The following is a 72,089-nucleotide window of genomic DNA, read 5'->3' on the forward strand; positions in this document are numbered from 1 at the left end:
AAGAGTGAAAGTGTATTGCAGAGAGTGCAGGTGATATAAGAGTATAATACTAATGTGAAGTGGTGTCTAAATTGGTAATTAAATCAAAAAATATAGGAAGTGCAATAGTAAGTTCCATAGTCGATTCGTACGATAGTATACTATTAAAAGTATGGAAATCGTTCTTTATTATGAGCAAAGAGAAAAAATATTCTTGTGACAAAGTCGTAGAAAGTAGTGGAAACATTAGATATAGCCAAATAAATAAGCTTGAACATTTTCAACTTTTTTTAAAAATTTTAATATCTCCTTTTTATGTATTTTTCTTATTATGATTAATTTTTGAGATAATAAACGGTTGGTATGTTAAACAAATATATATTATTTTATTATGAATTAAACGACTGTGAATATGAACTACAATTTAAATAATATAATATTATTTACCTAAACATGTTAAATAAAACATATTTATAAATTATAAATAGTTCTGAATTATGGTCGTGTGTTATAACCAGGTACAAATATACCATGAGACAATGTAATTTGTATGACCTAATAACAACTCACAAAAAGTAACTAATTAGTGTAAAATTGTGGAAATAACTCAAACATTAAATAATAAATAGTACCAACCGTTTAATATTCATAAACTAAAAATGTTTGGATACAAAATTAATAATATATAATAAGGTATGCAATTATATTATATAAAACATTTGCATTTTCGAGTTTCACCTCTGGATAATCAAAATATATGAGTGATTTTTTATAAATGTTAAATAGGATTTTTATATTATTATATTGTACTAAGTATAATTGAAGTTGAATATGTAACACATTATTAAAAAACTTATTAACTAAATAAAGGGGTTTAAAAATAAAAAATAAAATTTTTTCAGACTTTATGAAGCATTTTTTGGTCTATTGGAAAATAATAATTCATTACTTTAAGTACAAAGAATAACGGAATATTTGTAATGAAACTGATATTTTGGCCATGTTTCATATTAGTCATCCATGTAATTGTTAATTGTTATAAGCACTTGAACTTTTTACCCTTTGGGCTGGTCAGTGGTCACTGATATTTGTTCACATCATAAATGATCAGATGTTTATACTAAGACACTAAGTGTATTTTAAATGTTTATAATTCAAAAGTTTATTTTTTAAGTATACAAGAATTCAATATCCATACAGAGTTAGGTAGATTAAGTTATGTTCGCTCGCCACGCCACCTCCTCCATCATCATTGAGAACACTTTAATATTAACATTATATTTTTATTTAACATTTTAATATTTACCTGCAAACAACAAGTTTGGTTTTGTTGTTCAGAGTATTGTGTATGCAATAAAATTAAGATATGAGTTGTTGTTGAGAAAAATAATAGTACAAAACCTACTATAACCTACCAACCTAACTGAAACGACAGTGGAAGAGTTGTTTTTCTTCGCCAAGCTTTTTCAATGCCACAAGTAGATGTATAAATGTACCCGTACACGCACACGACTCAAATACGCTTCATCTTGAACTTGTCTTTTCGAAAAACAGCGAAAACTTTGGCTGTAAAAACGGCGGTTTTGAAAACAAAAAAATCGGCACGCATGACAGACACGGAGACAAAGGAATATAATACGTGTATAATAATACGAGAGTCGCTGTACGGTTCGATCAGCTGTTAAGTTGCTCTCATATGTTTTCGGCCAACGACGAGGCAACAGCTGTCCGCCGCCCGGCGAAAGTAGCGGCGGCGGCGCGGCGTCCCGGCAGGTCGTTGTTGTCAGGCCACCGCCGCCGGCGATCAGCAGTGTTTTGCCGACAACGATCCAGCGCGGTCGTCCTCCACCATGTCCAGCAGCAGTCGTCGTCGTGAAGCCGTACGGTTATCGGATGTTTTCAGAAAAATTGCCGGTATGTGGCACAGTCAAGACGCCCTGGTGGCCCCTGCCGACAAGGAAGGGTCGCTGATCACTGCTGCAGGTCAGTTTCTCGTCAAACATTCGGTGCTGCTCGAATCACAAAAAAAAAAAAATCGCATGCAAGATAATAATATTGTAATACCTATATTACGACTCCGGGATTGCGGGATAATCAAACTGTATTTTTTAATACCGGCCAGGGATAACATGAAATATTATAACATTATTATCACGTACCACACACGATACACAAACTTGTGTGTATTAATTTTAAATAGAAAAATTACATACTATTATATTATACTAGAACAAAACAATAATAGGTGCAATTAACAGGGTGAAAATAATTTCGATTCTCGGTGGAACATGAAATAATTCATAATTGTTTTAACAATACTTTCTTTTTGTCGTTGTTCGCGTAAATGAAAATATATATTTTCATTTAAATAGCATAATGAATTTAAATTATTGATTTGTGCCGTATTAATTTATCGCTACCTATAATATTGTTTGTGATACCGAAAAATCTTAAAAAACAAAAACGTCCTAACTATACCTAAATTGGTATAGTGTATACCCTCTGGACCCTCTACTTAAAAGTAAATAATTAAGGTTTTAAATAAACATTTTAATTTTTGGCTTTCTATGTATTTTAAAAAAAAATTGTCATCCATAATCACTGTTTGTTGTAGCCGATGTACTTGCTGCTTCACAATTTCACATTATAAAAAAACTCATTTTGATTCGTACCTAATCGAAATGCTTTGTTCAGATTTTAATGTTTTAGATATTTTATTAGATAAATAGACAACTTACTCTTTCGGAATGTTTATATTTTATTAAGCTTGTTTTAATTTTAACTAATATTTTTAATTGAAAATGTATCATTACACTTTTATAATAACATGCTACAATATGATGACACAAATAAAAAATAAAAATCCGCATTTGCAGTTGTTTGGAGAACAGAATACTACTAAAAATACTATTTCCGTCTATATTCTTATCCAACTCTCAAGGACTATGATATAATTGTTAAATCAAAGTTATCCCAATTTTAATAACTGCATTAACTTTTTATCTGAAACAACAATACAAATTAAAAACATCTAATTTCGACCGAACCTCGAAGAAATAATGTCAAAATTGCCACTGAACTCTCACGGTAACAGTGATATAGTAAACCAAATGTTTGTCTTTGTTAATTGTTATCACTGTTTTATTTTAAATCATAAATGCATTTTCAAGTATATTATCTAAAATTTGAACTTTTCAAATATGTTTTTGACACAATGTTAGATTAATTTTGTTATTTTTAATTGGAAATGCTTAAGGCGTGTATGGTAATTAGTTACCAGCAATCACTAATATCTAATTTGTATTTTGTCAATTAATAATATTAATTTAATATACAAAAACAATAGGTACCTATTCATTGAATAATGATAGGTCATTAACAACACAAAATAAATGAAATGTTTAAAATAAATATTATATTTCAACATCGTCAAGTTAAAATAAAAAATAAACTGCCCGTTTTAAGGCGTTTTAATACTAAGGCATTTTATATTTCATTCAATATTGAAATATATTATGAATAGTGGATTCATAAATGCTAATGCAAGATATGTGTGGGTTTAGGCTGTTAAAAATAATTTAATAACCTGGGTACATTTAGATAGTAACAAATATTGGATAGGTATATACAATTGTTATCTTTCGTATAACGTGAACGCACTTTTGTTTTTTTGTTACAACGTTTGTCTGTAGCGGATGGTCTTCGTTTATTAAACACCGTCAAAATGTAATGCCATCATTATACTCAGTACAATATATAGGTGCAACTAGAAATTACATTTTGTTGAAGAAGATTTTACATTACACTACTATTCTAACACTATAGATAACTAATTATAATTAAATAATACAGCTTACTGACTCATGGTCACTTAAAGTTCAAAGTTATTAAAAAAAATCCAAATCATCGACAGTTTAAAAAATATAAATGTGGATAATATTATTAATATAAATACGTATAATGGTTGTAAGTTCGTATTCTTTTAGATTAAAGCACATTATAACTTTATTATATAAACAAAATTTGAGTCTTTCTCTTTAGTAGTCCATATTTCATATTTATTATTATTTATACCAGTGTGGTGGGAGGGGAGTCAAATTTTAAGCTCTTCCTAATTACCACACTTGTGGTATTACTCGAGATTTACTATTATATTCTTGTTCAAAAACTGAATGTGTATGTAAACAAACAAACACACTCGGTAGGTACACTAGATGAGCATAGCTATATATAGGCAGTGCTTATATAATACCTACCTAGTCTATATATGATAACTGATTAGGATACAATGAGTATAATTATCATATATCCCATTATCCCAAACAATCATATTATATATAGTCGCAGTATTCCATGACGTTAAATTTAGGTTTTTTATATTCCGTACACGTTCCGTATTAGCTTTGAACATTGTGTATAGGGAATAGAATTTAAATTGCGTATCGTACACAATCAACAATTTTTAACCATTCCGATGGCATATTCAAACGTAATATTCAAATTTGGTTTTCCAAAACACTTATAATGTTTACTCAACTGGAAATTAATAACTGAAAAACAGTGTGTTGTTTTTACTAATTTATCATTTGTTTCTTTATACGCGACTAGTAGCCATGGAATGATGGACGGTTGACCCATTATGTCCAGAACCGATCTTTATCGTCTGCACGATTTACCCGTAACGATTCAACCTTGAATGAATGGCTAGTACAGCGGAACCTATATCTACACAACAGTGGGTTGTTGCTAACAATAATTGATGGGTAAAATGTTAATGCTGTAAAACATCAGAAAAACAAACCATTGTATTATCGATGTACGGATGAGATAACATTATACGTTTTGCCCAAATTTCTCAGTCTTTGCTCTTTGGTCATTTTATATTCTCGCCGTATATATGTCTTTAAATATTGATATATAATACAACTACAACTGTATCCGAGTCCCCTTCGTGCGTATACTATCGAATCATATATCTAATTACTCCCTATACATAATACGTCAATGTTAATATTTTTATGTATACAATATAATATACAAAAACATAATCATATTGCTTATTTTTCCAAGGCTATTTTTCATTTGATGATTGGATCTATAATTTTAAATGAAACATTAAAATTTATACTATAAATCCATGTACGATATACCTTAAGTCTTTCAGAAATCAAACAAAATTAATTAAATTCACTAGATTGTAAGAACTCAAGAAAGTGAAAATTCATTATAAAACGTAAAAAATGGTTTAAGTAGGAACAATATTGATTTGACCAATAGTTAGAGTATATTTTTTTATAATATATTTCTATAAAACGGTGTGAACTTATGATAATAATACTTTTCGCACATCATAATGTATTGTTAGTTGAAAACATATAATATTCGTTGACATGTATATATTATTGCCATGTTCCACATCATATGAACGAATACTTACACTCGTATAGTTATACCATATTTCGTGTTCATAAATGTATACAAATTATTATTATTTAATATGTATTTATCAGTTATCACAGTGTAACGTATAAGTTGAAAATGTATATAATAGCCATTCACAATTATACTCGTTTTTACATCCATCCATAGGCTAATAGCCCATAGTGCGCCTTTGCCCTATGGCCTAAGTAGTAATGTTAAAGTGTTTATAGAATTTGGAGGAGAGGTTAAAGCTCAGGTCCATACAGTACTCTCCGAAAATTTTCAGGTTTTTTTTTGAAGGGGCCTATACGTGGTTAGAGGGTTAGCCCTTCCAGCCCCCGCGCGTTATTTGTGCCTATAATCTTATAAAATCTTTTAAATAGTTTAAATAAATATTATAGTAAATAACTGTATAATTATATTAATATTAGAATAAGCATGCATTCATTCTCTATACTGTGAATTAAAAGATAAATTTTTTAAGAATAACGGTTCGACGAAACTTGTATTTTATCGTTGTGCCATCATAGTCGTTGAAATAACGTTTGTTGAACTCTCAAAATTTTTTTTTGTTTTTGTGAAGTTAACAATTAAACTTTAAAAATACAATATTTCCACCTTATTTGAATTGTTGTACAAAGTTGATAAATACACTATAACAGATACAGGTGGTGCGTTATTGTTGTCCACTGAACAGCGACGGCATTTTCACCTTGCAAAAACCAAAGACATTTGAGGTAAAAACTAAAAGCACTCACGTATAATTGTAGACAGTAGACATCGATCATGTTTTCATGTCGGAAGGTAGATATAGGTAGTTGTGGTACCAAATTTCGGGATATAATTATATGAAATCGAGCACGATCATATTAATATAGACAATCCAACTATTTGTGCATTCGAATAAATAATATAACTCTACTAAGACGGAAAAGTGTTAATTATTCGTAGCTCTCAAAATGTGTAGCTGGCATTATAGAGTATCTATAAGTGTTAAAATATTATATGCAAAAATATTAATTGGTATATTCACAAATTTGCATCATCGAGGAATGCAGCACAGACAGTGCCGTATCGGTATACCGGCATACGAACCGATTTTTTTACACTCGAGAGCTAATTGTAACTATAAATCGTAACTATAATATTTTAACATCGCACATTCTGTATGATATAATACTATAGTCCCCCTTTCAGAAGTCATAACATAATTTTCTGTCAAGCCTTTGAAACGTCTTTCTCGTGATTACGCTATTCTGCGTATATATAATCTACTGAATACAATTTTCTGTTATACTTATAATCTTAATAACGGAAAAAATCGCCAATTTTTTATTAATACTATGCATTTATACTAAATTTATCATTTATGTATAAATGAATAATGCGTAATATGTCATAATAAAAGTACAAATACGAGCTAGACTTAGCATTTACCAATAAACCTAGGACACAAAAAGTAGTTTGGTCAAACCCCGATTGATTTTTTTAGTTTGAAATTTTATTAACGAGATTTTGTAAACGTTAGGATGAAAAATTAGTATTGGTAAAAATCTAACATTTTTAGTAATTGTGTGGTATTTTTCCATTGCTTTATAAGCTCGTATATAATATATATATATATAATAACTGTATTATACGTTAATAATAATCATTATTATTATTTAAGTACCTATATTATGTACTACATTATCTACTATTAATTTATTTAGATGCTCACATTTATATTATTATTATATAAAATAATTATTATTTATATTATTATTATATTACACAAAACATTTAAATTATTACTTGTGTTTGTATACAACAATAGTTTAATGCGTAACTTATTGTACAACGATATTCTAGAACGGAAGGATTGTACTTGTTATCATATGCCACCTAGAAGACAAAATAAGTACGGATTAAGTTATTGAAATCCTTGCCCTTAAAAGGAGATTAAAAAAAAAGTTAATTTTTCTATAATTTATTAACGATTGTTATTATTAGTACCGCACAAAAATCTTAATTTTCTATATCCCTCTCCCTTAGATAAAATCCAAATATGCCCCTGTGTTGTTCAAATATAAGAAGAATTCGTAATTAGAGCGTATGCGTGTACAATATTATTACGATGTGGCTCATTTCAGCATTCCCATGGGTATATCATAATATAGTACAAATTATTATTACTATACCTATGTGTTGTTCTATATATACAAAAATATATTATCGTGCAGCGGTCCAACCCAACCTGTCGGTAGGTAAACGTGGTAATTACCAGTTACCTGGGCGTTGTATAGAGAAAACATAGATATAGATCGCCGCCGCAGTTGAGAACGCGGTGGATCTCTCCTTCGCCTCGATCGGTGCGAACAATAACAATTCGTGAAAAACCACTGCAGAGAACTCTCGACCCGTATCGAGAGTAACTCATCTGAAATTAGTATAATGTATATTATTTTATTATTATTATTATTATTATTATTATTATTATTATTATTATTATGTATACCTACGCAGCTTATGTTATTATATTATATATGATTATTATTTTTTAGCATATTCGTAACTTTTTGCCGTTTGTTTTGTATTGTTTTCATCCTACCAGAGTTTGACCCAAATGGTCGATACTACTACAGCTAGTTATTTAATTTTTTTAATTCACGCTTTCGCTAGTGTTGTTGTAGGTACACAATATTATTAACTAAATGTCTAAATGCAAATCCAAATTATTTGAATAACAATAAAATAATAAATATATTCAAGCGAAAACAACGAGTTAGGTACCTAGCTGTTTTCGACAATTATTAATATTATTAACGGGCGCTGCCATCGTCGATCCGTGACGTGCGGTGCGACTTGCGTGCGTCCGCACGTTTTGTTTCCTCCAGTGCGAGCGTTCGAAATAAATAATAATAATATTAAGATTTAAAATGATTTCATTTCATTATACCCGGTGTAGCCAAGAAATCAATAAAGAGCAAAAGATAAATATTTTTAATAAACAAATGATAACGATAATATATCACGCGAGCGGTCGTGACACAATACCTATAATAATATTTTGTCTTATATTTTTGAGTTAAATATTTGCAGTTTTCCCGAAATCTCCTGATAATGTTATGAAACATATGATCAAAATTAAAATTACTTTCAATTTTAATATTTCATGTTCTTTTTGAACATCAATTGTGCATTATTTATGAGCTTAAATTTATTATATGCACTTATTAACTTATAACGTTATAAAACGTTTGAACAGATCAGATGTTGAACCTTAACTTGAAATATTTTAAAAAATTATTAAAATTATATTCACCAACTATTAAATTTTTGTAGTTCAACCCCTCCAGTGACGAATTATTCGGCTGGCTTAATATTATATACGTTTACAAAGTGGTGGTTCTAGCGTACGCCGCGTGGGTAGAGTGGGCAGCTGCCCGTACCAAAATGGCTATAAAAATTTAAATGATGTACATGTACCCACTGATCATATTAATATACTATTAAGCATTTTCGGAGGCAACTAACATAAATATTCTACTAAAAATTATGGGGGGGGAGGAATTTTATTCACTTTTAAGGCTTATTTTAAAATGTGCTGTTGCTGTTACGAAAATGTAGTCCTAGAATCGCGCCCGCGTTTACCATGGGAGATAAAACGCTCACCGGGTATACCTCTACAAGGAAAGTCGTACGGAAAATATTTGTACAAACAGTAAACACATACACAATGTAATAGGCCGTATGCGTATTATGATATATTACTGCAATAATAATAAGTAATAACAATAATAATATACGGTAGAGGACTAATACGCTATTCCTTTTGCGCTCGCGATCGTACGCGTGCCGACTATTATAATATTATTGTACTGCACATAATGTGTGTGTGTGGGTGAGTGTGTGCTTGTGTGTCGTGTGTGTGACTATGATCGTGCAGTGTTATCGGTGCGCACAATCTTCGCGGGCGGCGAATGATTTGTGGTGCACTCGTGTAAGTCGTATATTGCACGCTGTACACGCGGTAGGTATATATTATTATAATATAAAGTAGTAGCAGTATCATAGTACCTATTTATTATGTATATTATATAGGTAATTGGTATAATATCAAGTGACTATAATAGTATAATGCATAATATAATAATATAGTGGCTGAATAGCCTACATTCGGCTTAACGTCCATGAATCGCGCTGCTCCCGCGTTATATACAGTGTGTTCCGCTTAAAATGTGTAACACGAAATTGTTTTTACGGGAAAACTTCAAATTCACATATATTTTTTTTTGTTTGGTCTAGATAAATGAAATATTCAGGAAAAATGTTTAATTGTGGTGTGCATTCAAATGCACACTGTCTCAACCAAATAACCAACGTTGTTGACATCTAGTTCACATAGACCAAATGATTTAATGGTTTTCAACCAATTAACTTTATTCCTAAACTAAATTTTATCAAAGATGAATAACTCGAAATTGGAATCAATAATGTGACTTGCGATAATTTGTTTTTGATACCTATAAAATTCCTAAGGTCTGGATTAGGAATGTGTACTTTGTATACATACTATATATACTATGATTAATCTGTACACTTAAATAGATTTTTTTCATAACTTAAATTAATTTTCTGTTTTTAAAGTCTTAAACTAATTAAAAAAATTACATTTTATTGGATTTTATTATTTATCAATTAAATAACCATTAAAACATTTGAAATTTTAAACGTTCACGAAATGTATATTACCTACCAGCTACGACATTTTCCTTTACCAAAATACTCGATTCAAATTCAAGGTCTACTGTGAGAATAATTTAGTGTTACTTCTAAAGTGGAACACACTGTATTCAGTACAGCGATGATAACATAATGTATGTAAAAAGGTATAGTAGAGGCGTGTGTGCTGCCGAAGGACATTCAGGGCGAAAGGCATATTATACCTAATATTAATATATACATTATTATTGTTACGAGCTACGTGCAGCAACAGTAGCAACATATATTATTATATATATATTATATATAGGTATATGCCAACATCTTCGTCGTTATAATAACAATATATAAACTAAATTTCCCGTCGACGATCCAGTTTCTGTCGACCTCAGTAAGTTTCGATACTTACTTATCGAGTCTCAACTTTCCGTCCCGCAAATCGTTCTATATACAATGAATCTAATCCTACATAATAGATACGTTTTGATACCGATTTCGGGTAAGATAGTATATTTGAGTGGGATGAACTCTTGCAGAACTTTGAACATCTTCATCTAAGCTAGTTGGGCAACTGCAGATGAATTCCGAGAATGGACTCGAGAGCATAACACATATTCGCTAAATCGAAAGTTAAATATTTATACCGATTTCGCGGGGATATCGTATGTGAGGTGCGTGAGGGCCACTCGTGTGTGTACATATCATAGCGAATACATCATAAGTCACTCGAAAGTTATTCGTAAAATATTGGTGCAAGTCTGCAAGTGATCTCTACAACTATAATATATTGCTTTACTGCTGTGCATTAGCGATTATTGCACGCGAAGTGTATCAATATAATACATATACTGCTATCTAATATTACATGCTTATAATATAATTTATTGTGTGCTATAACTGCAATGATCGCTTGTCGGGTAATTTCAATCATCACAAATTTCTCGAGACATTCAGCCATTGTGCATAGTCCGTGGTAATTATAATAGTATAATATGGAATCTATTCCAGTGTTTCTTAAGGTGGGCAGTTCCTCCCCCTAAAAAGATTAAGAACCACTGATTTATACGATTCTGCATGACGACGGCTTTTCGCCGTAATTCGTAAGACGATACATTATTATGTATTATTATAAAGAAAAGGCTGTTAACTTAGGGTTAATATGATGTTGTATATTATGTATTTGTGTACAATTTTTAATGTTTGGGAAGTCTCTTTGGTTTTATTTTAGGTAGTTTTATGTTATGTAAGAATTAGTTTCCCAACCCTCCCCTCCAAAAATTTTCCCATGCGGCAAGACCACGTATTTCATATATTTTTCGGTCAGGTTAAGCACTCTGAACTGAACCACCTTTCATACACATAAGGGTCCTCTAAATCAACCCTAAATCTCCTAAAATATATTAAAGTATAAATTGCTTATCCGTGAAAATATAGAAATATCGCCGACACACTGTAGCGTATTACCATTGATTTTATTATACATTATTAAAGCAATGGTATTACCTAAATACATCATATTTATTATTTATATACACACATTAAAAGTGTTATTTAATTCATTGATACTGTTATAATATAATCAATATAATGATAAATTAATAACGTGTGCGTAATAGATAAGTTTATAATATATTGTGGCCGCCGGAAAGTTTTTATCGCGCCACAATAATTAAAAAAAAAAAAAATACAAAACACTAGGTACCTCCACTCCGCATGCGGGGACTTGCAACGAAAAATCGCTCTTCACGTCGACGTGCACTATAATATTTTTGAAGCTGCGCCAACAATAATATCTATACACAGGCGATATAATTGATGACACGCCACCTACCCCTCCTCCCCTCACCAATGTAACCACTGACAATTGTCGGTGGGTCGACTTTTAAATGGAAAATCCTTGAAACCGAAATGCCGTTCGTTCACACCGCTAATATATTATTTAAAACTAATATTATACATCGCGGGCAGCTGTGCACATAATATAGGTACACTTATATTTAATTAATCACTATATTATATACACGAAAACAATGTTTTCAAAGACTTAATTATTAGACATTTAGATTTATTATTCGAGTTCGAAAATAGCCATGCTTAATACATCGTTAGTATGCGTTAGCTTTAAATGTTGTTTTTTTTTCTAAGAAAATTTATAATAATATACAAACCGTTTTAATAAAAAAAAAAAAATATTGCATTCGAGCGAGGTAAAACGCACAGAACTAAACGACATGGAACCGGAGGATTCGCTTATGGTAATATTGTATTCTCTTTCGCTGAACATGGTATATTTTGTACCGAGCCTAATATATTATATTACTATAGTCTATAGATATAGCCAGTATAGGTGGATAATATTATGGAGAACAACGCCAAACGGTAACGGAGCGTGTTTAATGATAACTGCAAATGTTATTATATACACTTATAAAACATCTGTAATAATTGTGTTGTAAAAATATGAAAATTCAAAACATTTATGAGTATTCAAAATGAATATAAGAAAATTAACATTTGCTCTGAAACAATACATAAAATGCTAAAATTAACATTTGCTCTGAAACAATACATAAAATGCTAACCTCGAAAATTCTTCTCCAAAACTTGCAGTGATCTATCTACATATTATCTATATAGTATGCACCTATAAAATTATTTTATAGTTGATCGTTTCATTATTGTTCGATTAATTTATTGTTCATTTTGTTTCCTTTTCTAAATGATACACTGTCCTCGTTTCATATCACAGATATAGTTACACTATTATCATGTCCTTAAAACACATGATATCATTCTGACGCCATGCCCTTGAATCTCTAGAGTCAAGTATATTTTATATAATATAATATGACCAAGAATTTTGATTTCTTTTTTAATCGCGTACAAATAATATACAACATATTACAGCTGTTGTACAAGTGCTTACGTTTAAGGCAAGATGTATACTATATAGGTACATGTTGTGTACATTATGTACATGTATAATGTATTGGTCTGGTTATAGTATAGTATTACGATCCGTGGCCACTGATTATACCCGTCTTACTGTGTAGAGTGTAGACAATTCTAAACTCGATCGTGTAAAACGGCAACCATGTAGAAGATATTTTTTCGATATTTTTTTTATATTTCTTCTTTATTTCGCCTGCACACACGTTCGTTTTCTCGTCCCAACTGCAGGCGACGTTTAATAATATTCTATAAACACACTTGTAAATGTGTATACAATATACATGTATTATGTATATAATGTATATTGTATATAATATATGTGCTTTATATCAGAATCGTACCGAACAGCTCGGAAAAGTAAATAGTTGTTGGCAAGGTTTTAAAATATTTGACTGAAATCCCTTCTAAGTACGGGCTTGCATGGGTGGGGAGCGAATAGTGTAAATACATTGGCCATAGTTTAACACGTTAGAGCAAATAAAAACCCATCGATAAGTATTGATTCGCCGTTGAACAACTTTTTTTTCTTATGAAAGTGGGTCGTAACATTTTCCGAGATTGTATTATGGGACACGTTTATACACAATATCTATTTTTCTCATACATTGTATAGTGTAAACGTGCCCGCGGTGTACAACAAAATGTAGAGTTACAGATAGTATTACTATACAGATACTAATAGTAGAAATTGTTAGAAATTAGTTGGTTTTTTTTTTGGTTTATATTTTGGTTGTCAAAGATTACTCGAGCAGATGACATACAATTATGCATCAAATTGTCGTATTTACTTGGCTTCGATTAAAGAAACTATACCTTATAACCAAATGTATGTTTATAGCTTATATTCTCAAAAATACTCGACTGATTATGACAAAAATCTCGGAGCTTGTTTTTAAAGACATCAGAAAAATGTATAGAGTAGTTTGGGCCACGTTAAAAATATACCAAGAACTCAATCCAATCCACGACTTGTGGTTGCCCGGCTATGTCAAATTATTTGACATAGCAACGAGATACACCAACGCCCGTGCCGATTTTCTGGTGAACTGAGGTACAATAAAACTATTGAAATATTACATTGTGTGAACATTTAAAATTGTTCTTGGAGATATGAGGAAATCGTCTAAGGAAACCGGTGGGTTGAATATCCAAAACCTTCCCCCGCGTGTACACCACTGGTTATGCGTCTGATTACATATTTAAATTAGGCGCCAAAAAAAAACTAGTCGAAACAGCTTTTAAAAACGCCCATATATACAAACAAGTCGCGGAAGCGGTTTCTTACCACCGCTGATCATAATCCAAAACTGCGCACGGCTCTACATCTTCGTGTATAACCAGCTTTACGGAGAACAAAAACAAATAATGAAAAATATCTTGGATTGTATCTATTATTTCCTTAGGCATTATATTAAATCCTATTATTACAGTTTCTAAGTATAAAGTCTGTACTCTTGTATATATAAATATAATATATAAATATATATTTAAAAAAAAATATTCTCTAGAAGCGTGTGATTTTGTTTTTAAATCATCAAACAAATAGTTTGTAGTATAGGATACGTAATGAGCAAAGTATTGTGGTTTTAGGTATGTTTTTGAAAGATCCTGAAAATAATATCAAAAAAGGTAATATGTTTCCCTTCCCGGAAACAAGAAGAAAATCATAACAAAAAGTCAAGGGTTTATGTACAAACAAAATATATCATACATCAATATTTTGATTTTTATATGAAGTTGTAATACTTGATAAATTATGAATCAATTATGTTTCTTTTAATATCCGACACGCACGGTCAACGCTTATTAGAAAAATCGTCTATTGTTAAGACTACAAAAAGTTTACTTATCATTAGGCACTATTCACTATTATTTTTTTTTATATTTGGAAAATTATATTAATTGATTACCTTTAATCAATATTTAAAATTGTCATCCAATTTAGAAAAACTTCACTTTAGTAACCGTGTACTATTAGTCAGTAGTGTTCGTCTTCGTACTCTGCATTTTTAACTGTCTAAACAATAAGATTGATGCCGATTAAAAAACAAGGCGGAAAACCAAGTCAAATATACATATATTATTATGAATGTGTACAAATAATTTTCAATTAATTAATTTTATATAATTATATGAACTATTTTATCATATCATAAAATATAAATATTTAATATATTTTTAATTGTATGTTAACCTTTTTAGTTATATAGTGTATACATAATACGAATGTTTTAGTGATATTTAATATACTAAAATAACTGATTATTAATAAATTATTTTATTTTAATTTATTTAATTCGTAATTTTATCATATGAAATATGAAATGTCGGCACTCCGCGCTATAAATTGTGTATGTAAGACTGCACAAAGTCAAAATGGTATACATATGAATAAAAAACGGGCAAATAATAGAATATATTTTGTCGATATAGTTTATACCAATATAGGGCACCGTCACGAGACATTCGCACGAAAACCGTTTGTGTAATTTCAATAATTCTATTATAATATTGGTTCTCAAAATTTGATTAAAATAAATGTAAAAATTGTACAAAATGAGATAGTGAATTGTATGCGCGGTGTATTCAATATATTATTCGGTATATGAGATTGCCAACAGTGTATAAATAATAAACTATATGATCACGTCTAAACGATAATATATTGGCACGGTCATAACTTTTAATAATCATGAATTTTAAATGTTGATTTATTAATATAATTTCCGCCAAGGTACAACACGTTCCATTGGTATGTACAACTGGCGATTTATCCGCGGACTTTAGGTCCACACTACTATACGTGTATGTATTTGCTGAATCGATTTTGGGAATTTTTCGCCCCCCCCCCCCCACACACACACACACACTCACACGGAGATTTGCAAGAAGGGTTGCGACGAAAGCCAATATTTTTATTTAACTGGTAGGTATATATTTCATCTAACAATGTTCATACAATTAATCCATATTATAACATCGTACGTGTAAACTTTCTTTTGGACGATTTCCCAGGCGTAAAGCTCGATCATGGCTAACATCCTACAGATAATGATGTTGTGCCTATGTTATGATTGTGTAATGCTTAACCGTGTAGGGACTCGCCATATTTGAGGTCATAAATTATTTGATGTACTTATCTCGTATCATACCACCGTGACCTATAATATTATCATCAATGACCATCACTAGATCTGCAACGCAGTAGGTATATCGTTTTCTGGTTTTCCTCGTTGGAAAATTCGTTTTGAAAAACTCACGTGCGCGTGACGCGGGTTGTTTCTCTCCATATAGGTATGAATACCGGACAAGCGTCGCGATGAGGGAGTTTTCCAGGGGCCTTCGCCACTGCATGGTTATAAGTTGGGAGGCACCGTACTTGGTGTCTTTAAAAATTGGAGTAAAAATATTTAATTAAGTAAGTAATAATTAATTAATAACAGGTAATTAATGCAGTCAAATATTAATTTTGGGTTGCGAGTGGATCGGTATTCTGTATTTGGCCCCAGTTCAAAAAGTATTCACCACGCTACTGATTGTATTGTTTTCAAACATTTTAGATCGACAATTAATCTCTCTTCCGTTGAACGGTATTCTACATCAATTATGAAAATATTATATATAATATTATTTAGGTATATATTATATAGGCTCGCGTGAGTCAAAAGAAGGGTGGGGGGCTTCCCTGCTTGGTTATTTTCTGGCAGCTACACAATCCTCTATTTTTGACTCCAGTGGATTCGGATTTGGCGGCTTTGGCGCGTGAAGCGATTTCACATTCGTTTAAAAATAAGACGATTTCACAGTATAATATAATAATATGTGCGATGGATTAAAATATAGTATACTACTGTATTGAGAAACAGTATAAGTATATAATATACTATGAGGATTCGATATTCGGTGGCATTTTTTACGGAGACTACAAAAAGTCTTATTGTGTTGTATATATACTCGTCTTGTATGTCACAGAAACATATAAATGCATCGTTTCAATGGTCATCTTTTCTTATTCTTCTGTGTAAAGTCCTGTGCTGGTGCAACCAGCCGAACACGATAGAAAGTTGGCTAGGGTCCCGCCTACAATGCCAAACGAAAGAGAAAAAAAAATTACAAAGAATATATATAAGAGCGTGAAAGACCCATACGCGACTGATTCCAATGTCAAATTCAAATCTATATGTATATTATATCATTATATGCTTCAAACACACACACGCACACACACGCACATACACAGGCGTGTGAGTATACTATACACAGCGTAGTGTGGGTCTTCTGTTAGTGAGTGTATAATATACATTATTATAAACCCCAATATGTATGTGAACATATTTTATTTCCACGATTGAAATTTAGTTTTTTTTAAACTTTACTTCGAAAACCAATGAAATTCTATATTACAATAAATTGATATTGTGATAATGTGATATATTATACTAATGCATTATCACTCCCAATGATCATGAATAATATTATTATTATATCATTTATACTCCGAAAATCCACCAATCGCCACTTTATCATCATATCCAATTCAAGATTGTTACATTATTCTGTAAAAAATGAATATTCATCTCATTTTCTCATTGATTATATAATACCCAATTAATATATTCTCGTATAATAATAATATATCAGATAACCGAAGACGATACATATTTAAAAATTGAAACTTTATCCGTCCGTTTCATTTTTTTTATCTAAATTGCATTGGATTTTAAGGTACTCAAACAAACCATGCATATTGTAATATTATATTATATCATATGTCTGTGTATTGATTTGCAGTCGTGGTTAGTCGAGGTGGATAATACCCATTATATCACCTTCAAGTTCTACATTTTTAAATTAAAAAAATATATTAACCCTACAAAGATGATGTAAAATGACAGCTCCAATCGCGATTCAACTGAATCCCCTAGTCGGTATACGAGTATAGGTATTAGATGCTGTTATTAGTAATTTATAATCTATTTAGTTCTTAGCGTACGTCATCAGTACATATTATAATTTATAATCGGGTACACTGAATTATTTTTAATAAATATCAAATACATACTCAATTGGAGATTGTTTTATTTTATTGAAAATACCTACTTATACTAGCTTTATAGCTGGATTACTATTTTAAAGTCTGTATTCTGTAAAGTACTTGGTAGTAGTATTTTAAATACTTTATCGAGGTATTTATACTTAAAATGGAATACTATTTTATTTTACATTGAATGTATTCAATTCAATCACATAAAAAAATTCTTTATGGACATAATATACGTAAAGGTCATAAAATATGATCTATATAAGATTACACACATTTGCACATAGTTTCAAATGTTTACAGCAGCTTCACACTCACACTACCAAAAATGTATATTCAAAAATTTGTAACGATAGATTTTTAAAATTTAAATCATTGAGGGAATTGGATATTTAAAAGAAAAATAACGATTTTAGTTATTTTGTTGCAGTACAAAAAATGTTGTTCGTTATAATTTGAATTTGCTATGATTGTGTAGACTAGTTCCAAACTATTTATAGTGTATTGCAGGCCCGTTAAAAGTAATTATTAAAGTTCAAAAATGTATAGGTATTGTTCTCATAAATTAGTTGGAAAATATTATTAATAATTACAACAAATTTTTTTAGGTCAACTACAAACCAAAAAAAGTGTTTTGCGTTGGCATTATCAACAATTGAATCAGAAATAAAAAGTAGATAAAACAGATTCCTTAAAATGGTGGAATCAGAAATTACCAATCGTAATTACCATATTACAATATCAATTTAATTATTAATTAAGTAATTTAATTTTTAAAAAAACACAAGCTAGTGGACTTCAAAAGGTTATAAGTTAAACACTAAGTCGGTCCGAAAATTCTAATTGCACTCCATTGTTCGTACGCATTGAAATACATAGGTTTCCGAAAAAAAATGTTCAATAACCGCTTTGGAGCTAAACAGTATTTATGCCGCGAAATAGTATTATACCTTACATTTTAAGAAATTACTTTTTTGGTGGGGGTGGGGGGCAAATATGTTGCCCAAGGCGCAAAATGTTCAAATATGGCCCTGACCCTAAGTGTTTACCACGAACCTAATTAAACTATTCTACAACACACTGGTATTGACATTTGACATATCAGCTATTATAGTAATATATTATAATAATCATTAAATAATTAATTTATGCAATTTGTTTTTGGTGAAAATTAGTTTAGCTTACAGTATTACAATAATTACTAATATACGATAGTAATATTAAATATACTTAGAAATATAGGCTAATACAGACCGTCGCCGCTCAGAATTGTTTTTCGCATACAATAATTAACTATAAAATTCAAATTTAACGCATCCTACTCAAATACGAGGTACACTCGATGACACGTCATGCTCTGCAGTAGAGCGACTTCCGCGGTTTTTTTTCAATTCTTGATACATGAAACGGCAATACAACACAGTATTATACTACAAGAAATGGGAATTGTTTATGAAAAGTATTCCGTTAATTAAAAAAAAGTATTAACAAAATTACGTAACGCGTTGTATACTATCGTTATGTAAACGTACGTCACCTGTACTGGCTAATATATCCGACGCGGTTTAAAGACTTCAATAGATACACATAAACGCATAATATGTATTATAGTTTGTTCGTCGCAAACGAAGTCGCATTGTACTGCGGTATGAAACTCGCGAATACCGCACATCGTGGAAAACAATTTCCTAACCGACGCCGGATCGGCGAAAAAAAGAATTTACGAAAAAGTTTTAATTCGAATAATAAATCATAAGATCCACGTCGCTCGCCGGTCAACCGGCGTCCGCGACCTGCGTTTCTCCCTCCGGACCCCGGAGCTGCGGTGCAGCACAACACACACGCACACACACGCACACACACACACGCGCACACACACACACACACACACACACATACACAATACCGATGGATGTCCAAGGACACAAACATCAGACACGCACTTAATCATTGTCCAATAACGCGCGTTTGATGGTTNTTTAATTCGAATAATAAATCATCAGATCCACGTCGCTCGCCGGTTTTGGTTCGTCCACGCGACGCGTTTCTCCCTCCGGACCCCGGAGCTGCGGTGCAGCACAACACACACGCACACACACGCACACACACACACGCACACACACACACACACACACACACACACACACGCGCACGCACTCACACATATACACAATACCGATGGATGTCCAAGGACACAAACATCAGACACGCACTTAATCATTGTCCAATAACGCGCGTTTGATGGTTGGTACTTTGGTAGGTAATAGGTACACAATGTAATATAATACATGTATAATAGGTATATATGTGTATTAATATATTGTGCCTATTGCCTATTACATGGCTACATATTATTATTATTATTATTATTATTATTACAAGTGGTAAAATACGGTAGCCAACGTTTATTAATACCGTTTTAACCGTGCGACGGTGTGAAGATAACGTGGGTTGTAGGCATACGAATAAAATATTATAAAATATAATTAACAACATAAACGTGTAATAATAATGTATAATGGAACCGGTGATGGATATTAAAAATAACAACATAAATATTCCTGCATAGCCGTTTTCTTCTATTCTGCCGTATAGTATCGACCGGGCTTTGTTCTAATACTTTGTTTTCATACAGCTATAAAATGAAAGTAATTTAAGTGTATAGGTCATTTTTGTTTTTAGTGTTCAAAAACACTAAAAAGTTGTTGGTTTTTATTTTGTGTTATTTACAAATAATGTTTAATAAAAAATAATTGTACAGAACCATAAAGCATAATATAATGCATATATGAAATGAAATTGTTGTTCTAAGCCACCTTAAAACGTTAAAAATAAACCCCAAAAGCACAATAAAATGTCGTAAAAAGAAAAAATACCCATTAATACATCTGAGGGAAATAACATACAACCAGTATGTTTATAATAGCTTTTGTGTACAACTGCATATCTGAGTATGATTTTTTGTATGACTGTCAGTGTGAATACTTAATTCTTGATTATTTCAAAAGATAAACCATCGATTCAACATTATAGATGGATACGTTTTTAACTTTTTTTTTCAATTTTCTCAACATGAAAACATTTTTAATTTATATATTACGTTATTTCGATTTCCTCCATCGCTGTTTTTAAAAACCGTTATTTACACTCGAAAAAGAACAGGTGTGTTCGACTGTGTGTCTCTTTGAAAATTGGAAGTTTAAACTCATTACTTCTCAAATAACGCAGTTCTATACTTCTATTTTAAAATAACATATGTTTAAATTTAGATGTAATAATAATACAATTAATACATGAAACCATTATAATAAACTATTTATACTTCACTTCGCGGATATTAGTACAATGGTACTTTATGTTAGCAACTATAATGAACAACTAACAATAGTAGATACCTAAATACGTTTTATTTTAACTTCAGTGGGGCTTTAAGCTCTTATTAACTGTTATAATTTATAAGTAATTACTATATACATGTATAATATATTCTGTGATAATAATAATAATTACATAGTGTTGAATATTATAATTAATAATTATTGATTAAAATATCCGACTCTTAATGTACTGTATGTATTATGGTATCAACATTAAGTTACTCAAACTGTAACTATACCGTAGTTGCCTATAATATGTGTATAATATCCGCATGAATATTGATGAGACTGCCGAATCAAGTGAATAGTGTTACACGGACACACGGTCTGTTTTTGATAAATCAAAGTCGATAAAAATAAACATTCTTCATAAACAATCATCGAAACCCACAATTAACGATACATTTAATTGCCATTAAAACCGACAATTTTATATCACGAACACCGTAGACAAAGTACAAAACTACAAAGACAAACGAATACTGAGTACAACTGACATTACTGAAAGCGAATATTGGGCAACAATTAATGTACCATCATCAATGGTTTTATTATAGTCTATTATAAAGTCAGTGATATTAAATTCTAGTAGTGTACTGTGTACGCAAATTACACGACACTACGACAGAGACATAATAATATTACTATTACCGACTTGGTGCATAATATATGAATACGTATAATAATGCAATATAATGTATCGTATAATTCGATTATCGATTTCATTTGACTGCATCGGGAAATTAAATGATAAAATTATACTAATTGAGAACGGATTACAATTTTGTCTAATATACCGGTAAATAACTAGACGGTAACTATACGGTAAATTACGATACGTCGATAATAATTTATACACTTTAGTTAAATAAAAATATCCACAGTGACGTGATTCGTTGTCTGCTACGTTGTGTAAATGCTGCTCACAGCTCACATGCTTTTCAATCAAATAATGTACGACTGTTGTACGAGTATCAATTCTATATAACTAATTTACTACGTTCAAGGTTAAATCCCGTGAAATAATCAACTCTTCTATAGTTGGTGACTGTTAGTCAAACGATTCACAGGGAAAAATTAAACGACGATATACTGAGCTTTAAAGTATACTTATAAGTTATAAGTTAAAATATTTTGTCAGAGCGCCAAGATTCGAACATAATATCAAAATTAAATTTGTATTATAATAATAATAAAAAAAAGTAAATTAAATTGGCGGAAAGCAAAAGAATAATATTAAAAAACTTAACGGACGAAAAATGTCACCTTACTTAAATCTGTTCAAATGTTATTCTAATTACAAAAGTAAAATCTTAAATCACTAAAACGACCGACGATTCTATGAAAAATTAAATTATAGGTTGCCGCCATAAAAATAAATGTGAAATGTCTAAAACAGTATATTATAATTTAATCGATGATAATATGTTTTACTTGCTCACTAATTTGGAAATTATTTACTTGACGAACATAAATCTCTATACTAACATTGAGGCAAAATAAATTATGTTTAGCCAAGTAAAGGTTAGGTAATTATGTTTGTGTCTAATTAAATGTACCATTATAGTATACGTACACAAGTTGCCAATACTTAAACATTTCTTTAATTCTTTACATGCCACAGAAAAACTAAATTATAACAATAAACGGAAATGTACAGATGTAATTATTGTTTAATTATAAAATAATATAGTCATAATTTAAATGTATAATTCACACTGGAAACATTTCAATTCGTCATAAATTACACCCCAATAGTGTACACAGTGTATTGTATACCCGTTACGTTACATTAATTTAAGGAATATAATATTATGACATCACCTTAAATTGCAAAAATAAATTGATATCATAAATTAATATACTATTTTGTTTGTTGAAAACTTATGTCGCAAAGGAACAGAGTACAATTTATTATTGTTAATTTATTATTATTATTATTGCCCGGAGAGCTCGTCAGTATTGGATATAGATTTCAGCGACAATAGTGTTTTGTAGGTGTGTTTGCGGCAATTCGTGAGATTAATTTTTGTTTTAATTTCCGTACATATTGCCGGGGAATTCAATAACGTGAAATGCATACGATCGTACTGAATGATGAAATCAAAACACCTGGGTTATTTCTTCATGATCTCTTTTTTTTTAAATCTATTATATGATTATAATAATATTATACCGTCTCGTATGATATTATTATAATACTATGTAATATTATGCGTGTTCCGCCTCTCGAAGTAACCCTACCTAGCACCTACGACTTGCGAGCCGAATAATAAAATCCAGTCTCGATTGAAGCCGAAACGCGCATTAATTACGGATATAATGGGATTCGTCGCTATACCGATCGGTATTCAGTCGACTGAACGTTTTAAAAACAAAATCCTATAGAACAATCCCGACGACGACTATGCAATGGAGTAGTGTACGCAGTAAAAGTAAATAGGTACCTCTATTAATTATTATTGTTACCTATCTGTATATTATAAACGTACTGATTCGTCGCATCCTGGATTGTTCGTGGCGTTTTTAGTGAATGCGACGACGCTTATTGTTCGGACGTGGATGGAACGGAAAAAATTATAACGACCTAGTCGGATTTTCCTGAAGACGCTTGTAACGTGTATTGTATACTTAACTATAATGTCTATAATGTATTGCGTGTGTGGATCGCGATTTAAATATTATCATGACATTCATGACGTTATATTATAGGTAGCGGTGTAAAGGTGCGGTCCCGCAGGAAGCGTTTGCCGTTTTTGTGCTAGCAATACGCCGTTTTCAGCGATTCTAACAAAATTATAGAAAATATAGATGATATACATGATATACGTGTCATAAATTTCGTATTCATAAAAACGAGAGTGCTCGTATACGCGAGGTGTTATGTTTAGGACCGATTAGTATATTTTTGACAGATGAGTCGAAGGCTAAAATATAATTGTTATTTATTACTAACTCGTGCGAATAAATTCTTGACGATGTGTATATCAAAATTCAAAAACTATAGAAAAAAAAAATTAAAAAATCGTAAATCAAAAATATAAAATAACGAAATATTATCTCTAAAAATATTATATACCAGATAATACAGAAAATCCTTATATTACTCTAACAATCGGGGCCCAGTTTATTTTTCATATATTTATACTTACAGTTTTCTAAAAAATTGGGACAGATTTGACCTTTTTACTGTCTAACATTACCAGGCGGAGTTAACATCGTTAGAGTAAAACGGTAGGTATACGGAGAAAAAGAAAATACCAATTGTTTTCGCGGCGGTGGCGTTTAGTGTTTTTTATCGAAAAAATCTCGGCAGTGGCGAGCACTCGACGGGAGAGAAAGGATAGAACCCGAACAAAGCTTTTATATATTATTACATACAGGTGAACAAGCCCGTTAGATACATATTATATTATACATGTATATTGGCGTAATGCATGCTCGTACTTACGTGGAAAAATTGCAGACGAATTTTTTCTTTGTTGAGGTTGGCTTTTCTCCCTTCTACGGACACCACCGCCATAAGAGGCCTCGGGCTAAACCATCATATATAGCCCGTAGGTATTATTATATTACAATATTTAACCAAATCCCATGTACATACACATTATATATATGTATAAACGCACTCGTGTGTGACGTATATATGTATAATATAACTATATAATATGTATATGCACGCGTCGGATTTCAACCCCCAAGCGCGAGGGCGCGGGCGCGAGTCTAAAAAATAATAAAAGGGAAAACTACGACTGCTGTGATGGAATGAGGAGGGGAATGAGAGTGAAAGGGGAGGCCTACCCCTACCCCACTTCTGCTCATACTCTCTTCTTCACCACCGCCCGTCACCGATTATATATTATAAATATATATAGAATATATGGGTATATACATATACATTACATAGAGACGTCGAGCGGCAAAAATCAGCGGCGTCATTGTCCCCCACTCCCCCTGTACACACGTACAACAAGGGCAAGCACCCCCTACCCCCTTCGTGTACTCAAAGTCACCCCTCGCCCCGCACAGCTGCGCAGATCAGGGGTGATGGCGGCGGCGGCGGCGGCGGCGGCGGCGGACGGATGAATGAAGTGCACCGGGACAAAGAAACTGGCAGTGCGCATGGCCGCGGCGGCCGGTAACGATTTTCCGGCGTCCGCCACCCCCCGTCCACGTACACCAGCTGGTCGCTGACTGGCTGTGTGGCCTTTGCCTGTGCGTGTGGCGTTCCACCGTCGCCTTTGTCAAGGTTGACTATTGATTTGCCGGGTCGATGAAACGCGTCCCTTTGTTCGCGGCCGAGCGCGCGCGTGTCGCTTTCGCCCTGGGCTCAGCGATCGTGTGACGCTCGCTAATATTTCACTGTGATACGCAGGAAAATCTAAAAAAACGCAACCTTACGACGTTTAAATATTAATGTACGACACACTTTATCAAATATGGCAATAACTAATAATATTGTTATTATCGTCACCGCGTCTCCGCCTTTATTTTGCCTTCGCCTACCACTTCCTTATGATCACGCAACCTGCACGCTAAAGCGTTTTTAATTTTCATTCGTTCGCCACTTTACACTTTTCCTTTTTGTAACTTAAACACGATTGCCTAAACCGTTTCGTATGACGTGGCCTACTACAGTGACGGGTGAAGTATCGTTCAAAACAATATAAATATTGAAATTTGGGAAAATCACTCTGCTGCATACCTGCATAATAGGTTTCAAGTGTACCTATAGTCATTGGTAAGGATTACTGCAGTTTTGAGTAAGGTTGTTAATTTGAATTCAACGATAATTTTAGTGTAGCAAAACGAAAAACCGCGATTCTGAGCGGAGAGCCGGACGCCCGGACACGACGTGTCGCCTCTATACCTGGGAATACTTAATTTTTCATTATGACTTAAAAAAATGTTATCAACAAAAATAAAAATAAAACTATATGAAATCCGAACATTTTAAATGTTTTTACGTAACTAAGAAATAACCAAAATATTTTAAACATTATTTAATTTTTACTCATGAGATTTCGTGAAACGAGTAAGTTCGCAGTTCGGTTCAGCCAAATTGTTCACATGACGACTTTTATACGACGATTATTCTGTGATTTAAGCGCATCCTTGACCTGAACATAAAAAATTGCACATTCAATGATCGAAAGAAAAGAAAAAAAGCCATACCTATTTTTACACTTTGATGTTCGTGACGGTTTAATTCTCGTACATTTTCTGAATTTACCATCTTTCCATTTATGTAGTATAGGTAGTTAACGAAATCGTTATTTGCAATTACCTACGGTGTGATCCTATCGTACGGCCGATATAATATGCTGTTAACAAACCGTAATGATTCAATTTTTTGTTTTAGTTGTAACGTTATTTGTCCACATTGTGCTCTGTCCTTGCAATATTAATGCAGTTGCATCGAGTGCCTAACGACCGCAGCGGTGTATACACTATGTACGCTTGCTTCTTGCTTATTATAATATTTAATGAAAAATATGCAATTCAATTTTATCACACATTGGCATAAAACTTGTATTACAAAAATAAAAACGATTTCTCTAGGCCAAGAACTGAGAAGAGTGACGTAGAGTTTTGTAGGTATATGAAACACAATTATGGCAGAATAACAACAATATAATAAAAAAAAATATGTGGCTAAATATAAAAGTTATTTTAAATAATACCTTATTCGATACAATACATAATTAATATTTTTGTACTGTGTAATCACTAACCGCAAGTGGTACCTACGTGTCAATTGATAATATTATAAATCTGCAGACATTATAATTAACAATCATTTTTCGTTTCAGTAGGTAGTTTAAAACCTTTTATCTGTAAAAATAGAACAACATTTTATAATATGCATACATGGCATACACATATAGGTCTTTAATGTTATGTATATCACAATTCTAGATCTGTTGTACTTTTGTATAAAAGGTTTTCAATGCTAATGGGTGATACGCTGATAATATAATGATTACGTGAAATAATGTAAATACTATACAACAAGTCAATAACGACAATAACATTATGATGAAAAAAAGGCAAAACATCTATTTTTAAATGTGTTGTATAGTTTATTGCACCGAAAGATAACACAAATTGTAATTTTATATTATTATATTATACGATTATTATTTATTAGTTATTACTTATTACGAACTTAATATTATAGTTATTAGAACTTATTACTATTGTACATTAATTTATTATTAAACATTCATTTTATGGCAATAATTTCCTGTAATTCTCTCTTGTCTATGACTCAATAACTAAGACTCCACGATTCAACAATACATACAAATCCTAACGAAATAATTCGTTTTAAACCATCTATGTGTGTGATTACTTAATACATTTTAAAAGTTAAGACCAGTACAAATTTTAAATCAAAACCAAGAATATTAAAAACTGGGAAAGTTGGTCTGTTACAACTTACAGTAGTATAGTTACTATACTGTTATTGAATATACTATAATTTCACATATAGTGAAAACAGTGTGTAACAGGTTCGTGGTTGTGAACGTTAGGCTTAACATTTTCCTAAATATTTTTAAAATTGCACGGTGTATAGAAAATAATACTAAATAGTAATAATATATGAGTTATGACAAAAAGTCTCAAGATTCTAGTACTCTGCTATTAGTATGTAATATTTTTCTTAATTACCTCACAGGTATAACTTAAATTGTGATTTTTTTCTTCGTCTTTGAAAAAAATTGTTACTGTGTATTTTCAATATTTTTGGACAGCTCTAGGGCCAACTTATAAAGAAACTTGTATTACATTTTAAGACTTTATCTATTAACATTGATTATTTTATAAATGTTTAACTATAGATACAAAATAATAAGCATATTTTCGGGATTTTGAACATACATTGTAAAACAAATACATTCAACATTTCAGATCAAAAACTAAAACAGACTATTTTCTATATTATAATTGATAATAATATATAATATATCTAAAAAATTTAATTTATAGTGTTTGAAAATTAAATTTAAAAAAAGACTTAAGATGTATAAAAATAGTATAATATGGTCTAAAGAAAAATGCGACAATCAAGGTGGATACTGGATTGATGTCAATCCACCTTGGCGACAGTTGTAGTTTTTCGGTGTTACGATATGAGTCGAGCCTATGATAAGTTGCTCCTATAATACAGTGCCATCTGGCAATACATATAATTATTTAGTACACGCTTTCATAACTTAGTACACATTATGTAAACCCAGTCAAATGATTTTTTTCTGCAAAAATCGTTCATCTAATCTTTTGACAAAAATAAGAGAATCGTCTGAACGTCGGTATGTACAGAGTGTTGAACATTTTCCAAAGCCCAATGGAGCGGTGCTGTGAAAAACTCCTGTTGTTTTTTATGTCGTAAATAAACCTATATAAGGAATTGCACGCATCGAAAACAATTAATTTGTTTCGCTGTCCGTTCACAAGTACCTACGTAACGTCAGTTGATCGACAAACGGTAGTTGTGTTAAGGTTAAATAATAATAATAAAATAATAATAATAATAATAAACATTGATTTTCTCTTAGAGTTAATTTAGCGTACCCATCTATATACCTATCTGGCTATCTATATCAATCCAATATCCATCTACACCAGAAATAAAATATAATGGTACTAACAAAAGGATCGAAAACCTTTTGTTACCTATAATATACGACGATATTCCCGCATATATGTATATATATATACAGCAAAACCAAAAATAATGGATCTGGTTTCACTAAGGTTTAAATAATATATTACACTATTATGGTACATCGAAGAAAGAAAAAACTCCGAGAAAAAGCCGATGCGAACACTACCCCCATATTGTCGATGATTTTAGTACTGCAGAAAATAAACGTCGTTAGAATTTACTGAGCATGAAAAGGCCGAGAAATGTCTGAGTGAAAGTTGTATTATTTATTAAAAAATCTGAACAAACATAAATGATATGAAACAAATCATATATGATATGAATGATATGATGACTTCGGGGTGAGTCGAAGAAGTACGTTTTATACAGGCTATAGTTTATACACAATAAATTCACAACAGCGAGAACACAGAGATTTCGACACTCGACTTCGCTTAGTTCTTGTACTACTATATTGTTACATGACTATGTGTCTATGTATGAGTATAAATATATTTTATATTTTCATAGTATATTTTGTATACATTGGCAGCCACTCTGACTTAAGATTTAGGAAATACATTTCTTTAACCACCGCCGTCGCAATTTGTTATAGGCCCTCAAACAGTATTAGATTTTATTCGGAGCGAGTTACATATAGCTATGTCCGAGTGGAGTTTGTTGTGAATATTATGGCGAATTGTAAGGCTTACTGGTCCAGTTCATATTAAATTATAAAAAATAAGTCACTTGCAAGGCGCACATCAAAGTATGACCGTCGAAAATAAGATGATGAATATTAAATGCGCGTCGCAGTGGCGTAATTATATAGGTATCGTATCTACCCCTCCCCCCATAACTTTTTTCAAAGACCGACACCCCATATTTATTTACTTATTTAAAGCTCCTATAGTTTATTTTATAAAAACCCGAATCTCCTATAATAGATGTACATAACTCAGATAATATTAATCCGTAATAAACACTATTGCATACTAATTGTATTGTATTGTTTCACTAACACGAACCACTGAATATTGTCAAATAATATTTTATCGCAGAGCGACTATGCACATCAGTAACATTGTATAATGCATAACTTTATCAATTGTATTTGAATATTAGGAAGTGTAAAATTTCCATGCGAGCACATATTTATACATATACTTAAATTATAATATTTACGATTGTATTGAAAGTTACTGATACTTACAAACAATTTTTTGAGGGGAAATAGGTAAAATGTTCAGCGATTTCACCCACCCCCTCCCCTACCAAACATGACCAAATTATGCAGCTGTAGTGCACAGTTAAATTTTAATGATCTCATAATAATAATAGATTATGCTAAGTGTGGTACCGAGTCAAACGTCATTGCATAAATTTCATTAGCAACATGCTGAACTGCTATGAAATTATACTTCACGTAATAATATCATTAGATTGAACATTGAAACCTAACCTAAGTTCCTAACACTAACGCACACGACCACAATTCAGTAGGTTAACCACTTAACATCCACACTCTTAAACATTTGATGATGAATTTAAATTGCAAGTGCATAAGTGCAGTATAAAAGTCGTTGTGCAGTTGCAGGTATATAACAGCATTGATTATAAACACAAATATTTTATAATCAATGGTAATAGGTAAAAGTGTGCAGATCATTTACGAGGTTGCTGCCTCACCATTTAAGACCGCGTGTATATTATACTAAAATGTTTAATATTTATGTCTATTTGAATAGGTACCTGATGAATATTAGTGATTACAATTTTAAATTATTTACATAAAATAGCTCTATATTTTAATCTATGCAAATTGACTATCTCTACAGAGTCTTAATACATACTAAATTTTTTTTTTTGAGTATTATACAAGTATTAAATAATTTACGACATTTTATAATTTTCTCCGTTTGCAATAACTCAACACATAAAATTATGGATTTCTCTGACTTCGAGACCATCGCCAAGATTTTATAATACCAGCTATCATGTTGTGCAGGTATATAAGTAATATAATATATTAATATTATTATTGTTATTACCATGTTCAAAATAATGGAAAACGAAAACCTACCGACGTCGTCTTATAGCTCCTGTGTAGCAAGCGAACGATTATTATACGACCGGTTAACACCCACAACCATTGTCGTGAGGTTTTTTCACCCATGAAACCAGCAGAGAACAATCTTAGCAGAACCCCTCCACTAACCCCCCTGACCACCACAAACCACTACCACCCGAACATCATTGTAGTAATAGTCGGTCATATTATCATTATATAGTAGGTAATAATTCTTTTACGTCGTCGTCGTCGTCGTTGCAGCTCGTATATAATAATATTATTCTCATTGTGTGATCGAAACCAGATTTACGTCTTTTTACTATACACGACCGTGTACCGTACCGTATTAATATACTTATATTATGCTATGATATTAATACATTACATTGTCATTATTATTGTGCGCACACACGGCGTATGATGGGTACATATTTTTATTATACATATCATTATTGTATAATACCTATTATGGGAGGGAGGGCCTCTAATCCGCGCTCAGAAATCCCTGTGAGAAGGCCACACGCCGACGCGAATCGACCGGGGACATCCGCGAGCGCAATGGTCAGGAAAAACGCATCAACCCTTTTGGGTATTTTTTCCTTTATTATTTTACAAATGTCCTCAGCGCGAGGGGGCCGTTGCAACGACTGCACGGTGTAGGGTGGAGAGGGGTCGACAAAGAGGACTATTCAACTCGTACACTTCGTGATGTATATAGGTACACTTAACACAATGTCCCTCTCTGTACGGCTATATATATATATCCCATTATTTTACATGCGTATATAGATATCCTCTGCAAGGCATACGCGCGGGATCTATCGATCATTGGACGATGCCACCCCTCATTGTTGTTATTATTATTATTATTATTATTATTATTATTTTTTACAATCCACACAACTCCGCGAACCGTTGCTGTACATAATAATATGTTTTGGCGTCATTGTGCAGTACTCGCGGTTGCAACGGCGATTTTTCGCGTACCAACAATCCTACATACATGCTATACAAGCACTGAGTATACTGCCGATGACAATAATGTGCACACAAACACGTCGTCGTTGTGCAACATACTTAATAGGTAACCGGAAGTACCATTATTCACCCTAATCCTTTTTTGTATTTTTCGAGTGTACCTACACAACTTATATAATGTGCAAGACTATCGTACTTATACCCGTGTCCCGTATAATAATTAATAATATTAATGCGTGGGTATTAGCAGTCTGCAGTGTGATATAAAATATGAATGATGTCATAATTCGTTGGTGATTCTAATGCCATGTGTCAGTTCAGTACAGATTATAGATTACCTAAGAATTTAATACCTATTTTTACGAATATTGTCTCGAATCGATCGACTTACAAATGCGAGGTACAACGTACCCCGAACTCAAATTCGATTTATGTTATCACATATTATGTTTCTATCAACTATCACAGTGACACACTATAACACAAACTATACTATTCAAAAAAAATATAGCATAACAACACCGATGTTTGCAGCATAATTAATCGTTTTGTTACCAGTGTTCGAATTGGGTAATCTCGACTTCAGACATGTTACAATACTTACAAAATATAATAACAGCGTGTTATAATTTAGTGGCATAAACTAAATAATATTTCAATATTTTTATTTTTAATATACCTAAAAATCTGAAATTATAGACTATAATATTTTAAAGTTTAAGTTAACAATACTTCAAAAACTCATACAGTTACCGTAATAAATAATTTTTTTAATTAAATTAATTAAATAACAACTTATTTCGTGAATTTAATGATAGATTATGCTTACATTATTTATGTCTAATTTGAATTGTTTATCAGGTCTACCTACAAAATGAGAAACACGAAGTGTGGTTTTGCTATATCCTATATCCACAATGTTATGATATGTGATTGTGATGGATTGAAGTCGGAGGCAACAAATATTTTATATAATATATTGACATCTGACAAAATTTCAATAAAAATGTTAATTTTCTCCTATAACAGAGAGTGTGGTTTCGTAGATTTAGAAAATATTAACATCAAAGAAGCCACCAAGTGTGGTTGCCTATACCAAACTCCTTAAATCGTGTGGTCAGGTTCACAATGAGAATATCATCATGAAATATATTTTTCTTTCGTCAACCGGTCGGATAACATTTGTGTTGCCGTAGTGCGTTGCGTTGCCTATCGTGTTCGAAAGACAAGGCGTACAGATTTTTTTTCTTATTATTTCTCGATAACTAATGAGCTTTAAATGTAATTCACCGATGCGCTTTGCACGTGAAATCGCTGCTATTGATTAGATTTATTTTAATTCCAGCCAATAACTGCATTCTTTTAATTATGTGTATAGATCGTCCGTCGTCATAGTAGGTATATACTATATTTGCTATTCGTGTCAAGTTTTCAACAAAATGATATAATTAATGATATTTGTGAATGACGATACTCCGACACCGCTCAATATTGACCATAAATAATTTCCTTATTACAAAATGATTGTAATAGAAGAAATGTATTCATTTACTGAAAAATTTAAAGACAAACCGATAAATTACAATATTTTTCAGATTGATTTCCGTGCAATATACATTTGACATAGACAAATATGTCTGTTAACACGATAGTTTATAATATGAATTTGTTTGTTGAATAAAATGCGTTGTATCCAAATAAGCGCGCGTGTACAACAAAAGTATAACATATAAATATAATAAATACCTATACAATAATATTATAATATTATAATATTATATCAGATAAGACAATATAATAGAATATAAGCTGCTTGAGTGATGCAAAGCACTATTAATGACTTATGAGATAATGATAACATTAAACTAATACATCTGTTAAATATGTATTCTGATAACTTTTTTTATATTCACATATTTTCTACAGAATAAATATTTGCACGGTATAAATATAATATAATATTAATTACTAGCTTAGTATGATAAGAAATAACAAAAACTTCTAGGACAAAATGGTATAAATTTGTTGGGTCAGCATACGACAGATAACAAAAAAAATCAAACTATACACGGTTTTGTATGATTTGTAAACTCAAATAGGACATAAATAGGTACAAAGATTATTATTATTAACACAATGTGGACAATAAATTATGATTCTTTTTATCTCCGAAACTAGTTATTTAATCCTATACATAGAATACGTATCAATGATAATTATAGATTATGATAGACGGTGAACTGGCGGTGCTCATAGATCAGAGTTTTCTATACACAATATTGATCTTTACATTCAGCATTTTAATCTGGTTGAAATTAAATTTTAAATGTTTGCCATTCTGATTTCTGATATTTGTGTGTACGATCAACCCAATAAGGCATGAGTGATGTGTACATCCAATTTTATTGTTAATAAATTATAGTATATATTTTCATAATATACATTATTTATTTACTCTTAATTTTGAATAGAAGTTTCCTTATTATTTTATTGTTCCACCCAACAAACAATTTATTTATCATTTTGTAAGGTCGGTGTCATTTATCTTCTTGCCCGATACTGTAACGCCATTGACTACTGTGTGCACATAATATTTCGTATATACACCTAAACACTTTATTTTCCTTTACATGACATAAACATAATACATAAGTATATTTCTAAATATATATTATATATGGAGACGCACTTGGCCACTGGGGTCAACTACGCGATAAAACTGTTTCTTCGTATCGATCGCAAGGCAATAAAAACCTCTGAACGACAAAATTGGGGTTCGGCGCATTTAAGTAATTTATGCATATATGTATTGTTTATGTAAGTAGTTGTCGAATCGACTGAAATTCATTCACATTGTTTCGATTTTAATTATTAAGGAACTGTATTTGATTATTATGTATATTATTTATATTGTATAGGTACTCTAAATGCTGTATATTATACGATGCTCTCGTAAGTACTACTAGTGAGTAATAGATACGAGTAGAAATCTATACAAAGCGTATATAAAAAAGTTAAATAATCAATTTTGGGTTTCGAAATATTCATATATTCATCTGAGTACTGAGATAATATTATACTATTTTAAACCAGCAATACTGCTGACTGATGATTATTGTTCGTATTTTTCGCCGACGACATGTTCTTGTATACAGCACCATCGCTGCGTATAGTGTGTACGGTGTAATGTGTATTGTGCTGTAGACGTTAGCGTATTGTATATACCTACAGAGTGGTGTTATATTGTATAAGATCGAATAAAAAAAACTCGTTGTAAAACATTAGCGCATAGAACAAAAAAAAACAATTTTCGTAACCAGTGTTTTATTAACGAAAACAATACACGAAAACGTATTCGGATTGTAGATTTGTAGCTACCTCGGACGGACGAGGTTTTCGCAGTGAAAATAAATACAATTATCGGAAGTCTAAAACTGATAACAACCGTTAACGAACAATCGAAATCTTTATGCGGCTATTGTTATAACACCTATATTATGTATTATGTGCCTACTGCCTACTACCAACCTTATAATATTACAGAGTCGGCGACAGATGGATCCTCGATATTATAATACGTGTTCACAATATAAATAAATATTGATTTTATCTATACACCGTTGGAGTATAAGTATATACACGAGGACGAATGCCCGCCATGTATTGCCTCCTCGACTGATTTTAAAACTACGCATGGCATACCAAATTTCACGTTGAAAGAAACCGTTTCCATATGTTATTTTTAAAATGCTTATAATTTGCTTTGAAATTAAAGTATCAAACCAATCCGGGAAGGGCCCTAAATAATATTCGAACATTAATATTTGATAACAGGTCTATTCACTCTAAAATTATAAATAACAGAATAAGACAAATTCCTATAATTTGCTTTGCTATGATGAGTTAGCTGTCATAAGACGGTTTACAATGATCAACGAGTATAGCGTAATATTGAGTATTTTCGCTAGGTGTCGTGTGCGGATAGAAGCGGTTAAACATATAATATAATATGATAATTTTCCACTGCAAATCAAATGGTCGGAAGGGGATCTCGCGTAGGAGCGTCACGATGGTAATAACCTAACACACCGTATATTGCACCGTTAGATTCTCATACCCCCTGGCGTGGCGGCGGGTGTCGTTCCCTTTTTTTCTGGTGGGGCGGGCGTTGGTGATAAAAGGCTTGGCAAAAGGGCAGATAACCGTGTCCCGTCTTCATTAAACTCGGGTGCGGTAATAGGTTGGAGATACGCAGTCGGCCGAGGGGTGGTTTAGTAATTTCCCCTTTAACCGCCCGCGATTCCGCCGGACGTGTAACGATAAGTATACCGCACAAAATGTTATAGGACAGAACGAAATAAATAATACTACAAATTATTATTATTATTATTATTATTATACAACGTGGTGTGCACAGCAGCTGTATACCAGATTTCGAATGATGAAATATTCAAGTAAATTTGTACCTATACAGCGTACAATATTGTGTGTTCGGGTGTACGAAGACACGAAATTATATATATTGTGTATATTATTCGTAACATTTACTAAGCAAATAATTGGTTGAAAAGTAAAAGCTAACAATGTAAGAATATAAGAAATATAAAATGTAAAATTAAACATAAAATATAATAATTAGGTCAGATATAATGCAGTTCCAGTAGGGAACCATGGTTTTATTGTCATCATTATGTAGTGTAAGTCCTTTGAGCCATTGCCCATTTATCTGCATTTTTGTTGAGGTTCAACAGATCGTTTAAAATGCCTTAGAGTGCGTATAGATCGCATTCGTTGAATATAATATTATGCACTATCGTTTTTTTGGCCTCTCGTCCTGCTCCACATTCAAATTTTTTTCCATTTTTTTAATGTCACAGCACATCTCCTTGGTCTACAAGGAATTAATTTAATATTATCAATTTCCCGAAACCTTTGTTCCGTCGATCAGCCGCAACAATAAAAGAATAATATTACAATACCGTGGTCCGCCAACGACTGCCGCGAGTCGGTTCGATTTGAGTTTATTCGATTTTATTTTTCGTTTGAGTCGTTCCGTTTTGTGCTCGTTTATTACAAATGCTTAGGAAGTTTTTGTTTTAACCGTGCGCTGTGTATAGTATTAACCATCCAGTATGCCTGTTACCACACGGTGCAGCCGTTCCGGTTATAAAATCATAACCGTCCGCCCCTACACCCCTCTCCCACCAAAAAAAAATTATTTAATACAACGATCTATTGTCTGAGTACATTACCGTTTTCACAATATTTATTGTACGTTCATCCCGTTAACATAATAATAATATACTCTCTGTTCCGGCGATTCACTCGCGATTCTTAAATACCCGACGACCTTTCGACGTGCAATCAGTCACGTATGCACTCGTACCGACGCTCTGCCCCCGGGTACCGACGTGAGCTTTTTCGCCTTAACATTGTCCGTTATTATAATTATTTCGAATGATTAACACGGCTACCGCGGTTACGTACACATTCTAATGGGCGGCAGCTGCCGTATGCTGCAGGAGTTGGGGCGAATAGGACTTGTGTTATATAATATACCGACGTGTGTATTGTAGTAGCCGATAATATTGTGCACTCGAATTCATTATTGTCCGTACGAGATTTATTTAAAAATTCGTTTTATTTCGATGCAATTACGCGAAGCAACGTTCAAGGCCGGCTGTGAACATTTCCGAAGTCGCTTCATCGTCACCGGAGTCGAAAGCTGCATATTATTTTCTTTTTCGATATCATACAGTTATTATAGGTAACTGTTGTAATGCTTAATGTCGCCCAAAGTCCAAATCGACGATGATTTTAGTAAAATCTCCGATTCCCCCTGCCCGCCCCCACCATCACCCATCCACAAGGTTGGCGTTCCTGCGAAACAAAGGCTAGCTCGTCGACGGTTGTCCTATCGGCGGTCGGGTTTTTGGAACGGAATCGGATAATGACGACGACGACGAGAGAAAGACACACACGCACGCGCACACACACACACACACACACACACACACACACACACACACTTACAGTTGGCGAGAGACACACACAAGCGTACACAAAGAGAGAGTGAGAGAGAGGGAAAGCGCCGCGGACAAAGAACGAAAGACCAAATAGATAGATGCGGTGCGGCGGTGGGCCGAGCGGCGCGGGGGACCGAACAAGCGTAATAGTCGGCGGGCGGGGAGCGCGGTGTACGTGTGTATACGTGTACGTGAGCGCGGCTGTGTGTGCGTGCGCGGCTGCGTGTGTGCGTGTGTATTATTTAGGGCCCTCGGGCCCCAACGCGCACGGAGTAGGATTTTCGGTGGCCGGGCACGCGGCGGCGGGGGGTTAGCCGAGGGGTCCCCCACCACTACTTTGCCGATCGGCTGGTGCGACCGCCGCCGCCGCCGCCGCCGCCGGTTGTGAACGCTACACGTCGGTGGTGGCGGGGCGCGGGGTTTCTTTGTTCCAACAGCTGATCCGCGTGAGCCGGCCGGCGGATGGGACTGGGACGACCGTCGACCACCGCCACTCGTCAGTATAGTACTACAGTACTGCAGGCTACAGTCGTCAGTCCGCACACCACAGCCGCACCTAGCGTTTCGTTGCCGTCGTTGTCGTCGTTACCGTCGTCAGTCAGTCGTTTAGCCGCCGCGGTCAGATTCGGTTTACTCCTTAGCTGCTGTACGAAATCCGATCGAGCTTAACGTTTATACGCATCACGCCAGTGTGTGACAGCCGGCTTTTTCTTATTTCACCGTTGTCGCGTTTTACGAGCGATTCGTGTTCGTCGATCGTACATGTTTGTTATTCGTCAGTCGTAGTATTGTCGGTTTCGAGAAGAACACTTAAAAGATATATTTTCTTTTAAACCTTTAACGAAAATCAGTCAACATTTCTTTCACTACCAAGTTCGTCATTACGATAGCTAGGCGCGAGAAAAATCAGAAAAAAATGGAAGTCGTACCTCCGTATTACATACAACCGTCGTACCCGGTCCATTCCACTCTCGGTACTTAGCTTTTTTTTTCTAACTAAAAATTATTACAATTTTTTTTTTTTTTGCTTCAATACATTTACATTTTTTTATTTTATCCAAATAAGCTTAAATTTTAAATTTCTAAATTTATTTTTTTATTTTTTATTTTTATTTTTTATTTTATTTTTTATTTTTATTTAAATTCGTAATCTATTACCCAAATCAATTTTATATTTATTTTGACATTGTTCTAAAGATCCGTGTTATTTTATGTGTACACAGGAATCTTGAAATTAGAGGACATCGAATCGGAAACGAGCGCATTTATGGCATTACACCAACGGCTTGAAGAAGAACTTCGGGCCGCCAAGCGTGCGCAACTATCGTGCGGCGAAGTCCTGTTGCCGCCCGACTTGCTCCACCGGATAGCTCATGATGTTCTCAAAATGGCCGAAAGCGAACCCTGTGGTCTCAGGTGAGTTTCATTTTTTTTTTTTTTTGAGATTTATATTATTTACACTTCTCCGCTTCTCAACTTTAGACCTTCCCAGTCGCCACTACCCACTAGGCACTAGGACATTTGTTTTTTTCATTCAAGATATTTTTTTTTTTGGAAAAAAAATCGACCAAATTAACTAATGATTTTTTTATCTGTCCTCGCAGAGGATGCACTTTGTACCTGAATTTCGAGGGTGAACAAGAATGCCGGAAAATCGGCACGATCAAATGCGACACCAACACAGTGTCCACTTTTGAGTTGTTCCTCACTCTCAAACAGAACCCTAGAAATACGTGGTCACTCATTCCACTATTCATTAGGTAAGTTAATCGAAACGTGTTTTAACTTAAATTTATTAATTATGCGCTTCGCCACACATCAAAAGTTTGATGCAGCGTAGTATTTTTTCCCTTAAATTTTTCGACTCTAACAAGATTCGTTTTTTTTCTTCTGGTGTAGGAATTTTACAAGCGGTGGTACAATAGTGATCGATCAAGAATTCACAATAGAAAAACGGAAGCTGTATAGGTCTTTTTTAGAATAAAGAGCGCCGGATGTCCGGCGCTGCCGAACGCCAAATCCTCCTCCACCTCCTTCTCATTATCAGTATCTCATCAAAACACCATCACCACCACAACTATAAATCCAACCACAACTAGTACGACCGATAGTACTCGTACCACTAATAGCACCGCCATCGCCGTGATTGAGAGAGAGCCAAGACTGATCCCCTCGGAACAGCCTGTGCGTTACAAGACGAAAAACACCCGTATCAACAAGTAGCGGTCTTGTCGTCGATTATCATCAAGTAACAAAAAAACCCCAATTTATAATATTATACGCGTAATAATATATTGGTCTCGTGAGTGTGTGGAAGTGAATATTTATATATAAAAAATAAGTTTAACTATGAAGATTAAAAAAAAAAACTAGCATACGGTATGATATTATAATATTGTTTCATACGTTATAACCCGTGTGCGTAAGTTTAAAAAAAAATCAATTGTGATCAGTTCTATATGTTACGTTTAGTTTTTTGTTCTCGTTATTATTTTTGTCGATACATTTATACATTGGATTATATTTATATTATATATATTTAATATTATATATGTCGCCAGATTATAATATGATTATTATTAATACTTTTTTCCTTTTTTATTTTTATTTTATTTTTTTACCCATATAAGTCGTTGTTCTTTATAGGATTTTTAATAAAAAATATAATATATATATATATTCATAGAGTGTAAACATTTAAGGTTAAATTATTATAGATTAGAGTTTTATAGAGTATAGTTTAAAAAAAAACAAAAAAAAACGTTGTGTATTAGGTGCAAAATAATTTTTTTTATTAATGTACGTATTTTAAGTGAATGGTAGAGAGAGAGATAAATAAAATATATTTAATATATAAAGCGAATATAATATTATTTCCAATATTATCAGTGAGGAATTATTAATCAAAACGAAAAAAAAAATGTTTATATTATCGAGTGTTTGATGTCGCGTGTGTCCTCCAGACAATGATAAAACTAAAGTAGAGTTTAGAATTTTAACCAATATTAACTTATTTAGGCTATAAATAAATCGCACCAAAAAAAAATATATATAATATAATATAACTAAAAGCAAAAAAAAAACCCCAACTCATCAGGCGTTTTTAATTTGTTTTGCCAGATGTCTTTCATGTTCAAATATCTATATTGAAAAAAAAAGATATGTTAACCTTAGAGTAAGTGTTCCTAACTGACATCACACATACAATTAATACAATACGCTATGCATTTATATATACATTCTATTATATATTATGTAAAGGTATTAGCGATTTTGAATAATTTAAAAAAAAATCCCCAAGAGCTTTTATTATTTTGTGTGATTATCTCACAAATGTGATATAATTTAGTATGTTGTGTGTGTACATATTTCCATAATATATACACGTATCGACGAACGGAATGAGATTATTATTAATAAATTTAAAAAATAACGTTGTAGGTCTTTATATAATTTTGCTTATGCAAATAAGATAAAAAAAACATATTTTAATATATTATACATATACATATAAATATATATATATATATATATATATGTGTATTAAGAATATTTTATTTAAAAATTCAGTCAAAGAAATTATAAGAATTGGCATTAAAACTAATAGTTTGTTTTTTATAATAATTTTTTAATTTAAATAGGCTAGTGAAAAATACCTATGTATTGTGATAACGGATTTTGACTTTTTTCTTTAAACGTTAACTTTCAAATTTCGTAGGCTTTAAGCGCGAGTGCGATGTGAATTTTTTTATATAACAGCCTGTTTTTTCCTCCCAAAATTAATAATTTATAATTCTATAAGAATAACTAAACCATTGTAATAAGATATATTTTTATTTTTTTATTTTTTTTTTTTTTTGGTTATTGTAATGTATTTCTGATCTCAGTGGCACTACATAAAGTGTAATCTTAACAGTATTTTTATTTTTTTTTTTTTTTAAAGTTAAGTTTACCTTTGAATTGTGTTAAAAGCAAAATAATAAAATGCTGCGCTAAGATCGAGTAGTAGTACTGTACTACTCAACAAAGCGTCAAAAAGATTATATATTTTTGTTTGTATTATATATATATACATATATATATGTATATGTAATGTATTTCTGATCTCAGTGGCACTACATAAAGTGTAATCTTAACAGTATTTTTATTTTTTTTTTTTTTTAAAGTTAAGTTTACCTTTGAATTGTGTTAAAAGCAAAATAATAAAATGCTGCGCTAAGATCGAGTAGTAGTACTGTACTACTCAACAAAGCGTCAAAAAGATTATATATTTTTGTTTGTATTATATATATATACATATATATATGTATATGTATATATATTATATTATATTATACTTTTTTTTTTCGTTTAAACGAAGAGTCCCCTTTATATTGTGGCACAACCTCACCACCCCAGGCCAGTCATATCACTTCATAGCAATTGTCATTTTTTTTACTTTTGTTATGTAGTAGATGATGAACAAAAGAAAATAATGCAAAATATAAAATTTGAAAATGAAAAATAAAAAAAAATATTTTGACAAAAAGAAACCATTGTTACATTTTATTTTTTTCCTTTTCCTCATCGGTATCTATAATATGATAATTATAACATTATTACAATAGTAATAATAATCGGTGTTTGGCAAAACCATAATTTTGTTTTGTACCAGCTGTGTAGCTTGTCGCCGGAACACCGAAACGACGAGCCATTGACGCTACAATGGACCTCGCGGGTAAGTCGTAAACCCGTGAGCGTAATAGTATGAAATAACATGAAATTGTGATTAATAATTTTTACTCAAATTTTTTCCCCGGTTCACGGAAATATTAATTGTTGCACACACCACGGCAGCATGTTGTTTTTGTTCGGTTTTCCGGAGTCGAAAAATCTAAAATGTAAAATATAATAAAATTGACCCCATTTCCACGGGGCCAGGGTCGTTGAACCACCACCACCTCCGCGGCACACGCGAATAGGTCGAAAGTATAATATCGCGTCGGATGACGATTATTTTTATTATTATTCAGTGGCGACCGACAATAATGATGGTGATAATAATAATTGTTTCGCTCGTGTGCCGAGTGCGTGCTGTGCACGAGAGAATCGCCCGTGTGTCGTGTGTGTGTGTGTGTGTGTGAAATTACGCACACACAAACTGCTTTGCCTTGCTGAATATCGCGTGTGCGTATGTTATTCGCTTTCTACAAATCGAATTCGCCGACAACAATATTCACGACCTCAAGCCGGTATTACAACCGGCAACCCGGTATTCGGTATTCGGTAACGAACGCCGGTGATGATACTAATCGATAGCGTCCAGACCGCGGCGAAACGGAGACCGTCGACCGTGTACAACTCACTACAGTCGGAAGTGCGAATAATATCGTAACATTCGTCGTCGGGTCTTGCAGTGTACCTAATCTTGTGCTAGGCCTCCGTGTACATATTGTTATAGTTTTACACTAGTGTGCACGGCCGATCAGTAATAATAATAAACATAACGGACCCGCTGGTAGCCTGGTAATAGTTGGTATCCATTTTACGGTTTGGGAAGAAAAAAAAGTGGAATAATGTATACACCAATATACACATACACACTGCCTAACTTCAGCGATAATAGGATTGTCGGACGACACACACACACACACACACACTGCGATCGACCCACAAACACCTTTCTACATAGCTAATTTCCCCACTTTACGACTTGTCGTCACAATGTCCTTCAAACGTCTCTGATGACGACGGTCCGTAACAGCGAGCGAGTGTGCGTGTGTTCGCGCGCCTATGACCAGACTAATATTATAATGTTCGTCCAGAACCGAATACACTGTAAGCAGTGTAAGCGCACGAGAAACGAGCATTGGCAGAGTCTTATGAATTTTGTCGCAAAAACTTCGGCGGAAGCGTGAGTTAAAAAAAAAAATGGGCCTCGAACGAGAACCATTACGGGTAGTGCACGGTCACGAGATTCTGTTCTCGAGCGCCGGTCCTAACAACCTTTCCACCACGTACCGGCCAGATTTCGAGATCGTTACCATCCGCAGACCACAGTATATGATATCGAAAATACTACAAGAACTATTGCTGGAAACCAGTTCTTCGAGACCGCAGCCTCTGGTAGCCGGCCCGCGACGTTGACGTGCACGAACCGACCTGTGGCGAACGTGTTACGACCGGTCGCCGGGCCGTTATTCATCCGACGGTCGCCGGACCGCCACTCGCTCCTCACCAACGATGACGACGACAACACCAATCCTCTCCGCCCGCTACAACAGGTCCATGTCCCCCCCCCACCAACCCGCACCGAGTATCAGTGCCCGTAGGTTTTTTTTCTTCTACCTTCCGATAGTCCGATGCACACGCACACACACACTCAGATTTTATCATCGTAAAAAAATCATCCGAAACAAAAATATTGTTCATTTCGTCTTTTGTTCGGCCGAGGACTATCCCCATAGGCGCAATTTCAATTTTTTCGTCGAGGGCTGAACACAACTATGACAAAACAAACGGGTCTAGTTCGTTTCTGTTTTCACAACTCTGTGAGTCCTTAACGATTTGTATGCGCCATATTTTTTGTTGATACATTTAAGGCATAGAGTGGACAGTGGTTGTTTTGTGCCCAACACTTTTATTTTGTCAGTTCATACTACCGTTGGAATGAAAAAATTAATTTTGGAAATACAATTATATGGATCCATAACATGTCATTATGATATTGTTATATATTATGTTGTACATACACAGTTAAAAATCTTTCAAATCTTTGTAGAGCATATGTATCTAATCTATATATAACTAAATATATAAATGTATAATAAAGTATGTAAATATTATTATATATGAATAATTACGTCCGTGTCTTTCCGTTTGACAGATAAGAATGAAACAATAAAATAGTTCTCACTTTTATACATAAAATTTTGTTCCATCACGCAACTAACACTCATACCACACCGGGCACACTCGCACACGCACATAAATTACATACTATTATCTTGATATAAATGGCCACGGTTGGTTACGTGACAATATATTCCGAATATTAAAAATTAATCGTCAATTATAATAATTTTCCAGTTTACAATATTATGTTAATTATTTCCTTAAAATTTTCAACAAATGACTGGGGATATTGCCTGAATAATTACCCCTATGCCCCCAACAAAAATGACGCTTTTTCCTCCTCCGACTTTGAAATCTATTCTAGTCCACGTTTGAGTGCAGAAAAATGACTGTAAAACTGTAATACGTAACACATTGTGCGCTTTTCTTTGGTCTGCCAGTTATCGGTTACTTTGGTAAGTTTGGCAGTTTAGCAGGTGCTAATGACTAATGTCAAACGCATAACTGCATTTATACATAATGTACAGATAACTTTCTGGGTAGAGAAACGCGATTAAACCTGGATTACAGAAATGATAAACAACAACAAAATAACCAACATTCCTATATTGGTTAGGTCGTATAAATGAATAATTATAGCCAGTAGTAAAATTACATTCCAATATTATTCTGTGATAACAATATTAACAGTTGTTGTTGACTCCGTATCTATTCGACGATTAAAATCTAAAATTGGCGTTGTGTACAGTAATAGTAATAATAATAATAATTTATAAAGTGTGTGTGTGTGTGTGTGTTGATTGTTGTCGATGTGATTTAATGTGCCGAGAGTTCATAGTTTAATGAGCCTCTCCCAATCGTTTAGAGTTTTTAATAGCTCCCCGGGTACCTTGGAGGACGAATAGAACAAAAAGTTGTATGCTGTCGCCGAATAATTTGCTCACATCGCGAGCGGGCGAGGGTGCTGGCGCCGTTTGGTGGGGATCTAAAGTGATTTTGTTTTACCAAATTATTATAATCGGCGAATTGCGAAACTAACTCGATATGTTGGTTCGACAATTCCGCTTTATTTTTTTCGAATGCAGCCGACATTTGAAATTGACTCGATAAACTCATAAACGTAGCAACCCGGACTAGTGGTTCGGGAATCGTTTTTTACGGACGAGGACCGGACAGCCGACACACGACATGCCGTGATGAGTAAACGTTTTTCCTAGGCGAATTTTCTCCTATCCCGGGCGTCGACGTCGAGGGTTCCACACCGGCCGTTTTGGTTTTGCGTCGTTCGCTAAGGTTTTCCTCGTATTTTGCACACAGCTCTATTGCCATAAATAATATTTTGTTTCACACGCGCGTACGATATTATTTTTAAAACGTATTCGGCGCTTTTCTCTTGTTCGACCGCAAACGTCGTCACGTCGTAACAAAATTTAATACAAAATTACAATATAGATAGTCCGGTCCGCGAGAACGAGAGTGCGTTATTAGAATGTCTATAAATAAAAGCTCACCGGGTTTACGACTGTGCGTACACGTAGTCGTCATCAATCTGTCCCGGTATTGTTGTATTATCAGCGGACGACGACAATGATCTTATATGATAATAATAATAATGGACTAAATTCACTACTATTCCTCGTAGGAAAATAATAACACGCCATTATTATATACCTACCAATATTTATAATAATAATATTATTATGATTGTTTTCATTATAATCGCTTTCGGCGCTTCTCGGATAAATAAATAAGAGATTGACGACGCGACGTTCATAATAATATTACCATAATTATTGTCGAGAAATGAGTATAAAGATTTTATAGTCTCGAGAAGTTTTCGCCTTTCACTCGCCGCCACAGGTACATTATTAAACACATAATAATAATAATAATATTTATATAAATTATAATAGTAATATTATTATGTATTTCCGACGGTAGTCGACATGTTCGCGGGCCGCAGCTCGCCGCGAATTGCGATACGTGCAGGTCGTCGTCGGCCTCTGGCAGCGGTGCAACGAGCTCACACACACACTCACCCGTGTGATACAATAAACTGTATAATATTATAATTTTTAAAATATGTATGATGCACAACATTTTACGATGGCTCTCTTCGGGTCAACCCGCCTACCGTGGCGCTGGACTTACGACGTTTTTCATTCTGCCGCCTTTACAGTAATACACTCTACCATTGTCGATTGCCAATTAGGTTTTTTTCCTAGACGGCAATAGCAGTTTTACTCGTTCTTCAATAGTTCGATCGTCAGAAACGACCGTCCGTTGATCTCGTACCTGCATTATAATAATAATAATAATAATAATAAAATTATATTATAATACTGTTTATCGTATTAAATTTCCGTGCACACCGAAGACGTGTATAAAACAGTATGTTTATTCGTGATCATGATCGAATACTTATAATATTGCCTTTTTCGTTCGCATTGTGTTTGAGGTTATTTTCCTAACTCTGACCTGTAGTTGTAGGCAACAGCTCGTAGGTGAACTTGACTTAGTTACAAGTACAACTCAACGTCTTAGGTATTGTTATGTACAGACAATTATTAAGATTCTGGTATTACAATTACGTTTTTCTTTTTTTTTGTTGATCTTTAACACATGTTATTTCTTTGTCATCCCTCTTGGCATCGATAATGGATATCGATCGAGTCTAGTGGTTGGTACATTTGAAGAGATCATTTTTTTGTTTTGTAATAACTTTGCTACATAATACTCCAACACCGTTCTTTCGCTCTGATAGGCACGGTGTTTACGAAATGGGAATTCGGTCGTGGTAAACCGGTCAAATTAAAATTAACATTTTTTTATAAGTCATGTGTTTTTACATAATATGTAAACAGAAGTTTATGTATTCATACTATCCGAGTTTTATTTTGAAAAACCTCATGTGCCCGTCAAATTTTGAAAACGGAGTTCTGTGTAAAATTTATGTCGTGCCTTTGTGTAATGTACCACAGATGTAAGCACTAACGCACTGGTACAGGCACACGTGTACGCATACAATATTAAGCCAGCAAACATGTAATATATTAAAACTACTTAGCTGCAATTGGAGTGCATATGAATATGGATCAGACGGTGCAGCCCGTAAGAGTCTTTTAAAATATTTTTTTTATCTCAATTGTCTTATTACAATATTGTTTGGTGTCCTTTTTTTTCAGTTATTTCCCTTCATCAAAGTGGAAAAATGAAATATTACTGAAACACACATTTGTATTGCCTTGCAAGACGAATTTCGTGTTATCACATTTGATAAATTATGTTTTACTTGCTTCTAGTGTAAATATATTTGAAAATATGACTTTTTTTTTTCACTCCGTGAGTAAAAATAAACTATACCACATCTATAACCGTCTGTAATATTATTGTTTATGTTGTTCCTGAAAAATCTGAACTAATAAAATGTATGGTTATATGAATGCTACGGTATATTTGAATTTGAACATGATAATATTATATCTTATTATCGTTCGATAATTGATGCCATTTAAACCGCGTGCCCTAAGATTATCGCTGATCATAATATTATTGTGTACAAAATACTGATAAAAACCACAGTTAGATAATATTAGTATTTTAATGCTTGGTATAATAAAATATATTTAAACCGTGATAAAAACAAATGTGCATTGTTACACGAATCGTATGAAGACGGATTTCATTTTACACCTCCAAATAACATATAATGTACTTTTTACTAAAGTCGCACATAATTTCGTCTCCAGAATAAATAATATTAAATGCTACACCGCCTACACGATGCGTGTGTGCATGCGTGCGTACATGGTCGCATCGATCGATGACCCGCCACCGCAGTACTATTTGAAATTCGTTTCTAGGGACACGTTTGTCGTGTGTACATTGTACACCTTTAGTCTTTACTTGGCATTACAGTGATGAGGTATACGGCGAATGAATATTATTTTAGTATTTCAAAATATTTTCAGAGATAGTTGGTCACGTTAAAGATATATAACTCACGACAACGCGCCGCCGTGATTTTCCACGAGCGTTAGCAAAATCATTCCCCCCCCCCACCTTAGATTTGAATGTTATTAATTTTAATTTTATATTATAATATTATCCACGACAAGGCAAGTAGAAGATGTCAGATGCGTAACATGCGTTGGTAAAGGTGTCAGTGTCATACTGTCGTCCTCATCACTTCTATACAACATGTCCCCGAATCGTCATCGAAAAACAGAAAAATAACATTGAAATGAATTGCAGCTTCTTCGAGTTACAAAAAACCTAACCTAACCGCCATAGAATTCTGTCAATCATAACAATTCTCTTTCTATTATAGGTTTCACCATTTAATAAATACTTGATCGAAATCTATCGGAACACCGGAAAAGGAAACGGTTGCAAAGGATGCCGTGCGCTTCTCCTGTGTTAATACATTTTTCTCTTTTCATAGAAAATGCTTCCTTATAACTTATAAGTTATAAGTCACAAGTTATAACAAATTAAGTAATACTAATCACGCCGTTACAATTTTTCAAATTAATTCTTTATACAAGTATATAAGAACTTACTACATCTTTTTTAAAAATAAAACTAAATAAATAATGTTTATAATATAATATTTGTCATACGTCGCCATCGTTTGTAATGATCTGTTCAATGTTGTAATGTACGATTTTCACAATTTAAGGACGAAGCTGTGAATTTTTTAGTGCTCAATAACAGTTTGGCTCCTCGACGAAGTCTGTCTGTTGACTGCTGTTGGTGTGTACCACTGGGAACTCATGTCCAGCATTTTAGAGACCACCATCGAGGTTAGGTTAGTGAAGTTAGTGTTGGATACCATCTTATAAAATATCAATGTTAAATTATTGTTTTCTTCGACCATAATAATATCATTATAATTTATAATATTATCTTTGCGTTGCTGGTGGTAGAAGTGCGCGGCCGTTGTGGTTTGGTTCGGGCCGTTCCGTTGCCGGCCTAAAGTCACGGTCAATGGATTCGTGCCAAAAAAAAAAAATTATAAAAAATACCCTACCATCAGTTTACTACACAACAGCTGTTGTGATTTCTTTGTTCGAGATTTTTCTCTTCGCATATGCGTGTATAATAGTATAAATAATATGTGTTCCAAAATACCGTATATACCTTTTATAATTTATAACTTCACGTATTTTAACCTCATATCCGCTGAGCGCCATTTCCGATAATTTGTTCATGTCAATGCCGCGTATACACGGTATTCGCGTGTCAATGTGTTGAACTTAATATTTCAGTATTAAAACTGCTAAGTGTTAAAGCTAGTGGTGTGCCGTATACTACAGAGTTGAATATTTTGGGTATTTACTGATAGATAATTTGCATTTCTTAAAAATCTAAATTGTATAACTTAGTTTTAAATGAAAACGTTAACAACACAAATATACATATACTAATAGCCAAGTTGTCTATGTCTATGTATCTATAGATCAATAAAACTAGTTAGTCAAGTGTTTTTTTTAACCTACTCGAAGTATGGATGTACATTTTTGATGAAATCTTATATTATTTATTTATTTATTTTAAATATTACGGACAGAGCTCAATTACATTTCAAGAGTACCTACCTACATTAATTATACATTTACATTTAAATAGAACAAATATCTAATTTAATAATAAAAAAGAATAACAAATTTAATAACAATATTTAGGTTTAGTAAGAAATAATGGTTGTTCATTAGATAAGCGCATCATGCAATGTATCGGATTATTACAAACGTAGTTTGTGGAACAATTTGGATTGAGAAAGTTGTATAAGATCGAAGAAAACGCTGTGGTTCTTTGAAATTGATACTGGAGACAAGGGTAGATGAGGAGTCTATGAAACCGTTCAACTGTTCAAGAGTTTTTGTAAAAATGATAAATTAGCAGTTGCCTCTTCTATCGGTCAGTGAAGATAAGTTTAGTCACCGAGCTCCAGGAAAAAGTTGTGGGGGCATGGGCGCATGGCCATCTTAAGTGATAATATAGAATATAACAACATAGGCAGCGAAAGATAAAAAACGTCTTTGGACTAACTCTAGTTGGAGGGAGCTAGAAGTTTTATGAGGATCCCATATCACCGAACCATATTCTACAGTATATCGAACAAAGTACCTACATTGAAGATTCTAGCTTATATTCGGAAGCTATTGGCTTCACAAATCCTAGCACTTTTAGTGCCCTGCAACATGATGATTCGATGTGGGAGTGGAAATCGAGAGTTTAATATTATGATAATTACGTACTTATTATTGCGAATTAAAGTGTAGTTGGTTGCTCATATTTATTTAACAACTGTAATATTATTAGTTATTATAGTTATAATAATTTATTATCATTATATATTTTTAAATAATTATGATAAATTGATACCGAACGACAATATTGCTCGACGTCAGATTATTGGAAACTTGAAGTATTTATTTGTGGTGTTCGTATATTTGTGAACAATTAGGAATTATTCATGGGGACGAGGATATTCATTTTAAATGATTTATATTTTTATAAGCTCTATGCGTAAATTTCCTTTAAATAATATAAAAATAAATATAAGTACTACACAGGGTGATTATTTTGTAGATAAACATTCGTTTTCTAGAAAAGTAATGTTTTTGAAAATAGTCATTACAACTATTTTTATTATCCTTTCAAAGTTTTAATTTTTTGAAGTGTGTATTCAAACAATCAACCTTTTGTTGTCAAACATACATAATACAGTCCATATAAAATACATTTAAGTTTATAACATTCTACACACAGAATAAGTCCAGGAATAAGTTAATACAATATGCGGAAATGCCCTATGGATATAATATACAATATGCAACATGCATTATATTATAGCATACATAAATACATTTAATATTTTTAAATCATAATTATAAAATCTATAAATATAAATCTATAAATTCTTCACATCGGGGTTCATTGTTTATATATACGCGTAGGCGTGGTGTCGTGGAGTCTTGACGTCTTGGCCAAATTATATTAAATGGCTTTATTATTATTTATCAGAATATCACGATTTACAATTTGTTATTTGAAGTGGACGTCACAACTCACAATGGCAATGCCGCACAATATGTTGTTTGTGTCTTATTTTAAGCAAGTTTTGAGTACGTAAAATATTGCAACTAAAAAATATTCTCTAACTAGCTTAAAAATATAATATATTAAAACACTAACGTAAAACACAAACTACACGTCCTACCTTTGAGTTAGATAATAGTTGAATTAATTCTAATATTAAATAATTAGATCGGGTCCACACAGAATCTGGTTTTTATGTTTACATTATCCGGCCTGTGTTGGGACATGTTGAGTTTATGTTTTATTTAGTTTTCTTGTCCAGTGTGGGCTTGGCATAAAAAACCTAATATTAGTTTCACAGAACCCAAATTTGCAACGTTGTAAGGAGACAATGCATTCGAGTATTGAGTTCTTACCACGGGTTATTTAATTTTAGAATTGTTTTTAGTGGTTATAATAATATGTTATTGAACGTTATCGATCGACAGACATAATAATAATAATAATAATGGTCGGGCTTATCGTTATTGACTTATGAATAATATTATTATGTGTACGTTACACCCGCATGCGTTGTATCTGTCTTACAAACGCATAACAGCAAATAATACGTTCTGAATAATCCATTTAACTCTTTTATGTTTAATATTATGTAGACTGTAGAGTAAAATAAATACTAAATTTACCTATTATTAAATTTCAAAGTAAAAATATAATGAATCTTTAATCAATCGTGAAGGTAGGATATTTTAATGGTAATTTTAAAGTGTTATGAGCATTTTAAAATAGTAAATATGTAAGTCTGTGTTCTGTGTGATATACTACAATTATTTTTATTAGTTAATATTATGACATGTAACATGTTGGACGTTAAAAAAGTTATTAATCCGAGACCTAGAGTAGGTACTATAGGTATATAAATTACTGGTAGAATAATAACTATACATTATTTATAACTGTGCAGTAAAAAACGACTTAAGCAAAAAAAGTAACTTCTTCGCGTACCTATCTCAGTCAACCGCCCCTCCCTCCGGACTAACATTGCAATAATTTGGTGAACGAAGTCCTTAAAGACAAATAAGCGTCTGCAATAACAACTTTTAGGTTTCTCATCACATTGCGTGCGTATATACTATATTGCACGACGACAATGAATATTGATTGTGAACCCTTCTTTTTAACGAAAATCGAAACAGGACGGTAATGTAAAAACGAGACTGTCGACAAACGTGCGTAGAGTGACGTTTAAAAAAAACGTAACCAATCATCTTCGTAAAAATTGTCATATACTTAACGCACAACGCGTCATGAAAATATTTACAAACTACGACGAGTTATAATAGAGTGTAATAGTTTAAGTAGGTATAAAATATAAAATACAATAAATATATAATAGCGTAATATCTCCCGTATCTTAAACCGTTTAAACCCGTTTACTAAAACAGTAAAACTTAAAGTCATCGGTGATGAATTTTTGTTTTTATTGCTGGCTGTTCTTGTGTGCGCAATCGACATAGGCGTTTGACGCGTACACCTATAATTGTAGCTCAAAATATTATTATTCGAACCTAAAGATTCATTGGTAGGAATTGGTATAAGTCTTTGAAAGTTTGCCTCAAACTATAACAATATAATATTCATTATTTTACCCATAAATATGTATATAGAGTGGTAACTCTATATAGTTAATACAGTTAGTACATAAGTTGTAACTCGTTATCTGTAATTTCTATGGCATGTATATTCGCCGACCATGTCGCGGACCGATGTCAAAATTGCAGGGAAAACGTAACTTTAAATAATTGTTGGGAAAAAACTAAAAGGTACCAAAGGAGTGAGGATATATAAAACCATAATAGTATGAGTCGTGATTTAACATTTTAATTACATACAAATATTATCGAGTAATTATATTAATATAATGTTATTACATTTTTTATTAAAACCGTCAAATCGTAGATAATGTTTATTCGGTATATTAATTCTGTTGTTAGGTACCATTTTAGTTGTTTATAACCTTTATTGCGTTTTTTTTTCATAATTTGATGGTCCTTCACGCAAATACGCAAGTGATTATAATATGGATTATGCTGAATAGTATATTACATTATTACAGGCATTATATTATGAGTCTTTGTATAATTTCATTAAGTGAAACCGTAGTAGTTATGTTGCTTGGGTGTCTAAAAATACCTCGCTCGTCAGTTTTTCGAAAGCTATCAATTTTAGGGTTAAAGGAACGGTGGTGGAAATAATCATAAATACATCTCTCGACATGTGGAGTGGCGTATTCTAAAAAAAAATCTGGCTCTGGCTGTATATACAACACTAGGAGTGTAACACTCTCATACAGAAAATTAAAACTAAAAGTATACGTCCAACTTGTTGTCCAGTATTCTGGGTTTCATGTTTATACAACTGTATGAAAGTATGCGACAAATTCACATGACGGTAGCACCAATAACGTTGTGTGGAGTACTGTGAAGTCCTTTTAGAGTATAAACATTCAGATTTGTAATTTGTAACTATGTATGCTTTTTTATAGGCTGTCAATATTGTATCGACTACTATGGGCGCACTAGAGTGATTGTTTTGAGGTGGACAATTATTTAACTCAACTACTCAAGGTAAATTTACTTTATAATTACCTCATATAACATGCATAATACATTTTAATACCAACAAGCCGTTCATTTTTACTTTGTATAATTGTATTTGTCCAGAAACAGTATGCATATTAAGGAGAAACCTACTGCATATGCGATCACGTGACTTGTATGATGCACTTCACGTTCGCCTTGAATACACGTTTCATATGGGTAAATAGGTTGACATTGGTAATACGATTTCGGGGTTAAATGGTGATAACTGAAAAGGTATATTTTGATAACCGATATATTTCTGTGTACATCTTTTGGTTTCAATATTATACGACCGTGTACACGAAATATTGTTGAACTAGATCACACTAGAACCACACTAACGTGGTTTGTCAAATGGTAAGAACCAATGAACACATTGATATACCAAAAGCTTACTACGGCTGACCACTACCAACCAATCATGGTGTAACAAAGAATATTTTTGCATTCATATATATTATGTGAACGTCTGAAGTGGAAAATTAAATATAACAAATACAACTAGTACAGTTAAAATAAGTTGAAGTCTTAAAAATACACTTCGATAGTTCGATGTTTCGTAAACGCAATTTCGGTTTCCTTACTATGCACCCGTCTCTGCCGCCCTGGCATTATAAATCCGCAAATTCTCAAAATGGGGAAGCAAAATAATAAATATCGATGTATGCTTTGAGGTTGTAGAACCTTTAAGTGCCGATACCAATTTAACGGACTTATAGGACGGTTATCTATTAAATATTAATACATAATATTTTGTTAAGCTATTTATCTAAAGATTTTTTAGTATCAGATCACTTCAAAACAGCTGTCGGACTCTATAGTGTCCGATTTTCGCCAGTTGAATCTCCATTAGCTCGGTGTCTTAAGTATTGTTCTGTTCTTAATTGTAAAAAAAAATTAATATACCTTATACAAAACTGGACACTGGGTCAGGTTGACTTCAAAATAATTAAATATTTTTCCTGACATAATATATTATGATATGGATACTAACTAAATTCTGTTTAGACGACAGTTAAGATGCATGGTCTTTCTGACCAAAAAAAAATTGTCCACGACACTAATCTATACTGTATAAACTATAAATATACAATGTCCTAAAAATACGCGATAAACCGCCAATGTACGCATATTTTAACGTATTCTTATCAAACGAAGTACGAACAATAAACAAACGTTTTATTACCGTCACAGATTATATTCTCCGGTCGTAAAATACTCTTACGGCCCTCTCGCATGTGTATATAATAATATATTCTGTGATTTTATTACGAGCATACTAACAATGCAACCATTTATATTATACATAATACCGTGTGTGTGTGTGTGTGTGTGTGTGTTCACATTTTCACAAGGTACTCCGGGGAGAAAATTTGTCTTAGGGCGAATTTAAACGATTTCTGTAGGAGATACATTATTCTTTTTATAGTGTAACTGCTCATAACCTTACAGTACGTTATAGAAACGATAATAATATATTATATTCATCCAAAGATTGAAAATTTAATGGGATTTCTGACATTGTTAAAGGTTAGATGGGGAAGCATTTTTATTTCTTTATACTACACGGTCACTGTGTTATATCTCTGAACGAACGGAAAACATTTTTCAAAGGTATTTTGGGATTTACTAACCCCCGAGTATGTATAAATGTAATATAAAATTCTATTTTATTTTAAATGAATACCATAGACTATAGAGAACCTTAACGAATAAAATGATCGAAGAAAATTAACATTTTCAGTATAGTATACTTATTAGTTATTACTAATATTAGCTATTTGTACTAACTATTACATTTGTTTCTGTTATACAAATCGGTGGATGGATTTAATTATTATCTTTGAATTCAAAGGTTATACAATAAATTTCTTCGGGGATTGATTTGGAATATATTAAAAAGAACATATTATTTAATTATTTTATACAGATTTGTCATAATTGAGGTAGAAGTCCGCATGTTATATACTTTTATAGTGTAGACGCTTGTGCCATTTATTAAAAAAGCCTAAAAAACTTTAAATTTTGTATATTTGTATCTAATATTTATTTTGTACTGTTTTACTGTAGAAATAATAATATAGGCTAGTAAACAATAATAATTGGTTTAATTGAAAAAAGTACAATGTATTGTAATTTAATTCGTTTATTTTAGTATAATAAGATGTAGTTATTAGGAATTATAACAAAATAGTTAATAAAAAATTTTGTTATTAATTTTTTATCATTTCATGTACCTTGCTATAATAATCAATAATGTACACATATAAATTAGCTATGCAAATTATTTCTGACACAATAATCATTTTTTATAATATTAGATCCTAGGCTGTCAATAAGTAAACGTACCAGGTACAACTTAAGCACAAAATCATTTAATATATTCAAGTAATTAATAAATATTATACGTTTAAACTGTTGGTCCTAATGTATTAGATAAAAAAATTTTCAATACATTGAAATATAAATATAAGATAAAATAAATACTTGGTTTCATTATTATGTCTTGACGTTTGTCAATATTTTCCCGGGTAGACAAATTATTTAAGATTTTAATGTAACTATTATTATATCGAATTCCTTTATGGCTTTAGATTGGACATTTTACAATAAATTATGTTATTTAGAAAGGTTAATTTTGAAATGTTCTAGTGATAGTAGAAGTAATATACCTGTTCTGATTTAAGGAATAATTTTATACTATTTTACAACTTTTGAATGATCTGATAGGATCTTGCAATTTTTACCGATAAGTACCTAATTAAAAAAATAAATTATTATTTTATTTTTAATTTACTTATAACTTATAAGTAATTTAAATGCTTAAAATAATATGTACCATACAATAATTGTAATAAATTCATAATCAGTATCTGTGTAACTGCAATTAATAATCAACATAATATTTGTATGTTTTATCTAAACTGTGTTTAGTGTATACTACAATAGAATAAATGAATTATGATTTATATTATTGTGTATTATATCAAGACAAAATTCTAATTCGCAATAAGTTCCTAGTTTATATAGTGTTTGTGTGCCTAATTTTGGTTTTAGTTTTGTATGGTCCTTGAATACCAATGAACTTTCTAAAAATATATACGGTGCCTTTTTTGATCGTGTTTACTTTGCTTCTATAGTAAAACAAAATATTATTAGGTATTTAGGTATAGATAGATAAAGTGTCTACCCCAAGTCCATAACCTTGATATCGGTGTCGGACGTCGGTACAATATACATATGATAAAGTACTATTACTATTTAGTATTTACTATAATATAATGTTTATTATATATAAATGTATTTTGTGTAAATATCCATCGATGACATGCAAAATACAATGTGTCCCGTGGGTCGACGTGACGGTTTATCTAAAAGTTTAAACGCAATAATTTGTTTTACGTGCAGCTAAATCATTTTTGGAATATTTTCGTTAACTATTTAATGGTCGGAACACAAACTAACCCAAGCAATACCAACATATATGAAGTTCCAAACAAAGATTTATGACACTCATGGTACACCCGTAAAATAGCTATAATTTCTGCAAATCGTAATTATTTTGTTCCACAATAATAAAAAAGTGTGTTTTTTAAGTTTTTTTTAGTAGTCTTAGATAATTTTATTGGCAGTTGTCACTTGTCTTGTTCAGTATATTTCAGTATAATCTTTAAAAACAGTGAAAAACATTTGTGAATATGAAATCTGTTTTAAGACTTTAGTCCTAAATTTTTTATCTGTAGAAAATTTAAAAGCAGTAAACAAAGAACTTAACAAGTTTTTTACGATAGCTCTCTGATATAAAATGTGGAGTGCATTCAGCAGTTTATTGTTTTAGATTCTTCGCGAAGCGATGAATATATCGGTTTTACAATGATGAGTGTGTGTTCTGTTTTTTTCATTTCTGAAGACACTTTTAGTAAAACAAAAGGTTTTTGGTAACAAATTGAATATTTTTTGTACTTTAGAGTAAATTATTCCCAGTAAACATTTTATTATAAAATTGAAATACAGTTTTTTTTTAAATTAGAATATTTACGGAGCACCAGTTTCAACAAAATTAATTTTGATTTTTTATTGTAATAAAAATTATACTAGTTTCCTACTTGACATTGTCACAAAATATTTGTATTAGAGTCTTCTAAACACTTAATATTTTTAAAATAATTTTGCTCCTTTTTATCTAACTATAGACATTTGAAATGTACTCTTTTAGTTTATTTTCTATAAAACATATACAACATTTTTATTTTTCTGTAAAAGACCTTAAAAATTCTTTGATGAGCTCAAACAAGGTACTTACAGCATACAGAGTACAATTGAAACACACTATAGGCAGAAGCGACTTTCCCGGCTTTTGAGTATATAATACAGTATTATAGTGTGGTTATTTATTTAATTTGACTCTTACCTGATTCCGTACACCATAATTTATTCATGGTTCAATTATCTATATAGTCACACACTCACACAAAAACTAACTATGAACTTTACACCTTGTAATCTAGGAACTAAGAACATCAAGATTAATACTATACTGACACCAAACGTATACACTGAGAAATATCAATTATTGGCTGATTGTACATAATGTCTCTATATATTACTACTTATTTCCTGTTCCGTATCGTATCGTGCTGCCACAATACTAAGTGTTTCTTGAATATTTTAGTATTTACTATTTGACATTTTAACAAGTAATGTTCTAAAGATGCAAGTACATTATAATCAACTTAGTTTAATTGATCACTTGTATCAAAAACCTATCATATGAAAATAAAAAAAGTATGAAGTAGCAGGTTGTTTGTTGGAGCTATATTACATAATTTCATAGATAAGTCGAGTGACAATTTAGACTTCACGGTAAGATAGAAAAAAATTTAAATTAAGATTTTTTGAATAAAATATATTTTAGTGCATTCATATCCACAAGAAATAGTAGTCATATAGTCAATCAAATTTAATTTAAAAATTGAAATTACAGTCTGTATAATAAATGGAGAGGTCATGGAAAAGAAAATTTATCCTACATAGATAGGATACCAAGTTTAAAATATGTATAATATATATGTACTTAAACTGAGGATATATAAATTAAATATTAACCGAGCTTTAAGTTAGCCAAGAGTTACAGTTAGTATATATTGAAATGAATTACTGAGAAATCATATGGTTAATGCCTAACAATCTCATGAAATATAATGCTTTATTCTGAAAACTTAAAAGGAGAACATTTTATGGACATTTAGAAGGAATTGCTAAATTTGTGTCATTCAACACTTTTATCAGATTGTTCAATTTTATCTTTTACGTCTATAATATTTAGTTTTTACTTAATAATATATTGTATTATTCATTTCTATTCAAATTGTCACACATTAATTTCAAAATGTATAAAAATATTGCATAATGGTAGGTATTGCTAATACTTGTTGTTATTGAATTTTGAAATGCATATTTAAATTGTATCTTTGTACTATATTATTTTTAATGGAACTAAATATTTTAAACTGATACTTTTCAGTGTCTATCCTTAAATAAAGAAAAATATGGCTATAGATCATATATTTTACTAAAAAAAAAGGTTTATTATGAACATAATAAAATACGGCCTTAATAATAATGTAGTTTTCCTTGAATCAATCGAAAATAAGATTAATTTTTATTGGTAAACAAAATGAACTTTTAAATATTCAATTTCGTCCCTGAGAAGAATACACATCAAATATGTTCACAAGGGCTGCAGTCCTGTATTGAAAAATACTCAATTCATAATTAATTCTAAAATAAGATACATCGCCCTACATGTTGTTTTTTGTACAATATATTTATTTTTATTTCTAGTATATTACACACTGCGTGCAGTGTACGTGGATGATAGGTACATTTGATGTTCAATATACTTTAAAAAAATTATTTTCATAGAATTTTTTTAACTGAAGGTCATGCTTAACCCGCTATATGGACTTCGGCTATTTTAATTCAGAAAATCAATTCTTCAAACCGCCTGGCGATAATAATAGATAGAAAAGAAATCATCATCTCATGATCACGCTTAGAGCCTCACGATTAAACCAACTCGTTCTCATGGCCATCCATAACATAATTTCCCCTTCCGACAACAGATATCGATGGTGCCACACGATATTCATTTAAATAAAAATATTAATTGTTAACCCGTCCAGTAAAGTCATGCCTTAAAAGATATAAACCTTATATTTAGAGTTTTTTGTTGACTCCTAGCTGTATTATTATTGTTAGAAGAAATATAAATACTACCGTCTAGTGTCTACTAAACGTCTTATACGAATAAAAATGATTAAGCCTTTTTTCATGACAGTTGGATATTATAATAGGGATTCTCTGGTAAGTACCTGTTTAATAAAAAGAAAAAAACACATTTTAGGCTACGTGGGTTTTACAACACTTTTTTTTTTGAAAATGTACCTACGTATAGTTATAGTTTTTGTACAGCTAAGCTACGTAAACCAGTTTGTGTTACTTTCCAACTGCGGAGCTACACTTTGTTATGATGACGGTCATCTGGGTGCAGCCAGCCCCGAGAGACCGGTTTTCGGGCGTTATTATTTTTTTCGAAGCCGTTGCCAAATTTCAATACAAAATAATATAAAATGTTGCCATGTTCCATCAATGGACAATATTATATTATTATTGTGAACTCGTTGAAAAAATAAGAAACTTTAGAAAGAGAAATAAAGAAATATGTTTGCGAATTTTATCACACTAATACAGATTTTGACAATGTTCCTACCTATATAATATAAGGTACCCAAATTCATAGATTTCAATATTTAAGCGCTACCGTAGAGGCCCAATCAGTGAGATACTGTAAAATTACATTTTTGAAATTTAATCGAATCATTAGGATTAAATTATAATTCAACTATAGCTGTGTGTTCAATCATCGTAGATTTTCGTGACGAAACCGCTCTCGTAACACAAACGGATATTGTATCATGTCAAACAGCTGTACCCACAATTTAGTATTTCCAACTTATAAGTGCGTCTGACGTGATTTGGAAATACGTATCTTGTTTGTACACAGTTCTCAGTTTCTCACGTGTGTTCATTCTATTGTTCCAATAATAATTGTTACTCGCGTAATACGGATCGTATGGCATAAATACATATTTAGACAAAGAGCAGTATATAATATAATTGGCCAATTGTATTTTCGTACCTCTATTACCTATACATTATATATTCAATTACCTACTTTTTTTTGTTGGATGATTAAATAAAATAAATTAAATACACTGTTTGAGGTAGGCGAATTTAGTGTGGGTACACGAATTTAATAAGTACTTATTATAGCTTATACATAGGTACATTTAAATTAATATAATATTTAATATTATTTACGTATCTCATTATTAACGTTTAAAAAATAAATAAATACAATTTTTAAAGAACAAAACAAACACGTTATGAGTGTTGGCTAGAGAAATCGGGAAATAAACTGGTCGGAGGAATTTGATTATGATATTGTTATAATCGAGTTTTGACTATACTCGCTGGTTTAGATGTCGACAATATTAATTTTTCAAAAAGCCTTGGTTTGGCATTGACTATTTGTCACTCACTAGTCACTATACATTTATTAGTATATTGTTATTTGAGCAGCACAGAATCAGAATTAATAACAACTACCTACCAAGTACCCGGTTGAAGATACGCATATTCCAGCGTATACATACACAATGGGTAGACCTACGTAATTTATTTATTTATTTCAAAGGAGGACATCAATATAATTTATTAATTAAACAACTCATTTTTATAATTTCGTAAAACAATATTCATTGCTTAAATTTAGAATTTAATAATTTAACAATAATGTGGACTGTATAATCAATTTATATGACTTAATTAAATTTTTAATGTTCTTTACTTATTTATTTTTACAAGATAAATTATTTAACCTATATTATATAAGTATTTAATTATAAAAGTGTCGTGGTGCTTGGTTTAATATTAGGATACAATTTCACTTAAATAATAATATATAGGTACTTAATATACGATTAACCTACCTGATAATAATAAAAATAAAATGCAATAAACTAATAAATGTTAAATAAATAAATAATGTTTATATTTAGATTGAAGATGAAGAATTCAACACTGAATCCAGTTAATTATAGATTACTAAAAAAATTTATAAAAAAAAATTACTTCGTTAAAAGTTGTTTTCAAAATATAATATAATATTATATACATTGGTTTTTACTTTTTAATTCTGTGAGTAGTCAACTAAAAAAGTTTTTTAAATTTTAAATTTTAGGTAATATAATAATTATATTACTAATTACTAATTATCTACTTATTTCATAGTGATAAACTGTTAAACATAATATAATGTGTTCATTATACAAAGCTATCGCTTATCAGTTATCACACTTCTAGCCGTACAAAAATTAAAAATTAGCCTGTCACTTCAATTGAAAAAATACATGTAGGTACTTATAGTATACCTAGGGTACTCGTACTAATTTTATCATCACTTAAGAACAGAAATATAAACTTAGGTAACTATTTATACATTTCAAAATTATTATTTTACTGTTTAAATAAGTATATATATAGATACCACAGAAAACTGCAGAACGATAAACTATTGTAGTATTCATAATAATTTACTATCAAAACTAATCTCAAATAATAAGAATAATATAAAATTACTACAAATAATTATTGTGACATACGACATTTTGATAGTTTAAAAAGTACTAAGTAATAAAATATTACCTATATTGGCTATATACCTAAAGTAGAAAATTTGAAACAGTTAGATGTCCACGTGAAAGTTAAAATTAAGATTATCCGTTAACTGCTATCTGCTCTTGATCGATATTTTATTGAAATCGTTCGTGTAGATAGGAAATGGCTTAAAGTAGGTTATTAGTTGGTTCAAATTCAATTATAATCCAATGTATAATAATTAATAACCTTTACATAAATATCGTTTTCAAAACAAACTATTGTAATTTACTTTAAAAATATTGCCTTACATTTTATAGTTGTGTAAATGAAGAAATTGTTATTAATCTATTTTAGTTGAAATATAAAAAAATGTTTTTGTGATATTCATAAAATTTAAATTATTTAATACTTGATTTAAACAATACTGATAATTTGCATTGTGATATCCTTTGGACTTTGATCCGGCTTGAGAAAAACCTCTGAGTTGACAGATCGTCATAAAACCGCAGTAAACTAGATACAATAAAATCAACTAAACCGTAATTTAATTATTATTAATAAATACTAAAAAATATTATCATGTTTATTATAGATTAACTAGAACCGAGAACCATTTGTTAAATATTCCTATACCTTCATGTTTACTTTAATTAGTTGTCATATTTTAATTTATTTTTCATCAAGAAACTTTTTATTATTATAGGAAAGCATATTATAATATAATTTAACAATCATTATAATTGTTATCTTGGTTTAGGCGATAACAAAAAAATTATTGATGAATTAAATATTTGTAATGTATAAAATAACTTTTGTTTCCCAACTGTTATTTCAGTTATTTGTATGACATGACAGACTATGAGGAAATTGGTTTCAAGATTAAAATTGCGTTTTCTTTAAAATGAAATATGTTTGTCTTTGTTGTCTAAGTAGTTATTGTAAAATAATATCGCGATTCTAATATATAACACATATTATGTAGTATGTACGTATCATAAATGGGCACAACACCCAAATTACTGAACAGCTTGGAAAGAAATGACAAAGAGAAACAGTAAAATCCAAATCACATGACTTTGTATTTAGGTATAATATAATATAACTGTTTTCCTAAAAGCTAGGCAGTAGGCTGCTGATTGTATGAAACTATTCTCTATAATATCAAACACACGCTGCTGTAGATGTTTTAGCAATTTAACGGTTAATTAGTATAATCTTGTACATGATGATATAATATAATAGCAAAGGTCGAGACCTCGCTGAAATAAGTGCTTTGATTCGGTGCAGGGTTCCAAAAAAGTTTATGCTCAATTGACTTTGGTTAATATTTAAATCTCGAATTAAGCCAGTCATATAATATATTAATATACGTGCCATACGTGCAAATAAAGTCATAAAATGTTATTTATATAATCACTTCGATTTTCCGGAAACTATTCAATGACCGTTTCGCACAGGTTTCGTAACTGTCGATTGCAATTTCGATTCCCGGAAAAATGTATGCTTTCTATTAGAAGGACGATGATAACAAATTACCAGTTTTTTGCACGTGTTATAATAGGTTAAATAATCATGATAATTGATCAGCATCTTGTCAGAACTTTAACGTACCTTTATAACATATATTAATGTTATAAATGTTATAATATTATAATAATATGATGCATGCGATTACGTGTAAAGCTATATAGGTGGTAGGTCGTAGGTATTATACAGCGTGTATGTACCACGATATTATTATTTTATACGGCCAACCCACTAGCAAATTTTAAAATATTCTACACGCGTTTAGTTTGTTTGTATATTATTATGGTTTTCATTATTATTTTTGTTTTTTTCCAAACCGGTGTCTTCCTCTGTCGCAACGTACACACGGCTGTGCGGCGGCGGCGGCGGGGTCGTCATGGTACACTGACACGCGACGACGACAATTCACTCGAGACTTATCGGCTATCCACATTTTCTTCCTGCAAGATGCGTTAGAACACAACAACGACTCCCGAGATTGCACGAAAGCAGCCAAATATCACGTATGCATTTACACTGGAATAATATGGTGTACCCACCACAGATCCATCAATTATTATAATCAATAATTATCATTATTACATAAATTCAGGTAGCACCGAGGATGATACCTAAAAAGCAGCCGCACGTGAACATTTACACTTGACAAGCCCATATTATTATGTACATTGTATATACATTATACCTATGTATAATTATACTCTATCCAGACACACAAACTGTGTTTGTGTCAGCGATATCGCGTTGCACGGTTGTGCCTATGCGTCATATATTATTAATATTGTACTATAATATTATTCATATTATAATTGTCGACACGGTTTTGCGTTAATAGCGATTGTTTACTCAATACACTCAGGTACTAAATAATAATTGTAATTTTCCGCTGCGTTTCGTATAATTAAACAACGTCGCCCTCTGAAATTCTGTAGTCGGTCGTAACCGACGACAATCGATTGAAAACTAAAATATCACACATCCGTATTGTAGTCTGTAATGTTCAATACTTTTTATTTTATTCCGTAAGTCTCTAAATCGGAGCTTACGGAACTAGCTCCGCCAAAACGTCGCCGCACACCACTCATCACTGCCCAAACAGCGGGGAGTTAAAAACCGTGTTTAACATTATACTATAATGTTATGGGTAGTGTTTACGTAATAGGTCTTCAGTCTGTACCTGAGGGCTATTTTTATATATTATTATAATATAGAGAATTAAATACGCATAATAGGTTTGTACCAAATGAGTATTTTTATCATTATGCTAGTCCGTTATATACTTATATGCACGGACGACGACGACGACGATAATAATAATAATAAAAAAAAAAATAATAATCGTGAAAATGGCACTCGGATAGTCGGACAGAACGACTCGAGCGCGAGATACATCCAGGCAACCGGTTTACGGCGCCAACACATTTTGCAAAATCAAAACATGTTTCGTATTTTTTTTTTTATTTAGCTAACGGTCTGTTTGTGTTGTTTACAACTTTCATTTCTGGAGCCTATAATATATAATATTATATATGTGCGCTTCCAAATCGTATTATAGCCCACGACCACGGCAGTGCTGCAGGTTGCGATTCGTAGGCAAACCAGCCACGTCTATAACACTATATTATATGCGATATTGGTTAAATAACGCACGCGCTCGCACAACACATTTTAACGACTATACGTCTCTCGCCGGGTCAAAGGTGCGAGTTTGCTCGTTTAGTGGTCGTGTGCGTGCAGTGTTCTTCTATATACATTATTATTATTATCATCATCATCATCATCATCATCATTGTAGGAACGTTATCAAACGCATTGCCCTCGAAGTCGGTAACCAAGTCGAAACTGTTCGCCGAAGAATAAAAAGTATATAATTAATTTAACTGGAACGCGAATCCGGAGCGTACATTTTCAGTTTGAAACGTCCAACCGGATTGCGCACATATTTTCGGCCCACTCGGCGTGAGCACAGCGGAGGACTGAAAATATATACAATTTTATAATGATATAATACGATATAAAAATACATACAATTTCATGATAATATAATAATATAGAATCGTCATTAAGACGGGTACAACCAAAGAATAAAATGTATAGTTGTAAACAGATCTATACTATATGAGTTGTGGTGAACACACACAATATGCTCGGCTCGTTCGTGCTGTGGACGCTCCTCACGAGTTCACGACTCGATATTATGTACCTACGCCAAACTTCAACAGCGATTTGTGTGTGTGTGTGTGAGCGCACATGTATAGTAGGTACCTATACGTAAATATTGTGTATTTGTGTGTATACATAATGCTGGTGATATTATGTAGGTAAAAGGTGGTATATACCCATTACCCGGTGTCCTGGTGTCGTCTGCTGAATAAACAACGATCATAGCCGATTTCTATAAAATATGCATCTCGCGCGCCGCGGCGATGTCCTCTGATATACGGTAAATACTAAATAGACTTTGTTGTCGTACCCCGTACGGATGGTTAGGTTATTGTACATGGAAGGAGTTCTTCTTTCTTTCTTCGCTGTGATTTGTGTAGCCACACGCCTTATTTGCCCCGTCGTATCGATACCTGTTATTATTATTTTTTGTCATTAAAATAGCCATTATGGTCGCGGACGTGTTACAATAGAGCGTATGTAAACGTTTTAAGGCATTTTCCTATCCGGCCGGTTTCTGGGTTAAAATCTGTACGTGACGTTGCCGAAAAACCGCTTTTCTCTATACATACGCAAACAGAATCATAGTGCTTGTTCTTAAACGGTTGTGGTAATAATATAGGTAGGTTACCTATAGTATTCACACGAATATAAGATAAAAATCCCAAAACTAGACTAAATCGATTAAAAACTATTTAGGTCGGATATATATGAGGACTGGGCGATTCTTATAACAGAGCAAAGTATCATTACCTCCAAAAGTATAAATGATATCAAAAAATATAACCCTTTCAGTGTATAATGTTTATTTTAATAATTTCAAATTATGTCAAGAAGTTTGTTTAAAAAACCTTTCTAGATGATAAGTGTTTACTATTTAAAGTAATAACTATAATCACTCTGCATGCAGTGCTTGAATTGTCAGAGGACTCGGGGAGACGGATTCACTATTCTTTAAATTTAAATTTAAATTTCAATAATTATTTAATTTTTTCCTCATTCAAGCATTGACTGTATGTCAAAATATGTATCATAACTTAAAATTAGCAATATTTTTCAATTATTTGGTTTGCTAATTTGAATCTTGTCCAAGAATTCTAAAACTGAGTTTCATAATTCTATTTTGAATAACGTATTTAAAGTTATTACATATAGGCATATAGCAACTCTAATCTTTATAATACTGCAGACTGCAAACTACAGAGAATCATATCAAATCATAATCATTACTGCTCAAAATGTTTTTATTTTCGAAAAATACTCACCTGTTCTAACGTTTAAACGGTCTACTTACATACTTTGAGTAAGATACAAATGTACAGCAATTATCACTAAAAAGGTGTGAATCGTGCATTTTTTTAGTCTCATACATTATTATCTATATCTGTTTTTTCATCCACTTTGTCAAAGTAGTGCATACCTAGTATTACCTACCCAAAATCAAATACAATACCTATACTTGACATATTGCTGTAATAATTGAAAATATTAAAAATGTTATGTAACCAAATATTTGCCTTTGATTTTTTACAGATCAAAGAGTTTAAATATTAGGTTTATATACTTTTTATACTAAAAATTCAGGTTTTGTTTACCACTTTATATTAAACATTAAGTACACTTCTATAGTTTTATACATATATATTATATATAGATATTAAGATAATAGCATATCATAAGACATAGTATACAATATAGTTTAGTATAGATTGATAAAAAAAATAAACAACGAATAAATGTGTATATAGTCACATAATTGTACTATTTTAGTTTACCTATATTAAACGTTTTTTCAGCTTCACCTTAAAAGTGATATTTACGTACTGTCGTACTTATATGCTAAACTTTTAACTTATATTAGTGTAATTCATACACACAATGACATTTTCAATTGCAATGTTTTCGGCAAAAATTAATTCAACCTACTATTATATATTTCTAATAGTTTTATAAACTACCGAAACAGTAATGCTTAAATAAATATAATATCATAGAGTTAGCTAATTGTTATATACGCTGATTGGCAAACTTCGCTCAGAATCATTTTCCGTACGTAATGATTTATTTTTGAGTTGAAATTCAACACATATATTATAGTGACTTACTAAATTATAATATGAAGGATACTTGACACCTATTATAGTTCTGTACAGCAGAGCGGTTACCAACTTTTCCACTTTAAACAAAATAATAGTTTTTCTCTATACACCACGGGTAATATTTCATATTTTTATGTCATATAAATGTAAGTCGTGGGTATTGTATTATGTTGTAATAAAACAAAATATTCTCAAGAAAAAATAGTATCGAACCATTTGAAACAATATGTTGGAATCAAAAATAAATATAAGTAAATGCAATTATTGTCGTATTGTCCATATTATGTACGTGTAGTATGCAATGTGCACAATTTATTACTAAAAAAAACTAGAGCATACTAATATAGTGAAAAATTGCTCTGGTGACTAGAGAATAAAACGTTCTCTAGAAGGTTCTAGTTATACATCTACAGCACCCCACATTATAATTTAGACACTTACATGGTACATACACACACCAGTTATCGCGTATTGGCAGCGGGTTATATAGGTAGACTAGTCACTCGGAGCACCGTATATTATACGAAAATACGTTTTAGTCGTAAAGGTCGTGATTAATACGAAAAAGTAATTTAAAAATCTCATCCTTGGATCTATTAGCCGCCGGGCGTTGAGCCTGTTCGCAACATTAAGCACAACACACCTGTACCATATTAAATATATATCCGTAATAACATAATAATAATTATTATTATTGTACCTTCGCATCGCCGTCGTTATATAATCGAGAGTTGCGAGATTATAATAAGTAAATCACCGCCATCACCCTGTATAATATATAACGTATACCTCTACCTACACACTTGGAAGGACGTACAATCTATATAATACAGGTTTTTTTATTATTAAAATCGGGTTTAATTACACACGCACCTTATGAAACACTGTATACTGCTATACCAGCCGATTATCATTATCGCCGTTATATTATTATTATTATTATTATTATAATTTTTTTGTATTTTACATTTTATAATATAAGTATACGCATATATATTATGATAAGGTCGAACGCACGCCGATGAGTCATCTCGTACACCGACACACGTACAACACTATAATATTAAATATATATTAATATTCTATATATATATATAATATGTGTGTGTATAACGGCGGCGGCAGCTACGGCAGCAGGTGTACGCGAGGCGACAATAGGTCTGGCCGGGTCGTTCTCGAGCTGCTTTATTATTATTATTATTATCATTATGTATTATTATTTTTTATTGCTACCGCCGACCAACTCAACGTCATCGCTACTGATGCTGATGATGATGCTGTGAGGAATGACGGCGGTGTGGTCGAAGAAACTCCGTCTTAAGAAATTGCACACACACACACACACACACACACACACACACATATCCACCCCATCTGCACGACCAACGTCATCGTCATCGGTATTGAAATTTGTGAGTGAGTGCACACACACACACACACACACACACACACACACAGCACTATACATTGACGAGAGAATATATTTTTATAAGACGCGAATACGGATATTATATAGCATACAGAAAAACAGCTGGTGTCTTGAGTCGTTCTCACGGTTTATGCGTATTTATTATTTGACGACGATGAAATAAAATAAAAAACCGACAGTTTTGCTTTGCACGCGATTAGGGGATGTCTAATATGTGACGACGGCCGTTGGAACAAAATATTTTACATAATGTACATTGTTCCATATAGCAGTTTTACATGACGTTGTTCAATATATTATTACAATACAATATTATATTATTAATAGTTTACTATTACTATTAATAATATACTTAATATTGTATTATAATAATAAAAAAAAAATTTCTCTAAAATTTCTATACGAGACATTTTCTTACGTAATAATAGATCGTTGACCGTCGCCTCCGCCACTGTACTATATAGTATATTATACGTCTATATACTTCACATTTCTCTTCGTCTTCCTTCCTGTATGTGTCATTACGCACGCACTGTCAAACACACACGCTCGTTCATCGTTGTTTTCGTTCCGTCATTAATGCGAACATTTTGGTACGACTCAACTCGACGCATACATGTGCAATACTCGTTGGTTGTACGCAATGCAGTGATCTGAAATTCTCTGCATTATATTGTGTATTTCAAGCACGATTTGTGTCATATCTTCCGAACTTAATGATAGAATATTAGTTATTAGTTATTACTGTACCTACATAGAATCAATTGTAAATATCCCTTAAAATAGTTTAGAAAAAAAAACGCATATTCTTCTTCTGTGACCATACAGGGCAACGATAGCGGTAATGTTAAAACAAACCCTGCCTTGAGCATATTACAGATTTACAGCACCAGATCTGAGGGAGAGGGGCAAATGGGAATCCATGCCCCGGCCGACGTTGGTTATGAGAGCGGGGGTTAAAAAAAACCAAAAAAAGCCAAGAATATATAATCTAAGTTTTCAATAAAAAATTTAAAAAATGTATACAATATAGTAAATTATACTTTGGTTATTTATAGAATTGTATATTTAAAAAAAATTTAATGACTGGTGTCAACGTGTTGTACAATTATCTTTATTTTTTTTTATATCATTATTATTCGAAATTCGTGTTTTTGAAAACAACAGGTGTGTATTTATACCTAGGAAATATAGGTATTACCTAATATAATATAGAATTACACAATTACTTATTATTTATTATCGAAATAATACAAAATCCGTTGTAGACATTAGAACCAAAAATTATCTGATGCAAAAAACAATACAAAGAATAATTAACCGTAGAAACCAAATTTCCAAGTCAGATCATAACAAGTATTGTAGAAGATGAGTTCTAAAATACTGAATCAGAGAGTTGTACAAAAAATGTTCACAACTTAGGT

The 72,089-nt window shown here is 32.1% G+C and overlaps 1 protein-coding gene across 2 annotated transcripts; it reads left to right on the forward strand.

Moving 5' to 3' along the window:
• Positions 1 to 1,796: 1,796 nt before the first annotated feature.
• On the forward strand, positions 1,797 to 41,360 carry LOC111037441 (protein charybde-like). Of its 2 annotated transcripts, none has more exons than XM_022320016.1 (4): positions 1,797 to 1,962; positions 39,424 to 39,616; positions 39,805 to 39,960; positions 40,100 to 41,360. In XM_022320016.1, exons 1-4 carry the CDS (start codon positions 1,830 to 1,832, stop codon positions 40,182 to 40,184), a joined length of 567 nt encoding a protein of 188 aa, XP_022175708.1. In that variant the 5' UTR covers positions 1,797 to 1,829; the 3' UTR covers positions 40,185 to 41,360. The 2 variants fall into 2 exon arrangements, with proteins under 2 accessions (XP_022175708.1, XP_022175709.1); XM_022320017.1 differs by lacking the exon at positions 1,797 to 1,962 and adding an exon at positions 38,693 to 39,174.
• The last annotated feature ends 30,729 nt before the right edge of the window (positions 41,361 to 72,089 follow it).

This window comes from Myzus persicae, unplaced genomic scaffold, assembly GCF_001856785.1.
Source record: "Myzus persicae strain clone G006 unplaced genomic scaffold, MPER_G0061.0, whole genome shotgun sequence".
Classification (NCBI taxonomy): domain Eukaryota; kingdom Metazoa; phylum Arthropoda; class Insecta; order Hemiptera; family Aphididae; genus Myzus; species Myzus persicae.

What these genes read in the sequence shown, in the direction of transcription:
- LOC111037441 (XM_022320016.1), top strand. Translation starts at nt 1,830, where the DNA reads ATGTCCAGCAGCAGTCGTCGTCGTGAAGCCGTACGGTTATCGGATGTT. An exon ending in GTCGCTGATCACTGCTGCAG is followed by an intron (nt 1,963 to 39,423) that starts GTCAGTTTCTCG and finishes ATGTGTACACAG; the next exon opens with GAATCTTGAAATTAGAGGAC. An exon ending in CTCATTCCACTATTCATTAG is followed by an intron (nt 39,961 to 40,099) that starts GTAAGTTAATCG and finishes CTTCTGGTGTAG; the next exon opens with GAATTTTACAAGCGGTGGTA.